Raw genomic sequence first — 72,089 nt, 5'->3', positions numbered from 1 at the left:
CTTTTCTATTTTTCTTCTTCTTTAATGGGGAAGTCAAAAAGAAAATCAATTAAACAATCTACTTGCCTAAATTCCTTCAAGTCTTTCACTTTCTGCTGGTTTTTCTGCTCTCCTTGGTATAATTGGAAATAAAAGAAAGTTATTATTATTCAAAATCTACAGAAATCACAACATTCTTATACATAATTTAGCAAAAAATCAACCATATAGACAATAGTTGAAAGTTTTCATTAGATATACACAATTTACTGTATACCTTTGGCAAAACATCACTCAATTTTGGAGTAGTTCTGATTCCTTCTCAAGCTTAAAGTTTTCATCATTTTCTAATTGTTAAAACTTGTCTATGAACAAATGAAAAACAGCAATATTTTACCTAATGCTTGTAGTTTAAAGGGTTGGTTGGCTTGCTTGCTTTGTTTGTATAAATGTTTGCTCAAGCATTGTAATTAAGATTGACATCTGCAATCAATAGATAGGTGGGGCTTCAGCTTGTATACATTATACTCATACTTAAATGTTATTGGATGTTAAGTATAATGCAGAGTATAACGTATACAAGCTGAAGCCCCGCCTATCTATTGATTGCAGATGTCAATCTTAACTACAATGCTTGAGCAAACATTTTTACAAGCAAAGCAAGCAAGCCAACCAAACCATTAAACTACAAGCATTAGGAAAATAGCTCTTAAGGGTATCTTTGTTGTATACAAAGTATATTTGACATTTTCGCTCTCTTATCTATTTTTCTTCTTCTTTAATGGGGAAGTCAGAAAGAAACAATCAATTAAACAATCTACTTGCCTAAATTTCTTCAAGTCTTTCACTTTCTGCTGGTTTTTCTGCTCTCCTTGGTATAATTGGAAATAAATGAAAGTTATTATTATTCAGAATCTACAGAAATCACAACATTTTTATACATAATTTAGCAAAAAATCAACCATATAGACGATAGTTGAAAGTTTTCATTAGATATACACAATTCACTGTATACCTTTGGCAAAATACATCACTCAGTTTTGGAGAAATGCTGATTCCTTCTCAAGCTTAAAGTTTTCATCATTTTCTAATTGTTAAAACTTGTCTGTGAACTTATGAAAAACAGCAATATTTTCCTAATGCTTGTAGTTTAAAGGGTTGGTTGGCTTGCTCAAGCATTGTAATTAAGATTGACATCTGCAATCAATAGATAGGTGGGGCTTCAGCTTGTATACATTATACTCATACTTAAATGTTATTGGATGTTAAGTATAATGCAGAGTATAACGTATACAAGCTGAAGCCCCGCCTATCTATTGATTGCAGATGTCAATCTTAACTACAATGCTTGAGCAAACATTTTTACAAGCAAAGCAAGCAAGCTAACCAAATCTTTTAATCTACAAGCATTAGGAAAATAGCTCTTAAGGGTTTCTTTGTTGTATACAAAGTATATTTGACATTTTCGCTCTCTTATCTATTTTTCTTCTTCTTTAATGGGGAAGTCAGAAAGAAACAATCAATTAAACAATCTACTTGCCTAAATTTCTTCAAGTCTTTCACTTTCTGCTGGTTTTTCTGCTCTCTTTGGTATAATTGGAAATAAAAGAAAGTTATTATTATTCAAAATCTACAGAAATCACAACATTCTTATACATAATTAAGCAAAAAATCAACCATATAGACAATAGTTGAAAGTTTTCATTAGATATACACAATTTACTGTATACCTTTGGCAAAATACATTACTCAGTTTTGGGAGAAGTTCTGATTCCTTCTCAAGCTTAAAGTTTTCATCATTTTCTAATTGTTAAAACTTGTCTGTGAACTTATGAAAAACAGCAATATTTTCCTAATGCTTGTAGTTTAAAGGGTTGGTTGGCTTGCTCAAGCATTGTAATTAAGATTGACATCTGCAATCAATAGATAGGTGGGGCTTCAGCTTGTATACATTATACTCATACTTAAATGTTTTTGAATGTTAAGTATATTGCAGAGTATAATGTATACAAGCTGAAGCCCCGCCTATCTATTGATTGCAGATGTCAATCTTAACTACAATGCTTGAGCAAACATTTTTACAAGCAAAGCAAGCAAGCCAACCAAACCATTAAACTACAAGCATTAGGAAAATAGCTCTTAAGGGTTTCTTTGTTGTATACAAAGTATATTTGACATTTTCGCTCTCTTATCTATTTTTCTTCTTCTTTAATGGGGAAGTCAGAAAGAAACAATCAATTAAACAATCTACTTGCCTAAATTTCTTTAAGTCTTTCACTTTCTGCTGGTTTTTCTCTTCTCCTTGGTATAATTGGAAATAAAAGAAAGTTATTATTATTCAGAATCTACAGAAATCACAACATTCTTATACATAATTTAGCAAAAAATCAACCATATAGACAATAGTTGAAAGTTTTCATTAGATATACACAATTCACTGTATACCTTTGGCAAAATACATCACTCAGTTTTGGAGAAATGCTGATTCCTTCTCAAGCTTAAAGTTTTCATCATTTTCTAATTGTTAAAACTTGTGTGTGAACTTATGAAAAACAGCAATATTTTCCTAATGCTTGTAGTTTAAAGGGTTGGTTGGCTTGCTCAAGCATTGTAATTAAGATTGACATCTGCAATCAATAGATAGGTGGGGCTTCAGCTTGTATACATTATACTCATACTTAAATGTTATTGGATGTTAAGTATAATGCAGAGTATAACGTATACAAGCTGAAGGCCCGCCTATCTATTGATTGCAGATGTCAATCTTAACTACAATGCTTGAGCAAACATTTTTACAAGCAAAGCAAGCAAGCCAACCAAATCTTTAATCTACAAGCATTAGGAAAATAGCTCTTAAGGGTTTCTTTGTTGTATACAAAGTATATTTGACATTTTCGCTCTCTTATCTATTTTTCTTCTTCTTTAATGGGGAAGTCAGAAAGAAACAATCAATTAAACAATCTACTTGCCTAAATTTCTTTAAGTCTTTCACTTTCTGCTGGTTTTTCTGCTCTCCTTGGTATAATTGGAAATAAAAGAAAGTTATTATTATTCAAAATCTACAGAAATCACAACATTCTTATACATAATTAAGCAAAAAATCAACCATATAGACAATAGTTGAAAGTTTTCATTATACACAATTTACTGTATACCTTTGGCAAAATACATCACTCAGTTTTGGAGAAGTTCTGAATCCTTCTCAAGCTTAAAGTTTTCATCATTTTCTAATTGTTAAAACTTGTCTGTGAACTTATGAAAAACAGCAATATTTTCCTAATGCTTGTAGTTTAAAGGGTTGGTTGGCTTGCTCAAGCATTGTAATTAAGATTGACATCTGCAATCAATAGATAGGTGGGGCTTCAGCTTGTATACATTATACTCATACTTAAATGTTTTTGAATGTTAAGTATATTGCAGAGTATAATGTATACAAGCTGAAGCCCCGCCTATCTATTGATTGCAGATGTCAATCTTAACTACAATGCATGAGCAAACATTTATACAAGCAAAGCAAGCAAGCCAACTAAATCTTTAAACTACAAGCATTAGGAAAATAGCTCTTAAGGGTTTCTTTGTTGTATACAAAGTATATTTGACATTTTCGCTCTCTTATCTATTTTTCTTCTTCTTTAATGGGGAAGTCAAAAAGAAACAATCAATTAAACAATCTACTTGCCTAAATTTCTTCAAAGTCTTTCACTTTCTGCTGGTTTTTCTGCTATCCTCGGTACAATTGGAAATAAAAGAAAGTTATTATTATTCAGAATCTACAGACATCAGAGGCAGCGACGGAGGCCATCTCAACATCGATGACTGTCATCCCATTTGGAGGTAACAAGCTAATTAAAGGAAACACCACAAACAGCAAAATTACTTTATATTACTTACACTGCCTACATTTTTTTCAAGTCTTTTCACTTTCTGTTGGTTCTTCTGCCATCCTTGGTATAATTGGAAATAAAAAAAAGTTATTATTATTCAGAATCTACAGAAATCACAACATTTTTATACATAATTTACCAAAAGATTCTACAGAAATCACCCAATTTTCATTGATAATTTTAAAAAAATACACCAGATAGATTATAGTTAAAATTGTAGTTGGATATATATACATGCTTTAGTTGTGTAGTCTTTGAAAAAAGATTGAGGATGAAACATTTTATTTAGTTCATACCATATATATTGAAAAATTCAAAGTATAGGCAAACAGGAAGTAGGCGAATGACAGATCTGAAACATGCTCACAGGTTACAACTAGTCACTGTTGAGCTGCAGACCAAATATGAAGTCATCTGTTCAGTATCTTTAGAGACTGATTATACAAAATAAATAAAATTATTGGTACTGTATTGACATTTCTTACACAACTTTAAAGTTGCACATTATTTTAAAATATTTTCCAATATTTTGACAATGATTGGTTCTTTTTCAGTCGCTGTGGTACTTTTCAAATGTTTACCAGTAAACAAACAGATTATTGATTCAATAAAAAGTTATACTGAAAAAAAAAATGTACTCTGCTTGCCTTTTCAATAATGAAAATTTTTAAATGAAACCTTTAATAAATATTGAACTAAAATCTTGTTAAAACTTAAAATATCTGTTTGAAACAAACTCATTTATACTCAGGATGTCTACAGTCAAAGTCAGTCAGATGTTTTAATGAACTGAATAGTTCGATGCAACTAACAAACGTGATTTCATCCTGCAACCTCCCTCAAGAGGTGCTACCACTGGTGGACCTTCTAACTGTGGTCATTAGTGACATATCATTTATATATTTTGTCATTAGTCCATGTATCAGTCAAGGTGCAGTTTTTTGTGTGGTAGTCGTTTAGAGAAGAAATGAGTATTATAAAAATCTTTTAAAATAAAAGTCCTTCTTTGAAAAGATGAATATAAGGACATTACATTCTAAGCAAGATGTTGTATGATGTAGGAAACACTCTGGACATGTTAGTACGTGCTCTAATAGGGAGTCTCCATGCTGTTACTCATAATGACTTGTGTTTTAACAATGACATCCTACATCATATACTTCATGTTTTGGAAAAATGCAAACAAAATCTTTCATTGATGTAAGCATGGCTAAGGGTAATGCAATAATTTCAATTTCTGTTTGTTAGGACATGCGTTTTAGTATGTTATAAGTCAAATATAAGAATTTGAGTCAAATCGGTGAACATGAATTTAACAGCTTATGCCCCTTTAATGCGAATAATGCAACTAGGTGAGTATCCCTATAATAAGAACTCGCATTCTGATATCTGATTCATAAATCTGTATGTGGTTTTTCCTTATATTGCAATAATTAATCACGCATTTTTGTCCATTCTTCAAAAATCGCAATAATAAATGTACAGAAATAGCTTTACGAAAACTATCCATTGAAATAAAAGTTTACTAATTAATCTGGAAGAATCAATCTGTTTACCACACATAAATAAAAATAAACATCTTGTGGTCAGAATTATCTCCCATTGACTAAATGTCAACTTGTAAACAAAAATTTAAGTACCTTAGGAACTGAAAAAGAAACAATCTGAAATATTATAGGCCAATGAGAAGGTTTCTAATTAGATGCATATTAAAAAAAATGAGCTGCGTCATGAGTGCAAATATGATAAGCCCGAAAAATCAAAGGGGAGCTTACTTGAATAGATATAAACAATTCACTAAAGTTTCATTACAATTGGTTAAAGTGTTTTTTAGTTATTGTCAGACACGTTGACAACGAACAGACGGACAACAGTATACCATAATACGTCCCATAAACAGGTGTATAAAAATCATGTGATAAAAATTTTATAGTTTTGTACAGAATGCCTACTCAAATCCAATCAATTAGAAAAATCGAATTATTACAGAAGTGTCCACCATGCACTTGCACTGCACTATTATTAATATAGTAGAATAGAATGATATACAAATGGATGAAAATTATATATACATGCAACTATAATATACAAATATTAATATAATATATAACAACAAACCAGAGTATACTGATTTGTATCACTTCTATATCATATTTATTACGGTGAGGTTGAATTCCCTGTCATTTATTTATCATCCACGCATGAACTTGTCTAAGAAAAAAAAATCTATCTGTACATTAACCTCACTTTCAGGTATAGAGATGTGATTTTTTTTTGTGAGACAAGTGCTTGTGACCATCCACAAAAACTTGCAGTCATCCGATGTTCAGTACTTCAGTACTTTAATTGTATTTACTTGTAGTATCAATAATGCCACAAAAAATTACTTACCATGTTCAATTATAACCGTAGTCTTACCATATCTCTCAGAAACTGCAAGAGCTGTGTAACACATGTACAAACATTGCTTACTCTGCCACGTTGTTGGGTTTCTCTAAAGTATTGGTTTTATAGTTAATGTTTAAAACTGTGACAATTTTATGTTTTTTTTCAGCTAAAGTATGTTTTTCTATAAAAATCATATAAAGTTTATATGTTTTATTCAACTATTTTTCTTAAGAATGTTATCCAATTTAATTAAGACACTGATGAGTGATCATCACCACATCTTCACGGATCAGTAAACACCACCTGGCAGTGTGCAAGAGGTTGTAGGTTCAATTCTCAACAAGGTCAAAAGTAAAAATAGTTGTTTGGAGTCGGAATGTTTCTGGTTACGTGTCCAAGGTCTTCCTTCAGACTGTTGACTTGTGAACTTTGCAAGCTAAAAGTCAATTGTGAGTCTAGTACATGCAGGTTAACTTCCATGTTCTCGTCCTGAATATGTATGTAATAGTTGCCACTGGACACAAACACCAATCCATATGTGTTTCACTAATTTCTTATGATTGATTGAACACTAATATTTAAAGCCACTTTCAGGACTCTTGGCTATATCTCTGGCCAGTTTTTAATGGTAGAGAAATCCAAAGTACCACGGCCCCTACTTTCTGATATTTTATATTTAAAAAAAAATGCTGTATTAATGGGTGTTACCATTGGGTAAGTTTCTATACTGTTTCTCAGATATCCTTTTCACAAGGGCTACCATGGGGGAAGTTGTTATACTGTCACTCAGCTCTATTTGCCAGGCTTCCATTGGGGGAAAATTGATATATCCTCACTCCGTACTCACTAGATATGTAATAACACCATTATATAAGATGACCTCAACTCTCAAACTTAGAATCCAAAAACTGAAATGAGATGTAAATCATAAAAGTCAGTGAAGTTGAAAATTAAGTTAGAATGATCTGTTTAAGGAGGAAATATATTACTCACCTCGCTGCATTTCAATACATTACATTTTGGGATGAAGTAACATGAACCTATGTTACAAGGTTTTCAATTGGATTAAATTCGGAAAATACAACAAATGGGAAAAAATTCCTCAAATAGTAAATAATTTCCTCAAATGGAAGATATTTTAAAAGTATCAACCTACTTTCTTATTGCAAATGGTACACATTCATTGCTCATATATCTTTTCAATTATTTTTTTTATAAAAAAAATTGCAGCAGTCTTTAGGATCTAGTAATTGCCATTTGTATTGATCAGTTGATTAAAAAAAATAATTCAACAACAGAGTGGCGGGACGGTAATTTCTGCGTTCTTTAATTTTTTACACTAATCGAATTACACTTAAATTACAGCATTCATACCGGTCTACTCGATCTGCATATTCGCTCATTTAAATGTGTCAACTTTTATTGGCAGGATGACTTTGGACTCGAAATGAATATCCTGGACTGGTTACAATAAAAGACATAATTTAGCCATAAACAGGAAGGATATGAATGTTCTGCCGAACAAAATACAGGCTAGTAAACAATTTTGAACAAAAGGCCCAGCAGGAGGCAAAAATGAAACTTTCGTCCGAGAAAAAAATACCTCACCAGAAAACAATGGTTGTCCCCTAAATATATTTAAAAGTTGTCGTAACATATAAAGTATTCATGTGTTTTAACTCGTTCTCGACATTCAAGCTACACATTCATAATGTGTAAACATTAAATTACACAGTTAAACAGGGCCATTTTTGTGATGTCAGTAAAGAAAGAATATAAGACTGACCTGACTGATAATAAATTTCCAACCACAAAGTCAAGATATTAAATTGTTGTTAATTTTCAAACAACCAGTTCAGTGTAAGGTGTAAACTTCAAAAGCATGACTTCCCTCATAAGAAAAAAGAACAATAGAATTTACCCGCCAAATATATTAACCAATAAATGAATAGCGGCTTAATTGGTGAACCGTGAATCGGGGAAAAAAGACGTACGGCACGGGGATCTCACTCTGTCACAAATTGAGTTTTGATTAATTCGTCTTCAGTAGCCGATGACGTAGACTTTTTACGAAAAAAAGTCGAGAACATTTTTCTGCTTTTCCATCTTGTTTACATAAACTAAATGAGGAACACATGCTTCGGAAATGATTTGGCGTTGCTCTCATATCCTTACCCCTGTAACATTCGGAGACCTACGCGTTTATCTGATGCGAACATATGCGATTATATGGAATTATATATTTTTTTTAATTTTTAATTTTTTTGTCAAAATGATGTGGATGCTTGAGCAACTGAGCATACATGCAAGCTACGCCACTACCGTACCCCGGGGGGTTACTATAACTATCCTTTCGGGTCACGATAACTGTGCCGACAGCACTTGCCAAACCATACCCTGTTCTAACCAGAAAACATTGAAAAACATACCCTGTTCTAAACAGAAATATTGACACGCTCAGAAAATGTATACCCTGTTCTAGACATGCTCGGAAGAAATAACCACCGGGAATGATCCTGTTCTAGACCGTATAAAATAGATGCTGTTCTAGACCGGGGTTCTAGATGGTACATCTTAAACAGTTAAATAAGCGATCCTGTTCTAGACAAATACTTTGTTTAAAAAAAGACCCTGTTCTAACCAGCAGGACATGAAAAAGGGATCCTGTTCTTACCAACAGGGCATGAAAAAGTTACCCTGTTTTGCGGCACACTCGTACCACTAAAAATATAAGTAACCCCCCCCCCCCCCCCCCCCCCGATCATTCCTGGGCTTATAAATACCCGTTTCCATCTAGGTACAAATATTAATTTCATTTTCACATGTTTTGGCAATATCACCACTAAAAGACCTAAAAAGGCTAAGTAATCATAAATCAAAATCCCCATGGGGAGGCTCAAATTCCGGGAAAAGGGGGTCACTGGTTCTTATATTCCAAAGTTCCATAGACAGAAGTGCCACTGTAATGGGTCCGTTTTTGAGCTGTCAGATATAAAAGGGATGCTTATACATTATATATTTATTAATTGAATGATGGTAGTTTCAAGAAAACAATAAAATTCTATTGGAAATGTATGAATTGTTGGTTATATTGAAATTCAAAGCTACACAGCCTCAGGTATGCCAAATATATATATAAGTGACCCCCATGCTTATATATACTTAGGGGTGTGGGCTTAGGGGGAATGTGAGTATCATGTATTGAGCTTTGCTTTCAATTTCCAGTCTTCTTTTTGTTTGTATTTAAAAATATGGAATATATAATGGCACAATCCATGATTTAAAGTTTTGGTTAAATTGAAGGGTTATCTATGGTCGGGAGAGAAAACTGGATGCATTTTGGTTTAAAGAGAATCCATGGCTAAGACTTTCGATGTTTACTGACGCACTCTGTTTCGGAAGTTGTACTGTCTTCGCAGATAAAGGTGCCAAAGACAAACTGTTCATTAATCTGGTTACTGATGGATCAATCTTTTAGATATGTTACTCGTCACGAAAAAGAAATAATTACAAAATTTGCATCTGTTAACGACACTTAATTTTTTGATAGTCTAATCTTTAAATTTTAAGTTTTTTTTTTTTTTTGTATATTGAGTTATACTTGGGTTTTTTTAAACCAATTAAGTATTTTTGCACATGTCTGGAAGGGATGCTGGAATTCTCGGAAGAAGACACGTGATCTTTATACGTACCTGGAGTGTGTTGGGATCGATTTCCTATCTAGGTCTGTACGATCGTAACAAGTCTGGATTCTCTTGCATGGTGATGCATGCATAACAGAAAATGCTTATCTTGCGGGAAAATCCGCTTATAGTTTTGAGATAATAAGTTACCATAAGGTTTTGTTCTCATGGTATGTACCTGCACAGAATGTTTAAAATCGAAATGGATAACTGCTTACACTGTCCAACTCAAAATCACATATCCGGATATATACTGATCATGCGAACTGTTGTCACTTTTCAGCTCGAACGTTAATAACTTAGCTCGGTTTATCCAATAAAATAAAGGCAGGACTTCTTTTAATCGTGTTATTCATTGTTTTCACTCCCCCTTTATTTAGACATTACGGGCGTTGAAACTTTTAAACACAACAAAATAATATTTAAACCAGGAATTATTCCGGGATATGGTCCATTTATATATAAAATTTCTTCTATGAAATTGTTCATGCATTTTGACAATCATTTCGAAAATCACGGGTGTCATTCGGTATATCGAGAAAAATTATCATAAAAGAACAACTAACGGTGGTAAAGCATTGCGATCGGATCGTATAAGATCTGGTAGCGGGTCGTGAATGCAATTAAGTGTAAATCTACTTAAAAATTTGTGAAAAAGGTGGAACAAATCAGAAAAAAAGAAATATGTCTGTCAAAATGAGTCAACTTCCTTAATAACAATGTGCACTACATTAAAGACAAAATGCAGTACTTTTTAGAAAACACAAAAGGCGACACACGATCCTATGATAAAATTGATAATGGAATGATATTAAGGTATCTATATTGGTCACATTTCAATCCGATGATTTTGTGTCGGCAAGTTCTTGTTGTTCAGAAGTCCAATAGTTGTAAATTGCTGATCTTAGGGTTTTTTACCGATCAATTTTGAAGGCAGTTTTCTGTTCGGGTTAAGAATGTTTGGCATATTGTACTGTTCTAGTAATAAAATAGATTGATTGAAGAAGCTTTTTGGATTATTGCTATTTACTGAAATTTGTCTCTTAAGAACTTCCTTTAGTTTAGAGTTGTCGCATGATACAAAGGTGTGTAAGAGTGTTAGTGTCCTTCTGTGGATTTCAACTTCAATGGGTAGAACACCAAGAAGTAGAAAAACAGCCGGAATAAGAAAATGATTGGATGCACCTGAGAGTTTCTTTGTTAGAATTTTTTCCAGCGGTTCCATTTGAGCTCTAGTTATATTGAGGACTTCAATACCATATAAGAGTCTAGGTAATACATAACTTTTGTGTATATGGTAACAGAGATTTTTTGGATTCAGCCCATTAGTTCCATGCAGACCGGAGTTCATTAGAGCATATTTGCAACATGTATATTCTGATGTTGGTTCGCATATCATTAAAGGATGTTAAGCATCACCTTTACTTCGTCTGGGTTTGAGCTTAGTAATGATACATCATCAGCACAAGTTGGTGCTCCACAGTATATTGTGCCTTGTGTAAAGGCTAAGGAATTTTCTTCGAGTTCCATGAGGAGATCTTCTACAAATATTTTGTATAGGTGGGTTGACAGAATACCACCTTGTCTAACTAAATCTTTCACTGAATTATCCCTGCCATTTACAGTGGAGGTGAGTCCATTGTAGAAATCTTTGTTGAGTAACCAGATATCAGGGTGAATTCCACGATCTAATAGCTTGTCAAGAAGAATGGTATGTTGAACGACATCAAAGGCTGATTGAACATGAGACAGGCTTTAAGATTCCCGCTTTAAAATCGACTGGCATTTTTCATTTCTGCAAGATTTTATTCAGAGCAGGTGTAACAGTATGTTGTGCATATTTTAGGTGTTCAGCTCAGATTCCGTGTTCATCGGGTGATTTCCCTGTGTTTAAATTCTCAATTGCCGGTTTTACTTTCCCTGTATATGGGTTGATTGATCAGTGGCATTTTCTAGCTGAATTTTTCCTAAACTATTTTCTCTCTAACTTGGCAGAGTTCCAGGTAAGAGTTGTCATATGAGCTCTCTTTTGGGATACTGAGATCTTCATAATAGTTAGCAAAGACTCGGCTTGGATTTTGGGTAGAGAAGTCAAATTCACCATTAATCTCAATGCCATGCAGATGTTTCCGTACGTGATTTAATTTTAATTCTATTTATAAGTTTGTAGAATAGTTCGGTTGAAAGATTGTCCATCATTTGTTCGTATAATTTTCTCTTGTCAGTAGCATATTGTTGTTTTTGCTGACTACTGAGTTTCTTTTTTTTCTATTTTAAGAATTAACTTGTTTGCTATGATGATTTTCTGACTTGCCTAAAGCTTTGCATGTAGATTATAGTTGTTTACACGGTTTAAGATGTTTTCTAACTTTTGGTAAGGCTTTCCATTTCTGGCCTTTTAGCCTGGTCATTTTTGTTGCAGGAATTGTGATGTTATCTAATGTTGAATTGTCTTTCTTTATGGCATTTAAGTTTTCAGAAATAGTTTCACAATACAGTTGTTCGTCTATCTCATTCCATTTCAGTCTATAGACAGTTTTTATTATTTTGATTGGAATATTTTTCATGCAGTGGAATAGCAATATGTGTAAGCATTGAGACAGGTACATGCGCTGAGACTTTCGAAGGTGTATTTTCCCTAATTTCATAATTATTATAGATATCATTGTTTGTGGTCAATATATAATCAATTTGAGATGAAGCCGATTGCCCTGAATGGTGGGAAAAGTTTTAATCATCTCTCTAATCATCTTTAATTCGTTTCGCATCAGTATAACAGATACAGTGCATGGCCAAAAGTATTCGTCACTTTTCTTTTTTTCGCTATATTTTTCATATAAAACCACATTTTTTCAAGAAAATACTTTGAAGGCATTTATTGTTGGATTTTTACATCCAAGGCATTAACTGAGACGCAGAATTGTCTAAAGTTTATTTATAAAAATAAGAAGATGTGGCAGTATGATTGCCAATGAGACAACTCTTCACCAGAGACCAAATGACATAGAAGTTTACTACTATAGCTCACCGTATGGCATTCAACAATGAGAAAAACCCATGCTCATAATAGTAAGCGAAAGGCTCGACGTTGATTTTGAGTAGCCTGAGAAGTCAAATTCACCATTGATCTTAAAGAACTTGCCTACACAAAGTCATTGTTTATTTGATCATAGTTTTGTCATCAATTAGTTTTGTTTTCTCTTAATATGAACATGTATAATATGTTTTACAATTTAATTTGGTTTGAATATATATAGCAAATTTATGAAAAAAATAATACTTGTGTTTATATCATCAGAAATTGAAAACGCTCCACAACAAAAATATAACCAAATAAAAAATAAGCCTGAGACAATTCTGCATCTATTGGTACCAAGTTGATTAAAATCCTACCAGAAATGTCCCCACAATATTTAAAAAAATGAAGTTCTTATGGCCATGTACTTTTTCCCGCATATTAACGTCGATTCCGTTCAGCATTTGTAAAATGTAGTACTCATTTCCGCTTCCGGATATTTGTGGCGCGTATCTATGGAAATTGTATACAAAAGGGCTGTGCAATGCATTTAAAAATAACTTCAACCCTTTGAATGCCCTCGTACTTGATGTCTAACACAAATTGCACCAATAATACAAAGCCTTTATTGTAATTAATTGGAAAATACAGAATGAAGTAGGGTCCAAACGTTGCATTAAAAACTATTCATAATTCGTATTTCGTCGGCAAGCATATCATCTCGATAACGATCAGATCAATACATCTAGTGTTAATCGTATTGTAAGTATCAATAACAGAATAATTTGTTAGGGAATTAATTATTTAAATACACAGTAAAGAAACCTTTGGAATGTGATTTGAGTTAAAATTGTTGAATGTTGTTTAAACCTCCACACAATTGATAATCTTTGTCTTTTTACATACTTATACTGTACAGTATATATAGTTTGTTCAGATATTAAAACTGATATATTACTGCAGTTCTGGGAGTTAACTCTTCGTGATTAAAGGTAATTTTTCTTACATTTATGTTTTCAACAAATATGATTTGCGTATACATATAACTTTTTTTATTTTGTACATCTCAGTTGGAACAGGAACATATATAATGTTAGATATACTGTTCCCAGGTTGGAACATTCACTTTATTATTAATATGAGGAAGGTGTAACCTGTGGAAGAGGACGGAGTCCGTAAAAATAATTCTTGTGTTACTGAACGTTATTGCAAAGTTAGAACTGCAGTACTGTACAATATACTATTATTAAGTCATTTTACAAATCATGACATTAAAAAATAAATAAAAATCACTATAATCTAAAAAATAATCTGTATCTTTTGAGATAGTGACATAATCTTCATCATTAGCTTCTTATATGAGGGCTTGACAATAAATACATCTTTACCAAATTGCAATATAATTTATTCCCAGCATAATTCCTGTTCAAAAGGTAACTGAAATACGGAAAAGTATATCTATCCAATGTTGGTCCTGTTGTTAAGAATTTTATTTATGACATAATTTTCAATGCAAACAAAGAAACTCTATTTGCTTCACGTAACAATTTTTCTTAATAAAACATTATTTAATTAAAAGAATTTATACCTTAAAGAACAAATTACAACATGGGCTTAGCATTATTCCTTATGCTTCAGATAAGGATGCAAAAATCTGACTGATGAGATGAGTTTCCCAACTCATTTTGTTTGCTATCTTGAAAATCATATGTTGAAAAAAATGAAAACAACAGTCATGACAGTCATAAATTTAATGGTCCAAAGTGCTTTTCTGGATTTACCTTCATCAGGAACACTCAAAGCCGAATATTTGAAAGCCAAGAATGTATAAAACCAAAACAGTTGAAGAGCTACATGTATATAATCTAAAATAATAGCCAAATCCTTCTAAGGCCAACTTTGCCTGAGGGAGTTGAAACCTTAGTTTCTTTATAATTTCAAAATTTATAAACAGGCAAATTTAGAAAGGTTTGTAATTAATCATGTCAGTACCGAAGTACTGACTACTGAGCTGATGATACCATCGGGGACTGATAGTCCACCAGCAGAGGTATCAACCCAGTGCTGTAAAAATTGAAAACAACACGTTATACATGTAAATATAATGCGTCTTCGCGCTTTTCTGGATTAACCTTCAATAGGAACGCTCAAAGCCGAATATTTGAAAGCCAAGAAGTATAAAACAGAAACAGTTGAAGAGCTATGTAATCTAAAATGACCTAAATTAATAGCCAAATCTTCTTAGGCCAACTTTGCCTGAGGGAGTTGAAACCTTAGTTTCTTTATAATTTCAAAATTTATAAACAGGCAAATTTAGAAAGGTTTGTTATTAGAATTAGCATTAGATTTCGTTCCTTTTAACATGTACACAAACAGACTAGATTCAAAATACTCCTCCTCATGTTATTGCCATTATCTGTTTTTGGTATTCAGATATACAAATTGAGGAAATAGTATGACTTACATCATGGCAGTGTCCATCAACAGAACAGAAACAGGGTAATGTGCAAGCCCAACTGTAAGGAAAAAAAGTCAACGCATTTTAGTTCATAAGTAAATTGATTTTTCGTTTTATTGATTTCCTTACTGTTATTGGGGACAAAATCCCCATATAACAAAGAGGTGTTTGTCTGATTTTGTCCTCTTTTACATTATCTTAAATAATAGTTAATCAAAAGTCTCTCCTGTATCTCAGTAACAATGGTGCAAAACTCCCTTTTAGCTTATTTGCACATCTATGGTACATAAGATGACTCTTTTATTTGTAACATATCCTTTTTTAGCTCACCTGGCCCAAAGGGCCAAGTGAGCTTTTCTCACACTTGGCGTCCGTTGTCGTCATCCGTTAACTTTTACAAAAATCTTCTCCTCTGAAACTACTGGACCAAATTTAACCAAACTTGGCCACAATCATCATTGGGGTATCTAGTTTAAAAATGTGACTGATGACCCCGCCTGCCAACCAAGATGGCCGATATGGCTAAAAATAGAACATAAGGGTAAAATGCAAATTTTGTCTATTTTGAAAACCGTTATAAATAGAGAAAATCTGACGGAACAAAAATGTTCAGATTGTTGAGCTCTTCAGATTGTCGATATATGTCAAAACTGTCAGACGACGACTTATAGGACAAATTTTACCATTTTTTTGTCGAGCCTGCGACTTTTGTCGCAGAAAGCTCGACATAGGGATAGTGATCCGGCGGCGGCGTTAGCTAACTTCTTAAAAGCTTTATATTTTAGAAGCTAGAAGACTTTGTATATAGATGCCTTATGTTACGAAGTTTCCGTCTGTCATATGTCCATTGTCCTTGACCTAATTTTTCATGATTCAGTGACTACTTGAAAAAAAAGTCAACATTTTTTGTAATGTTAATTTCTTTCTTATTATGAGTAATAGGATAACTATATTTAGTATGTGCGTACCTTGCAAGGTCCTCATGCCTGTCAGACAATTTTCATTTGACCTCGACCTCATTTCATGGATCAGTGAACAAGGTTAAGTTTTCGTGGTCAAGTCCATATATCAGATACTATAAGCAGTAGGTCTACTATATTTGGTATATGGAATGATTGTAAGGTGTATATGTACAACTGGTAGGTGTCATCTGACCTTGACCTCATTTTCATGGTTCAGTAGTCAAAGTTAAGTTTTTGAGTTTTAGTCTTTTTTTCTAAAACTATATGCAATAGGTCAACTATATTTTATGTATGGAAATATTTTATGATGTACATGTCAGTCTCACAGGTTTTATTTGACCTTGACCTCATTTTCACAGTTCATTTCTCAGTGTTAAGTTTTTGTGTTTTGGTCTGTTTTTCTTCAACTATAAGCAATAGATCAACTATATTTGTTGTATGGAAGGATTATAAGGTGTATATGTCTGTCTGGCAGGTATCATCTGACCTTGACCTCATTTTCATGGTTCATTGGTCAATGTTAAGTTTTCATGGTTAAGTTTGTTTCTTAGATACTATAAGCAATAGGTCAACTATATTTAATGCATACATTGATTGTAAGGTGAACATGTCTGTCTGGCATGGTTCATCTGACCTTGACCTCATTTTCATGGTTCATTGGTGAATGTTAAGTTTTCTTGGTTAAGACTTTTTCTTAGAAACTATAAGCAATAGGTCAACTATGTTTGGATTATTGAATGATTGTAAGGTGTACATGTATTTCTCGTTTGGTTTATCTGACCTTGACCTCATTTTCTTGGATCATGTTAAGTTTATGTGTTACTTGTAGTAAAGCTTTATATTTAGGACTATCAGCATAAAATCAATGGTTAGTAAAGAAGGGGAGACATTTCAGCATGTGCACTCTTGTTTTCATTTTTGCCTATTACCTTGAAAACTATAATAGATAGAGAGAAACTTTATTTTGCCAAAAAAAAAAGCAAGATCAACTAACAAGTCAAATATTGCCGATATAGTTCATAGACTGTCCTCTTTATAGGAGTGATTGCCCTTAAATGAAGATTTTGTTTACCCTCTTTTGTGTTTTGAGCAAAAACTACAGGAGATAAAGAGAAACTAACAGACTAAATGATCAGCAAAACAAGATCAACAAAACAGAGATTTTTGTCATGAATTCTATTCTCGTCTACAATGTTGGAGAGTGTCCTTTGTTGAATATGCACATAGACCAAAGTGAGCGACACAGGCTCTTTAGAGCCTCTAGCTTTAATCTACATGTGTTCAGTGAAATGATAGGGCTATTTTGAAAACTAGCAAGGTTACTTAATATTATTAGCGTTTTGAGTGCATAGTTTCAACATTAAGGCCAGATATCTGGCTGTCATAACTCTGAAGTAACCCTGACACACTGTAACTAAAACAAACAAGATATTAGGTGTTTTTCACAGCCATCCCTTCAATGTAACACAAATATATTGATCTATTGTACTACTGTCTTTTATTTGTAGAACTCATCAATATTTAAACACTTCTTTATATGACAATACTATACAGCTGATGGGTATCATTTAAAAATCCATTCTGTTATGTAGTAGAGAATTGATAAGAAGTAGTGGATTCGTAAACGATAATCAACGAGCGACTTTAGTCGCAAGTTGATTATCGTTTACGAATCCACTACTTCTTATCAATTCTCTAGCTTAACCCATTTCTAGTAAAAAGACTGTCTGTTTTATGTTTTGACAATGAATCAACGGAATTTCATAAAAATGATTTCGTATTTTGTCTTTTTTATTCTATAATAGCTGGAAATGATTATATCCACACGGTTCACGTCTATATTTAAGTTAACATAAGTTTGATATAACTTAAATGGGTTGTTAGCTCCCCTTTTTATTACCAGATTTAATACTTGTATATTTATATTTCATTTAATGTTTTATCATTACAAAGTATTTAAATTATATAGATTTTGGTATATATGATTTATTCAAAAAGACATATGTAAATATACAGAATTTTTTAATCTTTTTTTTGAATAGTTAAAAAAATCTAATTACCAAAATTTAGAAACCTTTCAAATTTACATATATAGTATTGAGCAATCTGTGATTCTTTACAGCTGATTAAGGATTGCCTGCAATTTAACCGTATTAAGTCAAATACATGTATTTAGCGTAGTTGCCATAATACTACAATTTTATGATGCTCCAGTAAATGATGCTTTCCGAAATAAATAAAATAATTGCTGAAGGTCTTTTTTGAAAATTATACATGTATTTTGTTTAAACTGTTTCCCTTTCATTAAGTTTAGATTATTTTAACGTTATTACATTTGGCATCCATCGTAAACCAGTCAATAAACTAGTATTTTCTGTGGTACGCATTCTAAATCTCCAGCATAATTGCTCGTGCTACAGATGTACAATGTATAATTATGTCAATTTTTTACTATTACATTCAAGCTGTTCATAGCCGTGATCGTCTAGTCGTTGGTATCAAAAGACACAACTGTGAAATTAGCAGTGCCAAGTTCAAACCTTGTACCCGAATTGAAATTTTTCATTGCAATTTTTTTCTCGACAAAAATATTGTTTTAATCTTAGAGGTATTATATACTTCATATTCATTTTAAGGCGATGATTTTGTTTCTGGTTTTACAGTCAAGGAAGTAGTTTTAAGGTCGTAGCTTATATATCACACTTTATTCAAATTAGAGTACGTTCAATGTTGACGTGATGTATATTTGGACCATTTATAATCAAACAAAGAAGAAAATATTGATAGTTCGATATCATTATAAGACTAAAACCTTAAGTAAGCATTTGCTATGATGAAAAAGAAAAGGCCTTGTACGTTAAAAGTGACATGTGTAATGGGCATATGGTGGTTTATTTTATCAAGGAACTGTACTAATATATACAATTCCTCGATTCTCTAGTGTTTAGAACTAGTGTGTAATAGCCACAATCGTATAAAGACCCATCGGTTCATTATAACGATGTTGAAAATCGACCAATGTTCAAACCTGACATCGTGAAAAAACTCTTTTTTAAGATATTTCCATACTGCTATATAACTATACTCAAGAACGTTCAAATGTAGAACATAATCGTCCTTAAAAAATAACGCATAAAACAATTTACATAAATTTGAAAAGAACATGAACAAATCCAGACATAGTATAAATATTTTATTTCATAACAAAAGCGAATTATCTCTGAGATAGAAATACAGTTTATTGACATGTATTGACAGTTGTGCGCGTTAAGAGTGTTATTTAAATATTGATTTATGTCAGCACTCGTGGTATAGTGGTATCATCCATAGACTGAAGACTCTACTGATTATGAAGAAAATACGCGCGAGTTCGAACCCTTCATATGCCTCTCGTTTTTGAAAGGATAAAAAATCGTAAGTTAAAAGTTTAAAGTTATAAAATAAGTTATCTTAAGTTAACGAAGTAGTCAGTGGATTCTTGAAAAATAATCTACTGTAAGAACAATAGACTGACGTCAGAGAAATGGGTTAATTTTATGGCATCATCAGAAATAAGTATTCTGCTTCTGTTCGTAATTTTAAAAATACAAGCTTAATTTGAGAAAAGGTAAATTTTAACAAATTTTCTTTTCATTTTCAGGAATTTATAATGAGGGACTCGATGCAAGTTGATAAACCAATTATTGAACCTTTATCAGGAACAGACTTTTTGTCGTCAACAAATTTCCAAGTAGCACAGGATACAACAGAAACCAGAAAAGGCCTGGGAAGTATTTTTAAAACTGATTATCCCCCTTACAATCATTATGGAAGAGATGCACAGGCAGAAAGACCAGTCTTGGCAGAAGTTATGCATAGAGATCAATCATATTTCAAGGTATAACATGGTTGTAATCATATATTTATCTAGTTATGCATAAAAAGGCAGTCATTATAAATTACTGAAAAAATCATCCAATCCAACAACAAAAATTTTAAAAGAATAAATTACATATCATGTTTACTGAAAAACTACTCATTCCATTCTGCCTAAGATTGCCAAAAATATATGAGAAAGCAATCCTACAAAGTATGGCTATATATACATATATCTTGAAGCCCAAAATACACATCATTACCTAAACCTAAAATTAATCTCCAATTTAACAACATGCATATAAAGCAAAAAAATACTTGTGATGATGGCAGTCATCTAGTTTATCAAAACTATCCTACTATCATAAATTTTTAACTTGCATCCAGAGATCTCCATTTGTAGGATTATCAGTTCAACTTCTAGCAGAGACAGGAAAAAATGGCTGCTCACTGTACTCACTTGAAGCAAATTCTTAGAACTCTGCATATGGTTTTCAAAAATAAACAATATGTACTCCTGGTTCGCGAATTTTCTTGGTGGCAAAACTGTGTTTAACAATTGTAATTTTCATTCTACATTTTAATTTTTTTTCTTCAACTTTTTGATATGAAGATATAAAATGAGAAATTACTGATGTAGCAATTTACATTGAATTTACATTTGTTATAGCGCACAATTTATGGTTATTTCAAGTTGTTTAAAAGAAATTGATTCAAGTGATCAAAATTTCTTATTTATCATGTAGTATTTTAACATGTTCAATGCAAAAAAATACAGTAGAAAATCAAAACATCTTAAATCTCATAAAAACTACTTATCTCAGAAATTTATTGTTGGTAACAAGGGACATTACTCAAATTAACACATAATTAAATCTTACTTCAATACATGTATATGTCAAATGATTTTTTTTATATTTTTATTGCTTGTAGGGTGATCAATCTGAAAGTACTAAAGCCTATGAATATCGTTACTTAAAAAAACCTGTTGTAACAGACTCTTACCAAACTTTGAGAGCAACAAATTTCAAGACTGATAGAGATTTAAACAAGGTGGATGTTTTTGGAACTATGCATAATCATTACTTTATCCCTAAAGTCAATAACGATTATCAGCGTATTGGACCTGCCACAAATACTCACCAAAGTCATATACCAAATGGAGATCCTGACAAAATTACTCAACCATGGTCTGACTATAATGATAAGTTCAGAGGTCATGACACATCTGTGGTTAAAGTTTTCAGAGCACCCTCAATGCACGAAGGTAAGATTAATTGGAAAAGAAAATATTGACTGCAGATTTTTAATAACCTTTTGTCTGTTTGATATTTTTCTCAATTTAACAACCAAGAACAATTTCTAAATTCTGAAATTGATTGAAAAATTGTTGTAAGATGCAGTTTGTTGAAATGATTTTCAGTGTATATTAAAAAAAAATTATTCATTGAAACATACCTGAAAGTAAATAGGATATAGGAAATAAAAAAAACATTGTCTGATGACTGATTAATCTCAGTTATATATTATTTCATATTTTAGTTGCAGAAATATTGAATGTTTGATCAAATAGCATCTATACAACTTGGTCAAAATTTATTTTTATAGGAAAGTCATGTAATTGTAAACATGGCAATAATGCATCAAGCCTATGTGCTACTCAATCATATTGGTTGATTTTGAGATACAAATGTAATTTTAAAAAATATATCCAAAACTTTTTTTTATCTGTTCTTGCTAAACAAATAAAAACAAGAATGTGTCCATAGTACACGGATGCCCGACTCGCACTATCATTTTTATGTTCAATGGACCCTGAAATTGGGGTCTAAACTCTTAATTTGGCATTAAAATTAGAAAGATCATATCAAAGGGAACATGTGTACTAAGTTTCAAGTTGATTGGACTTTAACTTCATCAAAAACTACCTTGACCAAAAACTTTAACCTGAAGCGGGACTGACAGACGAACGGATGCACAGACCAGAAAACATAATGCCCCTACTACTATCGTAGGTGGGGGCATAAAAATCTAGCATTCACAACCTAAACCTAAATACACACACAAATATTACTTAAATTAGATGTACAATTACATTTATTAACTTTATTATTACAGAAAAGTTGTTTTTACTTAATTTCAGGAGGTCCACCAACAGTAAAAGGAGATGAAAGATTGTCAAATTTCAACACGACGCACAATTTGATGTTCCCTGATAAATCCCAGCCAAGAGTTAAATCATTATCTGCTGTAAGTGTCATACATATAAAGAATGGACATGGTTGTCAAAATTAAACACATAGTAATGTCAGATATTTTATCAAAAAGTTTGTCTTTACAAATAAAAGTTGATTCAAAATTGCTAACTCAAGATATCTTAAGTGTACTCAATGATAATTAAAAAAGAAAAATAAAAAAAAACCAAAGATCTAAATATACAGTGAAAGAATTTGAAGACTAAGTATGTTCTTTTTGTTATGTTAACAGTTATTTGCATGTAAACCATAAGATGTATCAATGTTCACCATATGATGTATTGTCTTTCTATGATCAGCTGTCATCCCTTTGGTTAGATCTTAAATCAAAGAGGTACTGACAATGTTTTGATATAACATATCTTTTTAATCTCTCCATATTACATAACAGAAAAGTAGTTACTTCAGTTCAAAGAATCTTCATGTAGGAATTTATTTAAAAGAAAAATTAAAATGAGTACATCAGTAGTATTTTTTGTTTATGAATAACAACAAAATAAATGTACATTAATAATTTACTGTTCCTGTTCAAATGCTGTGTCTATAAACACTGGCATAAATAATTAAATTAATTAATACTTACTAAAGCTCAGAACTGCATACAATAACATATTTTCGAACCTCTGGTAAATTAATGACAATGTGATTGGTTTAAAACAGTCACATGGTGACCCCATATGGGGTCAGTAGATTTCATAGGCGTATCATGATGTTGCATCTGCTATTATTGTTATTGTATTTCGTTGTTTATTTTTATACAAAGCTTGACAGGAAAAGTCCTGTGTGCTATAATTTTGTTTAAATATACTGTTTGCTACTGACCCCTATTCATAGAGGGTTAGTTAAATCCATAGGGGATCCAGCATTTGGCCTCACCCCCATGGATTTTACTAACCCTCTATTGGTCCGTAGAGGGTCAGTAGCAAACCATATAACTTATAATGTGAGATACTCAAATTTAAAGTTAATTGGTCTCACAATAGTCATGCTTCATTATAGCCCACTGGTACAAATGTACCTAAAGGAGATCCTGATAAAGTATTACAGAGAGACACAACAATGAAAGAATCATACAACGACCTTACAAACCAACACAAACACAATCCTTACTTAAAGTCTGAAGTCAGTGGAGTATTGCGAAGAACTAATTTCCAGTCAGAAGATTGTTACAAAGAAAATGATTACTTCAGCACTGCAATTAGATCATATCAACCTACATCTGTACCAGGTTTGTTAAACTAGCTCATTTAAACTTGTATTAAGTTAGATGTGGTTTTGTTTCATTTTTGTCGAGCCTGCCAGTTTTGTCGCAAATGCGAGACATAGCGATCCTACATTCCGTTGGTGGCGGCGGCGTCCACAAATATTCACTCTGTGGTCAAAGTTTTTGTAATTTTAATAACTTTCTTAAACTATCCTGCATTTCAGCCAAACTTGGACAGAAGCTTGTTTATGATCATAAGATAGTATCCAGAAGTAAATTTTGTAAAAAAAAAATCCTGTTTATCCGTATTTTACTCATAAATGGACTTAGTTTTTCTGCCAGTTAACATTACATTCACTCTGTGGTAAAAGTTTTTCAAATTTTAATAACTTTCTTAAACTATCCTAGATTTGTACCAAACTTGGACAGAAGCTTGTTTATAATCATAAGATAGTATCCAGAAGGAAATTTTGTAAAAAAAAAAAATCCTGTTTATCCGTATTTTACTCATATATGGACTTAGTTTTTCTGCCAGTTAACATAACATTCACTCTGTGGTTAAAGTTTTTCAAATTTTAATAACTTTCTTAAACTATCCTGGATTTGTACCACACTTGGACAGAAGCTAGTTTATGATCAAAAGCTAGTATCTAGAAGGAAATTTTGTAAAAATTTATTTCCTGTTTTTCCGTATATTACTTATAAATGGACTTAGTTTTATTCCAGTTCACATTACGTACAGTCTGCAGTTAAAGTTTTTAAAACATTTATTAGATTCATAGACCTTCTTGGATTTTTACCAAACTTGAACAGAACTTCTTACAATCAAAAGATGGTATCTAAAGGAAAATTTTTAATAATTTTTTCCCCATTTTTGTTGAGCCTGCGACTAACAGCAAAAGTAGGTGAGACACTGGGTTCCGCGGAACCCTTACGAATTTTTATAGTAATGCAATCATGAGAGATTTATAATTGCCATGTATAGGTACAGTAACTGTAGTGTAGGAAGTTTCAGGGTTTGGAAATTATTTCATTCTAATCATTTGTTTTTCATACCCTCGCAGCAAATGAGGGAGTATACTGATTAATGTATATCTTCCATCCCTGTTTCCGTAGGTCCTATTAAACTTTTGTCACGTTTTTCTCAGAAACTACAAATGAAAGCTTTCTGCATTTGGTAGCAAGCTTTATGTCAGTATATGCTATAATGAGTGATGCTTTTTTACATTCATTCCTAATCAACTTTCTGTTTAAAGATTACTTATATATTCTTACACATAATTGCCATGTATGAACTTTTAAATCACATTTTTCTAAGGAACTACAGATCAAGGCTTTCTGAAATTTTGATTCAACGTTCAAATGAGCATGCTATACTGTGTGTAGCATTTCAAAATCACCACTCTTCATCTTCCTGCTTTAAGCACAGTTGTCATAATACAAGTAAAAGAAAGATAACCCCATTATTGAAGTAAAAACAAACAACAAACAAAACTGATCTTTGACAGGAGCAAGTTTACATAATATAATCTTATAGAAAACATATTGTAGTTGACAGATATAAGCCAATTAAACACAGAAATCACAGTGATTTTCCACCAGGGGATATGGAGAATAGTAGAGTTCTAGAGAGAGTTAATACCACCACTGCCAGGGTGTACCATGGAAATGTAAATATTATTTTATAGTGAACTTACAGATCAAGCTTTAATGAAGCTTTAACTCTAACAGAAAAACTCAATTATAACTATCGGTACATAATTCAATATTTTCATCACTTGAAAATAATATTGTAGTAAACATTTTTGTAGGTTTTAAGATTTTAAACACATGGTATTATCAATTCGCAAAAGAAAAAATCCTCTCAAAACACCTTTAAAGGGGTGTTATTATATATGTAAGCCCCCTCCCCTAAATATGCCTCTGATTACTTTTCAATCTTATGAATTTCTCTGGAATGAGTCCAAATGTTGGCAGATAATGAAACATTTTTCTGATTCATCTAGGAAAGGGTTCTTCTTAATAAACCTTAAAGTTATTCGCAATGAGTAGCTAGATAAGTGAATTTCAGTTCAATGTTATACAATATCATTCAAATTTAATCAAAACCTGATGTTGTGTCATCTTTGTATGTACATCAACGCTTTTAGAATGTACAGTTCTCTTTTAGGTGAGATTGGCTTTTGTATTGCATATTCAAGACATTTATAAACACATGGTAAATGTTAATAAGAATATTTCATTTCATTTTAGCCACCATTGGGAATCCACAACACTATAATATCTGGTGCTAACCTTCGTACAAAGAGTAAGGTATCCTTTGGGGAGCCTCAGCTGAACAGAAGTTTTTATGATACAACAAACTGTGACACATTCAAAGGAGTAAAAGTACCATACACCTACGATAGAACTAAATTCCACAAGGAGAGTAGCATCCCTGTCAATTACTATAGTAGTAAGTTTAATATATTTTTGTACCTGTCTAATTCTATTATGAATCAACTAATAAACCTCATTTCATTTGAGTATGAATATAATATATTATTGAAAAACAAAGGATATGGGGTATCCATCCATGACACAAAATCAGTACATGCACAGCAACAAAAAAACCGGAACAAAAAAATAAACAAACACACACACACACAAATATAAACTATTGACTTCCGTTTCTTATTACATTGGTTATAATTTTGGATGTCAATGAGTACTTGAATACTCCAGTATACCTTGATAGTACGGTGTATTGAATACCAAAATGATACTCCACTTATCGGTTTCCTGTGAGGACATTGTCCATGTCAATTCTTAAATTTGATTTTTTGTATGCTTTAAAGAGTATACACAGACCATTTTTACTGTTTGTTTTCAGAAGAAGAAAAAGACCATTCCTCCTCCTTCACAGACTACAGAGATCCAGTACAGGCTAAGATGATTCCCCACAACACGGCACTTAATAATGTATGTTAATAAATGTGTTAAAAATCAGGCTAAAAGTCACAACAGTCATAAATAATGTATGTTGATATATTATAAATAGGTGTACTCATACTAAAAATCATTGTAAAATAATGTACTTCATTCAAAGGCTTTGCTTATTGACATGCAAATTTGTTTTTCAAAGCTGTAGTTCCAATTTATCTCTTCAAACTGATTAACTGGGAAAAATTTTAGCTCACTAATGTTATTAAAGGTTGTTAGTATGAAGCAGTTTAGTGCAATAACAAATGTTCTTACAAAGTTGAGGCCATCATGGTCAAAAAGAATAAAGTATTTCAACTTGAACTTGAGGAAAATAGTTCACCTACTTTTATGGTGATGTATTAGTTGAGTTGACAAATGTATTAGATAAAAATAATCAAATTTACATGCCCCTCAGTTTTGTGTGTGTTTTCTAGTATTATATTTAACTTTGAACTTTTTTTTCCATAATCTTTCAGTTGAAGATGTCACATATATTACCTCCCCTGAGTGGACCACAACGCCACAACACAACACATCAGGTAATGTTTACACCAAAAGAATCTGAAAAGTATTCCTATGATTCTGGTAGATTACAACGCAGTTCTGTTCCTCTGGGTACAATGACTTGTCAATGATTCCTGGCGTAGATTACAGCAAAGATCTGCTTCGCCTGGTACAAAGTCCTGTCTTGATTCTACCGATAATCTTCATTTTTTGCTTATAGTGAGAAACAGTTGATTGCTTTAAGGATGAGATATGTTTTGAAATTTATATGAAATCATTATCTGTACATGTAAAATTAAGACAGATAAACTTGTTTATGCATATTTCTTGCTGTGTATATCATTGTTAAACAATTACCGTGAAATCAATTTTCTTGCCAGTGATCAGTTATATTTTCATTAAGTCCGGAGCTGTTTTAAAAAATGAAAGAAGAAGGTGAAATCAAAATTTTTCAGATGAAGTATTGGTCAAATCTACGGTCAAGTCATCTGAAGCGAGTGTTGGAAAATGTCTAGAAATCTTTGTTTAAAATTTAAATTGAACTGACCACCTGACAAGGAAAATTTGTTTACCGTTACATATGAATGGTTTCTGTTGTATTAAGAATTTTTTTTTCACAAGAATTATCATATAAATTAAAATTTACATTAAAGATGTAGCGATAGCTAAAAATGTTTTTTTACGATTCTGAATTTATTCCATTGCTTATCTAAACACTTTTTTAGTTCAGGGCATTGTTGTAATGTTAAGTTTGTGAAATTTTATTCTTTGTTGTTTATAAAAAAAATAATGTATTATCATAATATAACTTGGACAATTTTTACCTGATTATTTGAATGAACCATCCAGTAGACATTTACGGATAACAAGTTTTATTTTAGGGAAAGTTAAAAATGATTACATTTCCCTATATAGATTGTTACAAATAGTAATTTTCATGAATATTCCCCATAAAGTTCTTTTTGAGAATTAGATGTGATATTGTATATAATTAGTAACAACTTTTTTACTTTAGCTCTGAGTTTATTGACTTAAAAAAAACTTTTTATTGACAAATTTCTATTTTGTTTTTCTATTGCTTGTTGAATAATACTTTGTAATAACAAAATCTTGCCATGAGAGATATTTTTATTTTATTTTTTAAGACTAAATAATATAGTTAGGAATGTCTTGTTAAAATGATCTTGTAGATAATTGAGAAAAAAGGTGATTGTTGAAAGGGAAATAAGTGATTAGACAATTGTGTGGCCTATTTAATTCAAGCATCAATCAATCATGAAACATTGATATACAAGATACATCATGTGTCAGTAATTTGCTCAAATATTGTCTTACATAGTTTTTATGTCTCTAAACTTCTTTAATTTAAAGGGAAATTGTCTCATTTTGAGATCTTTCTAATGTACAAAAGCCTTACCCCAAAAACAAGTTTTATCATAGGAAGTCAAAGATGTTAATGTGAGTCAGACATCTTTTGAGTTGAGGTTAAATTTTTGGTCAGAAATGTCAATTTTGACATGATTATAATGTCATTGGTATTAGAATTGACATTTCTGCACTTTAATAACCTGACAGTATCATCCTATCAATTTGTCAATTCAATTAACAGCATTTTAAAAAATTGAAAAATTAATTATGGCTGCAATTTTTTAGGGACCAAATAGTGGTCTTATTCTTCCTTTTAAAGAAAAGAAGCCAAATGTATATAGTGCTAAAGGAAATTACACAATTGTATCTTTATTTGAGATTTTTCATTTAAGAGGAAAATGAAAAAAAAGGAATTTGTTAAACTTGCTCCAGCTCAACTTTATTCCATTACATTGCTCATTTTGCCATAAAATTTTAATTACTTTGTCAGAGGAAAATAATTTTTTTTTTTTTTAAATTAAGTTTTATGCATTTACTGTAAGTAAAATTGTTTTAGTTTGTTCAAACCCTAAATTTTTCCTAGTTTTCTTAACTTTTGATTATCTACCATTAAATTAAATATTTTTGTTGTGTTGTATGCATTTTATCAATAGAATTTTTGTCTCATGTTTCATAGATAGTTTTCTACATGTTTTTTTCAACAGATTCACTGTTGTAAATCAATGATTATTAAGTGCCAAATTCTGTACTATATTTAGTGTTGGTGTTCTAGGGTTTTGTTTCGGTGGAGGGGTGTTTTACTAATTTCACTGTCTAATACTTCATGCAGTTGATTTTATTTTGAACTAATGAGCACCAAATTAACTTATTTTAATTTGATAATTTATGTTGATTTATCAGATCTTAAATTAGAACAAAAATCAGACAGAAAGTATCATAAATTTTATTGGTAACTATTTCTGGTTCAGACAGATTTTTTTTTACCCTTTATTTCTTTCTCGATATAAATTTATTTTTTAAGAAATTGATGACAGAGAATTGCATATTCTATCAAAAGATGAAAATTTAATTAAAGTTTGTAAGGATAATATATATTAAACCAGTCTGCAGTGAAAGTGTAATATAAAATATCAGTCTGCAGTGGGAGTGCAGTATGTTAACCAGTCTGGTATGGTAATGTAGCTTGTTAAACTAGTCTGCAGTGGTAGTTTAGTTTATTAAACCAGTATGGAGTGGTAGTTTAGTTTGTTAAACCAGTCATTCTGGAGTGGTAGTTTAGTTTGTTCAACCAGTCAGTCTGCAGTGGCAGTATAGATTGTCAAACTAGTCTGGAGGTGTTGTTTTGTTTGTTAAACCAGTCTGCTGTGGTAGTTTAGTTTGTTTGACCAGTCTGCAGTGATAGTATAGCTTGTTAAACCAATCTACAGTTGTAGGGGAGCTGGTTAAACCAGACGACAGTGGAAGTGTTGTATGTTAAATAGTCTGCAGTGGTAAAAGTAGTATGTCAAGTATTATGTAGTGGTATTGGAGTTAGTTAAAAGATTTCTGCAGTGGTTTTTGGTAATGGACTATGATGTTCGAGTCTGCAGTGATACTATAGTATGATAGAAGTGTGTAAGATGAACAAGTTTTTGGTTAGAGTGTGGTACTATCTGCAGTGGTAGTTTAGTATGTTAAATTGGTATAGATGTAGTATAATCCATTATTATGTGTAATGAAAATTTAACAGCATTTGTGTATGATCAATTAGGAGTTTAAATAGGAAAATAACTTTACAATATATTACACGGTAATTGGTTTGATATAGAATTACTACTAATAGGCAAATTTGTTTATATTCATTCATGTTTGAGTGTTAACTGTGGAGTACATGTATATGGCTAATTTTCATTTATATAAAACTATGTTTATACTCCAATCAATTAGACAGAAATATTAACATGAAAATTATACAATAATAGTTCTATCTAGATTATAACCTTTAAATTTGATATTTGTCAACTAAATGGAAATGTGCTCATAGGCTGCGCAGAGTGGTAAAATTCACATTTTTAGGTGGGAACCATTCCAGGGAACAGCTGGGTTGGCCTTGAAAAATTCATGACAGCTGTTTCAGGTAAATTTGTATTAGAAGACCAAAAAAATGTGGAATAAATTATAACACATATGCATACTGCTAGAACCTTACATTTGTGAAGAAGTTGAATCATGTTTTCTAGTTTTATTTTTTTTTTTTTTCATTTGAATTGTTATTAAAATGTATTATACTTGTACATATAGTATTTATTATGTTACATTGTTGCACAGTATTATAAATTTATTTTTATATCAAATATTTATTACTTTAATCAAAATATATAATGGTAATCATTTTTATGCATTTTGTACTGACTGGTTATGCAATTTACGGAATCATTTATATTATGTGAATTTGTGTTCTTCATTATTATGTATTTTGTAAATTGTTATTTTTTTAGTCAGGAAAACCTGCCCGACTCAGAGTTCCTAACCAACAGACTTTTCTCTGTAAATACTTGATCATTAAGGAGAGACACACAATCTTTTAAACATAATGGTGCCATGGTTGCCCCCACTAGTCCATTTACTCTTGCCAAGAAACTTCAATTTAAGTTCTCCTTGATATGAATTAAACACATTTTAAATGAAATGCTCAAAATCCTAAACATTTTACAAAATACATAAAATCTCTTGGTGCACATTAATATTGTTTTGCTGTGGTTTGAGGTGCAATAATACACAATTGTGATTTTTATATGTGTTTTATCAACATCCCTGTATCAGTATTAAGTTTTTTTTAATTGATTTTATCTAATATATTTATACATTTTGATAATTTTAATATATTATAAAACATTATTTATTTTTTACAATCAGTCCTGTGGTGTTCATTTTACTGGTAGATTTATCTGTATTGAAAGATTGTCTTTTAAAAGGAGACATGCTTTTATGGTGTAATGAGACTTGCTTTTATGGTGTAATGAGACTTGCTTTTACGGTGTAATGAGACTTGCTTTTACGGTGTATCTTTTTTATTGGAATATTTAACAGTGAAAAAATATTTATATATGTTTTAAATTTTGATCTAGGAAGATTGAAAGCTGTTGTAAAAGTTTATTTTATTTCAGATTTCTTATTGATTTTAAATTAATTTGGAGTGTGGAAAAATGCAAGTGATTTTATAATGGAGTTTATTTTAATACAGAAGGCATTGTAAGTTTTTAAAAGATAATAAAATCATAGAGGTTTGTAAGTTTATATTTAACTGATTTTGAGTGTTTGATGTCTTGTTTTGAAATAAAATTGTTTTTACTGTTTTAAAGTTTATAATTTGTTATTTATTTTCTGTCTAAAGGTTTCTTAACAAGCATTCAAAAGAAGGCGTGGTTTATTATAAGTTATCTACGTTCATATCCGTAGATAACGAATTTATCCCCGGTCTTAGTCCAAATCTGTCGATTTTCAGAGAAATTCAACCACAAAGTGTAACGTGACAGCAACGTTTTTTTTTCATTTTCTAAAAATCTTTTATTGAAATTTGGGAATTTGACATATATTTTACTGGGTGTAGGGTACTACCTTTGGTAGAACCCTACAGGTAGTCAAATATAAGACGTTTTTAATACGGAGACAGAGAAACTGGAGTGGGTCGAATTTGGCACTCAATGTTGAGAGAGTTACATCATAGACGGTGTGACGTCAACGTGGGTCATTTGCATAGCTAGGTCAGTAGTCCCATTCATAGACAATGTGGCAGCCAAGTGATGCATTTACTAAAATGAGTGCAAATGATCGACAAAATAAGATAACATCGTTAGTAGATTAAATATTTAATTACAGACATCATGAATAATCTACAGAATTCTATGATTCAATAACCATGGAGCTAAGGAAAACGCGCGTGACATCCCCCGGGGTAATGGATAGCAACGTCCGGGTATATGGGTTGGCAACACCCAGGGGCTATGGGTTTTGTAACGACGTGCGTTATCCAATCAAAATCCTAGAAATATACTAAGCCAGGGATAATATGTTTTGATCCACCCATAGATGGATTCATCCTTAGTCACTCGTTGAATAGTACCAAAGTTACCTCTCGTGTTTTGTAAAATAATTATAAAGGTAATAAGTCTTTTAACATTATTTTTCATGTTTAAATATTTAGGAATATGATAATACTATTCTGGTGTTCAGGCAATAAACTCAAAAAAGTCTAGTTGCTGGTCAACACTGAAATTTCAAAACTTTTGACACACCAGTTTTTCATGAATAAATGTGCTTTATTCATATGTTTAATGAAATTCTGTTTGAATATAACGAACCTACTTCCATTGGTCTAAACAAAAACAAATGCCAACAATAACAACTTGTTAGCTGTTAATGTGTTTTCTGCATTTATTTCAATCATTATTCATCAATTTCATCGTTTGTTGAAACGTTTCAGATTTTTCCTCAACGTCGTGTTGTTTTTATAAAGGGATGTAACACCACTACTAACCGCGTATTGAAATAAGCCACGCCTACTAACCCCATATGAAATATACATGGTCTCCACGCGGTAGCTTTTTACCAATGATATTCCTAGAAATGTATAGGAGGTAAGATGAAATAACACACGGTAACCATGACAAATTCATACAAAACAAGTTATAGTTTTAACTGGATGCTGTTATAATGTCCCTTAGAACCCAATTAAACAAATTTACTCCTGGGGACTCCCACTATATATGATTCGTAGCATCTTGACATGGATGTGGATCTCAACAACTTTCAAGGTATTTGAACATTCTCAAATGGCAGTGATATTGATGCAGCTAGGAGGGACTCCCCTATCATTGTTCAATGCATCATGACATGTCAAACACGTTAATATATGGTTTGAGATTATGAGTGGTGATCTCAACCATTTTCAAGATTTTTGTACATCCTCAAAAAGCAGGAATTTGGGGATGACCCCTAGGGCTAAAGACTATAAATCATTCAATGCATCTCCTCATGCCATACAAAACAAATATGGTTTATGGTGGGGATATCAACCATATTCAATATATTGAGACAGTCTCAAATGGCAGGGGTGGGGATGACACTTGTAGAATCAGCCTTTATTTCATTTGATTTGTCTAGTGATGAACATTTTCCTTTCATAAATTTTCCTATATCTATTACATTTTGTGTACTTGATGAAAAAAAATATGTTCCAAGGTCAAAGGTTAAGGACCTATGACCACTGACTTACCATCATTTTGTATCTGTCGTCCGGAAACTTTTCTTTGAAAATCTTCTTCTCTGAAAGTGCTCTATGGATTGAAACTAATGTTATTATGCTACATTCATAGGAAGTCAACTATGAAGTGGGTGATATTCGTCCAGGTTGATGAACCAACATGGCCTTCACGTCTGAAAATAGAGCATAGAGGTCAAACTACATTTATGGCATATATCTGTAAAACTACAGTATTTAGAGAGAAACTGATATAGGTGTAAATGGCTAACGCAACAAATTCTATCTACCATGACAATTTCGGAAAAATATGTCCACCTGTTTTTGAAGTTATTGCCCCTGAAATGTAGATTTTAAACTTTTTTGGCATTCCCTTGTCATTGCATCAAAAACATGTAAACTTTAAAAGGTTCAGCACAGGATGTTATTGGCTGTTATCATGAAAAAAAAACCAAAAATTATCAGTACATGATATATATACACCGAAAATTTCAGAAAATCTGTCTACCCGGTTTTTTTTTAGTTATTGCCCCTGAAATATACATTTTTCACATTTTTTTTTTTTTGCTGCTTGTTATTTTTAAAACTATAGTAGCTAGGTTTAAAGTTGAAACTGCAAAAATGATCAGCACGACAAGATATATCTCTCCTGAAATGTTAATTTTTTTTTCTGTTTTGGCTAATATCTATAGAAGCGAGTTTAACATGTTAATTGCAAAAACGATTAGCAACACAAAGAGTAACTATAGTATGTGCATATAAAAGTTCTTATTGGCAAACTAGCGATTTTTCACGAGGTGACTGATACAAGCACAGGTGTGCCTCATGTTTACGTCATTTGTTTCAAGGATCATTACTGAAGACCCCAAGTCTTTTACTGTTCTCAAGTTAAAACCATTTTAACATGACAATATTTTCCCTTGCATTCTATAATAAACCACAACCTCCTTCTGCAATGACCGAGCTGTCAGTTTGGTTTTCGAATTTTGAGTTTGAACATTCCTATAGTATCTTTCGCCTCTATTTTGATATACCTCAATGCACAAACAAAAATAAACTGCTTCGCTAAGCACATCTGGATACGCCCGCAGAGGTCCAACCCTGAAAAGTTGGAGCAAAAATGGACAAAATATTCAAGCTTGATACATGTCTGAATTTGGGTTGTAATTAAATATTTGACATATTAAAGGTTTCTGAATAAATGTAGTCAAAGAACTTGAAATTGGTTATATGAATTGAATTTATATTCAATTAAAGATTTCTTGCTGTTGTGCAATACACTGTGCTGTTGCGCAATACTAAGTAAATCTGTTGTCAGACTTTAAACAAATAAACGGTTCAATTTCTTCTCAATGTCATATTTGAAAGTTATGAAAATCAATAGGGAGATTACATCAATAGCTATAAATAATTCACGAAAGTTTCATGAGAACTGATGAAAGCATTTTTGAGTTATTGTCGAAAAACTGGAAAATCCCCCCTTTTTTGATGAATAAAACCCCATAACTCAGAAATGTAAAATCTAAAATTTATAAAATTCTAAAGGGAGCTCACATCAACAGATATAAACAATTCACCAAGGTTTCATGAGAACTGCTGAAAGCATTTTTTAGTTATTGTCCGAAAACTGGAAAATCCCCCTTTTTAGCTCACCTAGCCCCAAGGGCCAAGTGAGCTTTTCTCATCACTTGGCGTCCGTCGTCCGTCGTCCTGCGTCCTGCGTCCGTCGTCCGTAAACTTTTACAAAAATCTTCTCCTCTGAAACTACTGGGCCAAATTTGACCAAACTTGGCCACAATCATCATTGGGGTATCTAGTTTAAAAAATGTGTCCGGTGACCCGGCCAACCAACCAAGATGGCCGCCATGGCTAAAAATAGAACATGGGGGTAAAATGTAGATTTTGGCTTATATCTCTGAAACCAAAGCATTTAGAGCAAATCTGACATAGGGTAAAATTGTTTATCAGGTCAAGATCTATCTGCCCTGAAATTTTCAGATGAATCGGACAACCCGTTGTTGGGTTGCTGCCCCTGAATTGGTAATTTTAAGGAAATTTTGCCGTTTTTGGTTATTATCTTGAATATTATTATAGATAGAGATAAACTGTAAACAGCAATAATGCTCAGCAAAGTAAGATCTACAAATAAGTCAAACTTGACCAAAATGGTCAGTTGATCCCTTAAGGAGTTATTGCCCTTTATAGTCAATTTTTAATCATTTTTCGTAAATTTTTGTTCTTTCACAAAATTCTTCTCCTCTGAAACTACTTAGACAAATTTAACCAAACTTGTCCACAATCATCATTAGGGTATCTGGTTTAAAAAATGTGTCCGATGACCCCGCCCGCGAACTAAGATGGCCGACATGGCTAAAAATAGTACATAGGGTAAAATGCAGTTTTTGGCTCATATCTCTGAAACCAAAGCATTTAGAGCAAATTTGACGGGATAAAATTGTTCATTAGGTCAAGATCTATCTGCCCTGAAATTTTCAGACCAATCAGGCAACACGTTGTTGGGTTGCTGCCCCTGAATTTGTAATTTTAAGAAAATTTTGCAGCTTTTGGTTATTATCTTGAATAATATTATAGATAGAGATAAACTGTAAACAGCAATAATGTACAGCAAAGTAAGATCTACAAATAAGTCAACATGACCAAAATTGTCAATTGACCCCTTAAAGAGTTATTGCCCTTTATAGTCAATTTTTTACAATTTTCATAAATTTTGTAAATTTTTGTAAATTTTTACAAAATATTTTCCACTGTAACTACTGGGCCAAGTTCATTATAGATAGAGATAATAGTAAGGAGCAAGAATGTTCAGTAAAGTAAGGTCTACAAACACATCACCATCACCAAAACACAATTTTGTCATGAATCCATCTGCGTCCTTTGTTTAATATGCACATAGACCAAGGTGAGCGACACAGGCTCTTTAGAGCCTCTAGTTTTATGAATAAAACCCTGTAACTCGGAAACGGTAAATCTGAAATTTATAAAAAACGAAAGGGAGCTCACATCAATAGATATAAACAATTCAATAAAGTTTCATGCATATTGGTTAAAGCGTTTTTGAGTTGATGTCCGACATGTTGACGACGGACGGACGGACAGACGGACGGACAGATGGTTAATGGTATACCATAATACGTCCCGTAAATGTGCTCATTACAATAATGCACAACCAGACATGGTAGCCTAGCATATTGCAAAATCAAAGGTAAATTTACCCTTTCGGAACACATGATTTTCACCCTGTTTTTATACGTACCAAATTTTTTCTCATGTCCTGATATTTTTCAGTGTGAGGTTGCCCCTTTTTTGCTGTTGTTTGTTTTTCTTGTCCGAGTTTAAATTGTCTTTTTTTCTTATTTCACCATTCATCATTCAAGATATGTAGAATAGCTATTCTGTACATACAAAAAGCATAATAGTCTGATAAATGCATATATTTATCTCAATTGAAGTTATCGGGTACCACTGCATATTCTATTGTCTTTTCCTCCAACGTGTCAAATCGTGTTCGGTCACATATATTTATAGTCATTTAGGTACCACGTCTGATCAGACCTTGTCATTTGTAATTTAGAAAAATTGGCATATCTTAAATTTATATTTGAAATAACTGTATCAGGTATTATTTTTTTTATTGATTTCACTGAGCTGGGTCTCAGTATAGAATCGTGTTTCTTAAAAAAAACAGTTTTTAAGCATGCAAAAAATCTTTTCATAAATTAACCAAATAAAATAAAAAAGGTCTGAAAAATAAGATTCTTATTGGTGAATTAAAGAAGAGTTTGACCAGTTGCCGAAAAAGTAAAGTGTCAATCCGCTGTGACGTAGGAGGGTATTGGTGGTGGTCTTCCGTTTCTTTAATTTTAGACAATTTTTCTATATTCTCTTATTTTTTTCTTTTGCCCATTATTATCTATTCTTTATATCTAAGCACCCTATTTTTCTCTATTCTTTATATCTAAGCACCCTATTTTTCTCAATTCTTTATATCTTAGCACCCTATTTTTCTCTATTCTTTATATCTAAGCACCCTATTTTTCTCTATTCTTTATTTTTTGCCATTTATTTTACACTTTTTCCCATTATTCTCTATTTTGTAAACCACATCCAGACCATCTCGTAGAGTGTTATATACTTAATAAAAATCAAAAGCAAAAATCACATTTTATAGTCTGCATATGATTTGATGTTTGGCAAATCGTTCCATCTGAAGTAGTCGCTTCCTGAAAATCGTAAAGCAATCGGTTCCGAGAACGACGCTGAAAATAAACAATTCGAAAGACAACGTTTCTTAGTGATTTTTTTTTTCAACGGGCATTTATGACTAGATCAAACGAAAGGAGAGCCAATTAATGATTTGGAAACTGGCTTATTTTAAATGCTTTAAACAGCTACATACAAAAGAAATGCATTCTTGTGTTCAATGGTTTACAGTGTTGCGTTTGTGGTACCGTTAGGACCTGAATAAACACTTTTGTAAATTTATTAAGGTGTAAAAGCGTTGACCGAAGTACATTTTATATGAAGCGCGGAAGCGCTTCATTCTAAAAATGTGCGCACGTTGACCGCTTTTACAACCCTAAAATAATTACTTAAAGATGCATTCAATACTTATAATTACATTTTTTTGCTAGGATCATGAAAACACGATTTATATCAAGTTTTTCTTTTATTTACCTGTGCACTTTATTGTGGAAGCCCGTGTCATCATGGATGTTACATTTCATTTTGAAATGAAAGTATACTTCAGAATGACGCCTGCTGTTAGCCAATCAAAGTAACGTATTACAATGAAACATATATGTAAAGTAATTATAATGACATGCATAACTTTTTTATAAATTAAAATAGCTATAGTGTTCCGTGAGATACAAGAGAGAACACCACAAACAACGCGTTTGAAGCCTCATCCATCCTCATCTATCTCCTGCATCTTTGTCAACAACAGCGAAACTGTTGATTGAATCGGAAAGCGAGCGTTCTGAATACTTAATATACACCGTGAAGATGTAACACCACAAAATCGGGCCCTGTCAAAAAGAACATACTGGAATGTAGTACATATTTAAAACATACGCATAGGTGTAAATATCAAACTATGTAGAATATAATTAAGGTATCAAATGAAAGGTGAAGGACTGGTGATCATTATAACACATTTTGACTGATATTTTTTTTCAATAATCAAAAATATATGATTGAATTCTGAAATTGAGGGCATATATTGCCTGTCCCGAGCCAGGAAACCTATTATTCAGTGGTTGTCATGTCTGCTATGTGTGTTTTGTTCATTGCTGTAGTATGATTTTTCTGGCCATTTTGGTGGATAGTTGTCTCATTGGCAATCATACCAGATCTCCTTATTTTTATAGAATAAAATTCATGACAAAAAAAAATTTTATTTTTTGTTCTTGTAATGGTTATCATTTTTTTTCTATTTAAATTGGTAAAAATCATCATTAAATCATCATTAACTCCAATAAGGAGTGAACTGACGATTTCAAGCAGTAGACTTATTCTTAGATCTTGTCTCGCTGATCATTTTTGTCTAGTTAGTTTATATCTATCTGTTATATTTTTAAGATATAAGTCAAAAACGGAAAAAAATTTAAATAAAAGGGTTACAACATCAATAAAGGTGTCGTCAGCCCATTTCAACAATGTTAACTAATTTGTAGATCTTGCCAGTCTTGCTGATCATTTTTAATTGTCTAAGTTTTTGTCTATCTATTATATTTTTTCAGATATTAGGCAAAATCCAAAAATGAAAAAAATGGTAAAATTCCTCATTTCAGGGCAATAACTTCTATAAGAAGTCGTGACAGTTTTTTTTTGTTTTTTTTTTTTTTTTATGTAATTGAGCAATAAGTAGATCTCATCATTCTGGACATATCTGTCCCTCTCTATTTTTAGCGGTTTTCAAGATTTTTGCATCCAGTTACCCCTATGTCCTATTTTTAGCCATGTCGGCCATGTTGATTTGAAGGCGGGATCATCAGACACATTTTTGAAACTAGATACCCAAACAATGATTGTGTCCAAGTAGTGGCCCTGTAGTTTCAGGTGAGAAGATTTGTAATAATCCTGAATTGGTACAGGCATTTTCCGAAAAAAAAAAATGGTGATTAAAATCTGGTTTTATAGCTAGCTAAAACTCCCACTTGTATGACAGTTGTTTATAGTTCCGGTTTATTGACAAAATTGTAGTAACACTATGTTCTAAATTTAATAAACCAAGCATCATGTCAGTTCACACTCAGATGTCTTAAGATCAAGACTTTTTACCGGGTATATATTTTGTCCGTTCTAACAAAACAGAACAGAGAAACCAGATATTTGTAACCCAAAAATGGAGAAAAACAAAAAGACATACAGACTTTGATATTAATTTCTTATCTTACAGTCATACAAAGACTACGATCACTGTTCAGATGAACATATTATATTCGGAAAGTATCTGGGTATCTATTGGTCCCAGGAAATAAATAAAAATAACTTGATTATTTAAGGGGAATGTTTTTATGTATAGTTATTGTTTAAATAATCTATCAGCTTTCAAGGAATTTGTGCTGAAAATTCGACTTTGTAACAGTTAAAGAACAATTTCACGAAAAAAGGGCACAAACACTGATATCTGAAGTATTTGAAGATCTGACTGTGTGCAATAATAGTTATCTTAGGGAGCTACCATTTGATTTTTATGGGGGGTGGGCTAGGATGAAATTTGAAAAAAATAGGCCAGGACAGGAGTTTTGAGTAAAAAAAAAGGCAGGATGAGACACTTTGCAAAAAAAAAAGGCAGGATGACAATTTAAGTAAAAAAAAGTCAGGATAAACTAAAAAAAAAAAGGCAGGACCGAATAGAGTGAAACTTGAATAAAAAGGCAGGACAGAGATTACAACTAAAAAAAAAGGCAGGACAAAATTTTTAATCCTAGCCCCCCATAAAAATCAAATGGTAGCTCCCTTAGTAAGGTAATGATAAACCGAAGTCATACAAATTTGTTGATACCGTTTATTTTTATTATCATCATTATTATAATATTATAATGATAATATTGTTGGTGTAAGGGTGAGAACGTGTGTCCTAGCGTTCCATGTGGTACTCTTTGTCTGTCACACAAAACTCCCAATTAACATGTAAATTTCCAATATACATAAACTTAATTATTTATGGCAGGTAACATAATTAATCATATTAACTAACAACTGAATTACATGTACATGTTTAATTGAGATCTGTATTCCTCTTTGGTATGCTTTCAATAAATAAAAATGTTCTGTACCAGTGAGGGGTAAAGTGAACAGACAACTAGACTGAGGAGGATCCAAGGAGCATTTGACAATACGTGATTCATCACAATAGAATAAAGTGATGAATTTCAACAACAGATATACAGCTATAACTAGAGGCTCTTGGTGTCTGTATCGCTCACTTGCAGTAAATTTAGCATAAAATCAATACAATGCAATGATAATATATTTCAAATAGCTTCCAGAAAAAATGCAAAAAAATGTTTAATTCAGGGCCGTAGCGTAATGGAGGCAACTGAGGCAAATGCCTCACTTTTGAAACGACGACCAAACTTTAGAAGTGTGTTTTTTTATTTTTTTCAATTATGTATTTTACATTATCAATATGCGAGTTTCGAGTTTCAAATTATCTACCGGCACACTACATACAGTGTTTCCAATCTGCAGCAGCGATTGCAGCTTTTACCATAGAAAAAAGATGAAAAAGGTAACTCATGAGTATAAACACCCCCTATAAGTATGCTGGCTTATTACTTTCCTTGGTTTATTTTTGAATCGATAACGCTATAGTTACCAATGTTTACACTATCAACTCACTGAACAACAAATGCTAATCGATAAAATGAGTTAGGATATTACCTTATTCCAAAAAATGTAGGCAAGTTAACACCGGAATTAATTGAACCCCTTTTCCAAGCATTTCCGGACGTAACTAACATGGAAGAGTTAACACGTGAACTTGAAAGGTGGGTAAGAAAGACAGTAGCAATGCTAGATGAAGGAAGCCTCCAGACAGCAATTAAGCTAGCTAACAAAGACTTATACCCAAATGTTTTCATAATATAACAAGTACTTTTAACTCTGCCTGTCACATCAGTCTGTTGTGAGAGATCGTTTTCAAGTTTAAGGCGTTTGAAAACCTGGGAACGGGCTACAAGTGGTGGTGACAGGCTTTGTGGGCTTGCCATGCTCCATGTGCATAGGAATGTTACAGTTTTTAAACTATAAACAACAATACTTGTCCTTTTCTATATCTGGATATTTCATTTTTGCCTAACTTACGCAGGAAACTCTATACAAAAAAGTACGATAAAAGAGACGATTTTTATTCCCTATATTGTTAATTTTCCTTTTTTGACGAAGAAGTTCCTTCTTACGCTGCGCATATTTCCCAACTTGCTCGCTCTGTCCGTGTCTGAAGTGACCGTTTTAGATTTCAAGGAAAGTAATCTATGTAAAACTGGTAAATTATTAAGTCAGGGATTTCTTAACCTCAAATTTACTAAATTCTTACATAGATACGAAGTTTCGGTTTGAAGGTTTGACTGTACCCGTAGAAACTTGATTTTACAAACGGTAAATCACATCCTAATTTTTACGGTGTTGTTTATAAAGCGCGTTAACGTAGACATTGGAAATTATTGATCCTCTGAATAAACTAATCAATCTAACACTGTAGTAAGATCTTTGAATATTTTCTTTATCGGTACCAATATAGAAGGGTCTGGATGGGAGTAATTCAGTAGTTGTTGTTGCTTGTTGTCTGCCTTATTTGTTTATTGTTTTAGCTTAATTCAGATGGTTTTCTCATTTAAATTGCTTCTCATTTTTCTTACCAAGCATACTTTCTCAAGCTGGTTAAGAACCATGAACTTGCTTTCATTGAACTTTGAGCATTCTTTAATATGGGATTGTAATTTTTCAAGTTTCGCTTGTGTTTTTGTTTTTTTTTGACACATGTATTATAGTGTTTTTCCTATACTGGTCGTGTCATTAATACACTGGTTAGAATTAAAAAAAAAAGAGGGGAGTGTCGGGATAAAAAATCTAGTTATCGCTCTTTTCAGGTCACATTTTCATCTGCTTGTTCCAAATAAAAAAAATTCCGACAGTCATTGTCATTAACGATATATGTTTGGTGTGTTTTTTGTCATTAGAGAAACATAGCGTTCAAAACAACTCTTTTAATGTATATACATTGTTTTGTTTTGTGTTTTTAATTACATATTATATGGATTTTATATTCTCTGAGTTGATAGCCTCTGTTAAATATTCACAATTTTTCTGGACTCGTGATCTTTAGAGCTAAACATAATGAACAACATTCTAGAGTTCACTGCTATCGTAGTTTTAATCTATTTACTTTTTTGTATTTTGGGTTTGCTGTTTCGTTGAAATAAATCTCTCATCTCATCTCATTTCAATTGATTTCATATCTCACATGTTACCAATAGCTTACGGTGTCGCTTAAGGCAGATGATCCTAAATGATATATATACTGATCCAAGATAGTATGCACCTTTTATGAAATGCATAAAAATAAAACCAAGCAGAGGCGTGTCAGAAACATATTGTATAAATATACTTCCAATAAACAAATAAAGGAGATGTAGTGTGGTTGCCAGTGCAGACTAGTGGGATAACTGTCCACAGAGATGTAAACAACTATAGGGACCGAATGGCATTCGAAAATAAGTAAAACTCACACTTAGGAAGCTGTATAAATGCCCGGTAGGACAAGAACAAATTTAAAACAATTTTGTATGTTTTGAGATTAGAATATACAACCAGTGGCGATTTATGTCATAATTGTGTTATATTATATGATTAATTAGATTACAGAAATGAAGTACGAAAAAGGTCGTTAAAACGTCTTGTTTAACTCCTGGAGCCAATCCTGTGAATATCCATTGAACTAATGGCCAAATTATTTTACAACATATATTTATTTGCTGGTGATAAACTTGTTCAAAGTTGCCCGGTTCACAAAACGTTTTTTAAAAAAGAAATAATGTTAATAATTCATCATTTTCTCATGTTTATTTATTTATTTCCATTTCGCATGAGTAATAATTGAACTGAGAAATGAATTTTGTAAATTAATTCGTTATTTTAATTTCAAACATCTAAACGTTAATCGGTTATAACGCTGAACAATAAAAGAATGATTTAATACAATAAAATCGATATTTATTTGAATGGCCTATGGCTAAACACATAACAAGTTTTTTGGCCTACTCTCAGTGAGCGAGAAACTAGCGATTTGATTGGCTGACAGAATTTCTCCTTGGCCATTCAGCACTGACCAACCTTTCACTATAGATGGTAGGCGAAGCTACGAACAAAGGAAAATCATAGTAAAATTTACGATAGTTTTCCTGAAAATTTGTCATATATTTGAATATATGTTGTAGTTTACTGGATAAAGAAAGTATAAACATTAATGGTAAGTGCTTATGACAAGTGCAGAGCAACAAAAACCAACGCCTTTCAAGTCTTTCCGGTCGTTTGTACGATCGTTCGGCCATTTATCATGCCTCAGTCGGCATGGATAAAATCACGGCATGTGTATTTACACAAAATCTTTCAACGCTGGCCAGACATATCAGCCATTTTAATACACAACTAAAATATTTAGGATAAAAAATGGTTATTGTTTATGTTTGTTTACTATAATTTTGTTGAATGTCCCCCTCCGAGGGCCCCAGATTACAACTGCAAGGTTGTAAAAAATGTGATTATGATGTTAAACATCTGACAGGTTATAAATTTTGAAGTTTATTAAATCATTATTTGATATTTTAATGAATTTGCATGTATATTGGCCTTAGAAATAGGATAAAAAATATGTTGAATTTCGCATTATTGACCATAGTCCAGTTAACAGCTAATACCAGGAGAATGTTCAGATAAACAGATAGAAGTGGACTAATGATTTTAATTATCTAGTAATTGGAAAGTTAATTGTGAATTGTAAGAATTAGTATTAATATAAAGCTGAAGGTTCAAATTTTGAAAAGGTTACAATTAAGTAGACTAAGAGTTGAATTAAAAATAATTAGAATTACATTATGTATAATAAATTGTATTGAATTCATATGTAGATTCAGATTCAATATTTTTATTTTATTATGTATGTAAAAATATCACTGCATTATTTCTTGTGTATTTAGTTTTTCCTAGTTATTGAACTATTGCTAGTTTATATTTCATCTCTTTCAATTTTAATATTATTTTTTTAAGTTTGACATAGGACAAAAAGACTCATTTCAAATTTGAAGTATATATTGATTCACAAGACTACGGTTTTACCAAGGAAAAAAAAAGATTGAAAACAGACTTGCCAAATATGTTTGTTCTGATTGGCATGTATAGAGACATGTAATCATATTGGTGGTCATCAACATCACATGTAGATCAAGGGGGAAATATATTGTATTTCTGGCTTCAAACCTGGAAATGGTTGGGTTTGATCATATTTTTTTTATTTGATAGGGGACAGAGTGTATGTCATAATTATGTCTATAAGTATATACCCGTACTACATATGGTCAGATCATGTGATAATGTGATAATCTACCCAGGATACATACATAATTCTAACCTTTATTTTGGTAACACTTTACTTAATCAAATTTTGATGAAATATGTATAGTGTTACACTGAGGGATTTTACTGAAGACTTTCATATGGCTATGATTTAACAGGATACTAGTGAAATGTCAACATGCCAACTTTTGTACATGTGCATGGATTCTTATTGTACATAAATGAAACAATGGACATGAAAAAATTGTTTACATGTTTTTATGATTTTATTGCTTTCAAAAAAGGTCACCATATTTTTTTTTTAAGTGTTGACTTTAGATTCTTTGGTATTTAAAGGTCTCCACAGCTTTTAGTAGTAGATCACAGTATTGATAATATTTGATTGGTTCAATGGAAACAATAAACATGCACATGTATGGGAATTGAATGGTTTAAACTGGTTACTGGAAGATTGAAAAAATCTCACTGAAGAATGTTCTTGTGGAATAGAATGTGTAATGTATGTATTGAATCAGAAAATAAGTAGTTTTGGAAAATTGCAAGTACAGCAGCTGATTTAAAGTTCTGAAATAATCAGGTAGTGGTTCATACTGATTCTTCAATATATATAGATTAAAATTAGGCATGTTTGACCTCATGTTTAAAAGTATTTTCTTAAACAAATCTTTCACTTGTGTTTGGTAATCCATTTCATATACATGTATATATATATAGACAAAATCTGTATACAGACACCATGAATTGTTATATATATTTGATGAACAACTGATTAAGAAAAAAAAGTAATTTCGTTTGTTTTCTCTCTTGGAATTAACAAGACCATGAAGAAGAAACTATTAAATCTGAATTTTTTAATAACATCAAAACCTATTCCTTTTAAAATTGATTGATTTTTACTCACTGAACTTCAAAGTATTATTAAATGAAGTTATACTGAAACTGTAAACTAGTGACTATAAATTTTTTCATCAGTATGATCAGATGCCTTAAGAATCAGAATTTATAAACTGAATAACTGTAAAATCTTTAACATATTTGATCAATATTTAAAGAAGAGTAAATTTTAAAATATTTTTAAGACCTGGCCCACATACTGTTAGGTTTAAACTTAGAAGGTGATCAATTTTAAATACCAGTCTTGTTTAAACCCCCAGATTAGTAGTTCACATGTTAAAGTTACAAAGTAAAAGTCTTTTCATTACAGATGTGTCTTAGTGATTTTACCTAATCAAATTGTGATTAACACATTGAATTATATTGTTAGATCTATTTCATGGTCACACATCATTTGCAAATTGCCACAAACAAGCGGTATTTGTCATTGAAATGGGGTTATCTTATTTCCTGTGCTTAGAACAGATTGATCATCCTTTACTAATTAGAGACCTACTGTTCTCAGGATATGTAACTTCAGGGCTTATATCCATTGGCAGGAATTATACAACTGCATTATCAGTGCAGCTGTACAAATAACAATGTTAAAGAAAACACCAAATGTGCAACTAAATGCAAATTTATTAGTTTGCATTTTATATGCATGTCTGATCATGCATATTAAACTAAAGTAATCATTCACTCCTTCAATTTTTTAGCAGTATGTGTTTGTGATCTTGTCTGATTATTTATGTACGTAGCTCATGAATCAATAACTTTAAAATCAATATCCTTTTGTAAGTTTGTGTATTTATACAAAAATTAACAATTTTATAATATATATATATATGACTATTACAAATCAAATTAACATTCAATAAAGCCTGGTAAAGTATCCCCTTAGTTTAATCTGCATAACAAAGCATTTGGCTATACAATACCACTGATTATGAAAGTTGCCAATTGCCTGCAGCTGTCTGATGCTATTGATAAAGTAGTTGTTAATGACGAGAAATTGACACTCACGGTAATATAATTTCCAGCTAGGGGAAAGTAATCATTTTCTGGTTTTTAAAGATTTTTTTCTAAACTACCTTTCATTTATTAAAGCTTAAAGAAAATGTACTTGAATTCATCAGTCGGACAATTTTCTTTTTCAATGCTGACTGAATTTTTATTGCTACTTCAATTATTCCTTCTGTGATTTTTGGTTTGTGAACGAATAATGAAAATCAATGACCAGTTTTTTTTACAAAGTTATCACATTTATTTATCAATGATTAATTTCATCACATTATCATTAAAATGTATTAAGAATTGAATAATAAACTGGTAAAATTTCCTTAATTTCGGACTGCCATATCTTGTACTGTATTGTAGAATTTAATGCGCTAAATTTTTTTTTTAAAGACTCCCAACATATTTAATCTTTTATTGAATTTAAAGAGTCTATAAGATTTGTCCTTTGTAAATAGACAAGCCTGTTATATCATAATATTATAAAAACAGTATTTTTATTTTCAATATGCTCACTCGTGCTGATCAAGCATACAGAAAAATGTTTGTGGTAATTATTTACCTATACAATTAGACCACCTGACTTGTATATTATCTCAGTCTTATGTTTATTTTGTGTAGCCAGAGGCATAGGTATGGACACAAGGATTTTGCACACCTTTCCTTTTAACAATGACATTGCCTCAGATAGCCCATAGGGAGGCTATAATAGTAATTTCTTGGACAGTAAAATAAACATTTATTATAGCTGTGTGTATCACAAGGGGTATGTAGAAAAGATAAAAAGTTAGATTATAGATTTATTATCTGATGCCACATGGTATATCATCATGTTAAACAGGTCTAGGGTTTTAAACAGTCATCTCGGTTTTAGAAATTGGTAATGGAAATGTTTTTGATGTACATGCATTGGTGAGGAATATTTAAAGTAATAGATTTGTTATTTTAACCTTGGACTAAGAGCTATTTGTCAATTTGTTTTGTGTAACAAAGAAAAATTGCAAGCTTGAATGTTGTTGGTCAGAAGAAATGAGTTGTGTGAAAAAAACGGAAATTATGATTCAGTTCTTTAAAATTTACCTTTTTTTTGGTTTTAAGATAAAGTGTTAAGAACATGTTAAAAGGAGATAAAAAAGGATTTCAAGGTACATTCATAACCATTGATTCTTCAGTAAATTGATTTAAATCCTAGTACTTTTGTTAAATACCCTTTTAAGTAATATTTCACTCATTGATCAATTGAAGTTAATTCAAAATTTATAATACGCTTCCCATCAATTTCCTGTAAAATTGTAATAGATTATCCAGTATGTTTATAATTTTCCAGCCTTACAACTGATTCATTTCGGTAAATAAAATATTGCGATGAGAATACAATTTGAATCTTAACATTTTGAACAAAAAATGTCGGCATGTCATGTGAACAATACAGGCAATGATCCCTTGTGTGACAAACTATGGCATTAAAGGTTCACAACGTTATTAAAGGTACTATATTCTATAGATTTTCAAATGACTGTAATTTCTGACAAAGCTTTACAAAACATGTCAACAAGGCTTTTAAAATTAAACTATTTGGGAAAATGGCGGTAATTTGATTTTTAGTATCCCTCCTCAACCAGGTAACTTTTACAAGATCTTTTGTTTTGCTTTGATCGATTTTTTTTAGCTGAACATTACAACTTAGGTCAGTAAAGATTTCTGTGTTTGGGTAATTGAGTTTATTAATTATTCCAGTTATTTTTCCTGACATGGTTGTTCCAAGTTTATCCCCTTGATACATTTGAAGCTATAAACTGTCTGCATTGCCCTGTTCAACATGTATTTATCTATAGCAGTGATAGTCTTACATTTTATATTGAGTTAAAGTTAAGATTTATGTTACTCAGTGTTAATTAAAGTTTTAATAGAGTTACATAATTGATTTTGTGGGCAGGGAATGTTAAAGATTATTAAAATTTTAATTGATTTAGTATTTTCATCTATTGGAGTAGAAAGAACTGGCACAGTTCAATCACATTGTTGTCTTAATTCGATTTAAACCAATAATCTAATTGTACATGTAATTTCCAAATGAATGTAAATACCTAGTTATTAAATCATCAGTCTAGCTAAATGTAATAACCTGTCACTCAAATTAGCCCACAAAGAATTCCCTTTAGGTGTTATTTCATAAGTTTTAATAGTACATAAAGCGTTAAATAAAAAGTGACTTTTGTACTTCAAGTATTAAAAAGGCTTGGTCACGGTAATATTCAGTCTTTTCACAGATTTTTTGTTTGTTCACATGAATCAACATGAATTGGGGGATTATTTGAAAGTCCACTTGTTCATTTAATCAATTTATTTACATTTATGTAAAAATCAAATATTGAAACAAAATTATTTACTATATGACCTTTGACCAAAAATTATCTGATAGATATGACAATGAGAAAGATTTTGAACACTAGCACAATTTAGTTGTTTCTTCAAATTGTTAAAAGTGGTGTTAAGATTTTGAACACCCAGACAGCTTAAACATGCAGTAGTGAAATGTACAATTTTGAAGATTGAAATTCACACCTTGATAAGATTTACCTGTGTAATACAGGTATGAAATTGTTATAAATTGTTGATATGTCACCAACTTTAGGTTAATTTGATAAAGAAGTTTACATACAATTATGATAAGTTATCTAAGTTCTATCTGATTAAATACAATTTATTTGTTTAAACTAATACTTCTCTATGCAACATTAACAGATGACACCCTCCCATACCAAAAACATTTAATCTCAACACAATTATTTCTTTGTTTGATCTCTTAAAAACCTGTGTGGACTTTAATTTCTCAATGTTCATTCAGAGGTAAACATGATTGGTTTTGATGGCTGTTTTCCTTGAATATCATATGTTGGGATTCAGACTTGAGTAAACAGCACAGATGTATACCTAATTACAGGATTATATGTAATTTGTGGTTAATGGATTATGTGTATTCTTTGAAGATTTACACTTGTACTTCAAATGCTCCATTCATAAAAACTGCAATCTTAGGAATGCTTGAGATGGTTGTAGAATCTTTCTATTAATTAATGTTCATAAATTTACAGATTTTTTTTTGAACATCTGACACAAATCCAAGAACTTGTTAACTTGTTTTCATGAAATTTTGGGGATGTATTGATATCAGTTAGTAAATGTTACTTATCATTGTGTTTGTTTTTGCAAGCAATTAGAGTTTGATTTATTCCTAAATGTTTTTCTAATTTTATAATCTTTGTTTACAAATTTAGATGCAAGTAAATCAAAGATAACACATTTGTGTACCGGTAATTCATTATTATATTAATGTTAGGTTACAAGGATTCAGCATAAATTTCTGTAAATTCAAAAATGTTTGTGTGCATTATTGACACTTGAAAACTGGACAAAAATGCTAAATTAGTTATTATCATTTAAGATTTGTTTTAGAGATGCTAGGTATATAAAGGCTTTCAAAATTTAAAATGTGAGATTTTATTTTTAAGAAAACTTATACATCTGCAATTTTCGCAATAATTAAAATGTAAAAAAAATTAATCTAAATTTCCAGTATACATTTAAAAAATCTGTGGTAACAAATTATATAAAAAACTTGAAAGTGCAATTACAAAAACAAAATGATGGTTACATAAATCATTATACGACATTAAATGGTGTGATCATTTTTCCCTCAAGTTCTGAATTTTCCATCAATATAGAAATAACATTTCTAGATTTATTATATGCACTTATTAGGTTCACATTTTTTTTTAGAGTATTTGTCCATTGAAATATATTATTAGCATTTTGAGTTCAATTTTTCATTAGCTTTTTTGTAATTTCAGATAAATATGGAAAAAAAGAGATAGTGTTTGTTTAAAAGAAATTTCTTGGATGGTGAATCTACCATATATATGCAGAATAGAACTCTTGCTATGCAGACTGAAACTTGAATGAATGGCACAGTTCAGCAGTAAATGGAAACTTGAATGAATGGCACAGTTCAGCAGTAAATGGAAGTTTGACTACACCTACACTCCGTCTCTCCCATTGACCGTGGTAAACGAGGAGTGTAGGAGAAACGATGAGCGGGGCAGAACACCATGCAACTGTTGACAGAGGATTAAAAATGAAAATAAAGCGCAAAAATGTAAATGCTAGCAAGAGTGATGGTAAACACGAAATTGTCAAAGGAGGAGAAAAAATGTCGTCAAATGAATCTAATAGTAATAGTGCAAACGGAACTCAAATGGACAAAGTGAAACAGAATACTTCAGGTGACAAGTCACCCAAGGTCAAAGGGATGCATAAAAAAGAAAAGATAAAAGAAAGAGTCAACAAAGGATCGGATGTGTCTTCAGTGAGTACTACTCTTGATGCAGCATTTTCTCAAGTCTCGCTGGATTCTAAACCTGCAGATTCCAGCAAAACAGATGACCCATATGATTTTGATGCCAAAGAAGATGAAGGCATTGGCTTTCCATTAAAAAAAGTCAAAGTCGAAAAGGTTTGTACTGTTTGTCCGTCTGCTACTCCAAAGATTCTGTACTCATCATTTCTTCACTTTCATTTTCAAATGCAAAATATCTTAGCAAAAATGGGAAAACTGATAACTCAGATATAACTTAACACTTTCTGGTTATTTGCATAATTTGAAACAAAATATTCAGTTATTTTCATAGATTATATTAAGCCTAAAACTGTTAAGAAATATAGATTTAAAATATTATAAAAATAAAATGGGACCTCATGTTAGGATTAGATTTCATGGAAAGTTGTTTCATCAAGTAAATATAGTTAACTGCCATTTGATATATATCCCAATGTTTTCAAATTTTAAGAAGATTTGCTTATTCCCTTTTGATATCTACCAATTTCTAATGCTTATGAAGTGTTTAATAATAATCTGGTTCCATGCTTCCCTGTAGTAATTGGGAAATAAGTAGCTGGCAATTGATTGTTTACAGTCATCAAAACGTTTTTTTAACCTAGATTATAGTGAAGTGGAGAGATGATGTAGAATCTGAGGAAGTATGTTGGGCTGTATAGTACAATACCTTATAGTAGCTTTCATGTGTGCATGGCTCTATCGCTTTACTTTTAGAAAATTAGATGCTAAAAATAGTACTACACCTGTTCCCCTATATATAACTGTATAATAACTCAATAATTAATTGTTCTGTAATCAATAGCATCCAAGGAGGTTTAATTCTGAATAAAACCACCTTGGTGCAACCTAAGTTTTTGTTCTCTTGGTTTTAAGCTGTCATGTGTATATAATATATGGCATCATTCTACTAATTGTTTAGGGAAATGATGCATTAGCTATTTCATCTAAGAAATCTGTAGGTCAGTCCTATTTAATCATCTTCCAAAAATTGTATGTTAAAGAAAACTATAAAGGGTAGGGGCAGATTCAGGATTTTTGAAATGTGCCAGGGCGTAATTCCAGAAAATAAAAAAATTACCAAATTTTTTTTGGACGATTTTTTGCTAAAAAATTATACATTTTTCAAGCAAAAGGGGGATGGGGCGTACACCCATCTATGCCCCCATAGACATATGGCCTACATGTATGGTGACTATCAACCATTTACAATGCTCAGCCTGAACATGTACATTACAGCAACAAACATCTGTGTCTTGACATTTGAAGAGATAATGATCGAATGATTATCTTACAAATATATTTTAAGCTTGTTTGACAGTAAGACATCAATCTTGATAAAGAATTAAGGTAAAAATCGTTTGTTCATAAATAATTTTTATTTTATTGTAGTCTTTTTCCTTTTAAATTACTAACTGAGAGACAACTTTTCCGGACTATTTAAATTCATTACTCAATAGTTTGGGATTAGGGCTAATTGTCCAGTTTTGTGTAATGAATGTAAAACGAAATGGGATTAACACATTATTGACATGGTGAATCTTTTATAAATTGAATGCTGTTTTTAAAAAAAATATATGAAATGAAAGCAAGTAACCATCACATCTGGGATGAAGCTTAGAAGCTTCTGGTAATTTTGCCTGCAAGAGGTAAATAAGTCTGCATAAGCAAATAATGAAATTTAAAATATGGCTTAGGTGAGGTTTAATATTTATAAGGTCAAACTGACTAAAACATGATACTGACATGATTGAGTTACTGTGAAAATTCGAATTTATATTGTATAACAGGTTAGTGTTTGTTTTAGAGGATTTTTTCCGTGATAATCGCCACCTTTTGTACATGTACATTTGTACGCTCTAAGGTGTCCATTTTTTGGCCTCGGATGTATATTATAGGAAAATTATAATGTATGAATATTTGGGAGGGGATTTCTGATTTACAAGTGTAAATGAGGCATGTCTTTACTGATTTTAAATACTCAGGTTTTTGTAGAGTTTCCATGGCTACAAGATGAACAACAGTCGTAAATTTAAGGGGAAAATAGTTTAGTTAAAAAGTCCGTGTTATTGCTGCATGTTTTAATGCAAATGAATACATTGGATAAGCATTTAACATGTTTAAAAGCCATAAGTAAAAGTTTTTTAAGTGTGACATTCACAAGGACAGAGAGTTCTGGCCTTGGCTAATCTGACAAGGCTTTTTAAACTAGTCAGATTCATAAGATTGTCCGTCTGTTCTTTGTTATTGATATTTATCATAAAGCAATGGACTCAATGAATTATTCACAGAATCTTAAGTATCTAATGCATCTCCTATTTTATTGTTGAGCCAAACGATTTTTGGGGTTTCCCACTTCAAAACATGGACTTTGCCATATATCTGTGTACACAAACAGAGCAGCAGTGGTATGAATTTTAAAGCTCTTGAGTTTTTCTAATTCAAGTTTGGGAAGGATACTTTCTGAAGATAAATATGAACAGGTCATAAGGTCGTTATTTATCAAAGAAAAGCGTTCCTGGTGTAATCCTAGCTTGTGAAGAGCATGAATGATAAATGTATACATAAATATTGAACGATAAATTTGCATGTAAAAGCATGTTGATATAATCAGTCAAAGTAGTCAGAATGTATACATGTACCTGTAAATTACACCTACTTATAAATGTCAAATTATTAAGTCGCTGATCCATACATGTACATGTATGTATTTGGTCAAGTCATTTATTCTTGTCATGTAATAAGACTTTTAACTCTACTGGAGAATTTATTCAATTTTATAAATAATATTATTAATATCAAATCAATTTGACTATTTGAATAAGTATTTATTGTTAAAATTATTTTTGCTTTTAAAAGAAGACTATCTTTGCTTGCTTCTACATATGAGGTGAATATTACACATAAAAGGATGTCTGCAGGGTGAAATCAGATGGGGAAAATAATGTTATTCATTGAATTGTCAGTGTAATCTTTCCTTGTAGAAAGAATACTAAATTTCCTTTTTGTTACCACTACATAGACACCACCATTAGAAGTATGTGCTTGTAGTATTTCCTGAACAAACACTTGAGTAAGGGATAAAGTATCATGATTGAAGTATGCACATTTCCTTTTTGATATTAAACCTTACTAGCATATGTGACAAATAATCTACAAACTGGTATAGCCCACAAGATAAAAGTATTGTTAGCTACTTTGTGTAAAAGTGATTCACAGAAGTTGAATACAATCTTTTCATCATGTTCATCCTTTAGCTAGCAAAGAATTTTATTTCAAGGAAAAATAATTTTCATTATAAGCAAATTTTACTTGTATTTTGTTTTCATCTTTCTGTTAATCAATCCTTTAAAAATCAATTAAAGTTAAAGAGAGTATCCTACAATGAGACAGAAGCTGACAATTCTAGACACAAAATGACATTTAGAGGTCAGCATATATATATATATATGACTTACTCTCGCATTGAATTAAATAATTAATAGTACACATCTTATGATCAACATGTATATAACTATTTACACATTTACATGCTTTAGTAAAGAGTAGACATGGTATGCACTTTGTATATAATAATTTACACATTTACATGCTTTAGAAAAGAGTAGACATGGTATGCCCTTTGTATATAACTATTTACACATTTACATGCTTTAGTAAAGAGTAGACATGGTATGCCCTTTGTAGATACAAACACACATATTTTTGGTATTACTTTCCATTTTTTTCATCATGTACAATTGTAATGAAAATTTGAAAGCACAAATACACTAGAACATCATGGACTGATAAAAAATGTGAAAATGTCATGCTGACTGTCCCTTTATACCACTGGTTCTTAGGTCCACATTTCAAGGTTTCTTCAGGGTTTGCCCATAATTTAAATCTTTCTTTTCTGTACCTTCTTCCAGCTGTTAGGCATATTATTTAAGATAATTTTATGCAAATTGAAGGGCTTCTTTCAACATGTTCAATGAAAAAGTGTGCATATGTTATTAATATTTCTGTTGGTAACGATAATCATTGTTAAAGAGAGTTAAAGAAAATCTGCCTGCAGTGCTTGTCAGTTGTTATTTACCTGTAAGATAGCTGTATTTCTTTAGTTTTTATAATCTTCTTTGGAGGGTAGTTATCTCATTTGGCAAATATACCACATTTCCTTATTTTAAATTGATTTCAGGTAACAGTTTTTTGCTTGTGGTGTGTAGATGTAGTAGATTGTGTCTCCATGCTCATACTTGCAGACTATTCCTGTATATTTTACAGTTCAGGGTTGCTTGCTTGTGAAATAGCTGACCTTTAAGTTTGATTAATTATCTTTGGTGGATAATTGTGTCATTAACAATCATACCCGATATTCTGTTGTAAGAAAATGGCGAAAGTTGTCATTATTCTATAAGTACAATACAAGTAATTTCCCAACAGGCACTTTAGATAGAGGAAACAAGATCTGAAATGATTTAAAAATATTATGAATTTTCCCATAATATGAAAACTATTGGCAAGGCAAATAAAATATGTATTTATTGTCACATATGATAATGAAAATGAAAATGAAAAAAATTAGATAGGTTGGGAATTTCTTTTTTGATTTAATTTTTACTATACGACCACAAAAACTTTTGCGGTCTTATATTGGTATCACGTCTAGTCGTCCGAAGACATTTGGTTTCCAGACAATAACTTTAGTATAAGTAAATAGAAATCTATGAAATTTAAACACAACGTTTATAACCACAAAAGGAAGGTTTGGATTGATTTTGGGGGTTATAGTCCTAACAGTTTAGGAATTAGGGGCCAAAAAGGGACCAAATAAGCATTTTTCTAGTTTCCAGACAATAACTTGTGTTTAAGTGTATGGATCTCTCTAAAATTGTACAACAAGGTTCCATACAACAAAGGGAAGGCTGGGGTTGAGTTTGGGGGTAATTACTCATAGGGGGGGGAAGGTTCAAAAAGTTTGGGGGGATTTTTTTTGGGGGTTCATATTTTTTTCTTGAAAATTTTTGAAATTTCAAATAATTGCACAGTATTGCGCAATAGCAAGAAATCTTCAATTGCACAGTATTGCACAATAGCAAGAAATCTTCAATTGCACAGTATTGCACAATAGCAAGAAATCTTCAATTGCACAGTATTGCTCAATAGCACAGTATTGAACAATACCACAGTATTGGGCAATAGTAAGAAATTTTGAATTGAACAGTATTGCACATTAGCAAGAAATCTTCAATTGCACAGTTTTGCGCAATAGCACAGTATTGCGCAATAGCAAGAAATCTTCAATTGCACAGTATTGGGCAATAGCAAGAAATCTTCAATGGCACAGTATAGCGCAATAGCAAGAAATCTTCAATTGCACAGTATTGCGCAATAGCACAGTATTGCACAATAGCAAGAAATCTTCAATTGCACAGTATTGCGCAATAGCAAGAGATCTTCAATTGAAAATAAATACAAATCTTTTAACCAATTTCAATGGGATTAATTTAAAGTCTTTAATTTTTGGGGGTTCTAACCTTGTATTACATTTTGGATATTGGGCTCCATTTTTAAATTGGTCTACATTGAGGTCAAAAGGGTCCAAAATTAAACTTTGTTTGATTTCATCAAAAACTGAATTATTGCGGCTGTATGATATGCTGAATCTTATTGTACTTTTAGGTTTTTTATTTTGGGCTCTGTTTTCAATTTAGTCCATATTAAGGTTTGAAGGGTCCAAAATTAAACTTTGATTTCAACTAAAATTTCTTTTTTTTTTTTATATATGCTTAATCTAACCATGTTGTTAGATTTTGGATTTCAGACCATTCTAGGTGAATTAAATGTCCCATTTCAAAATTTTAAGATATTTGATCACATTTATTTTGTGTCAGAAACCTATATTATGTCAAAAATTTGATCACAATCCAAATTCAAACAGTATCAAGCTTGAATATTGTGTCCAAATTTGCCCCAACTGTTCATGGTTCGACCTCTGCAGTCGTATCAGGCTGCGCTCAGCGAAGCATTTTATTACCCTCTAATCTTATTTCCTTATAATGTCAGATTTGGACATCGATTTAAGGAGAGGATGTAGATTAGAGACCATTCCTCGATCTAAGACTTGCAACTATAATCAAGTTGTTTGATCATTACCAGATACACATAATGTACTTGTATAATTATAACAAGCTCTTTTGAATTTAGTAAAGTTGTAATAACAGGATAAGATATTTGAAATGTTTATAAATACCATTATGTCTTGGATAAATACAGCGGTAGTAGTCATTGAAAGCTGTTTGGCAATGTGAATATAAAGGCTGTAAGATGTGGTAATATTTATAAACGGAAAAGATATTTTCTCCATCTGTTATTTGGCTGTCTTGAACAAACATCAATTGGGATTAACAATATAGCAGTAAAACTGCACATGCAGGCAGGTTTTCTAAGTAAACTCAATTCTATCAAGATCAGTCAATTTAGTCGTTAAGACTCTATGGATGTCAGTAGGACATATGTATCAAATATATATATACAGCTATAGTTAGTGGAGGGGATAAGGCATCTGCGCAATGCTAGGCAGTGTTGTCGCAGAAGTATGAAATGAAAAGTACAGGTTCCAGCCCCGGTCGGGGAGGAAGTAAAGAATCAGATCTACCCTAACATTGTTAGGTTGATTTTCTAGGCACTTTATATATACATGTATACATATATATACCGGTATATGCAAGTTTGTTACATGAATGTGGTCAACAAAGTGACAGTTTTACACTTAACATTTAGATATTATACACAAAACAATCACAATACATATATATCCCTTCACAAGGATTTTGATAACAATAGGCCTCAGGCCAACATGCTAATTTTTCAAAGAATTGCATAGAATGTAACAGTTATATTTCCTTTCAATCCTATTATAACATCCTTGCATAATTAAAGGAAAAACCCATGTTATGTTTTAGTGATGCCATCTTTTATTTTTTAAGATGGTTCTATCTTTCAATTCTTGCTACAAAGTCAATAATTTATTTGATTAAGTAAACCAGGGACTAATATCAGTTTGTGTCTCTTTCTTTCAGAATGACTCATCTACCTCAATCTCACAGAACCATGTGGGGACAGATGCTTGTAGCATAGGTGTGGCCACAGACCCTGACTGTCTTGGACCATGTGAACCAGGGACTAATGTCCTATTGGAAGGCATTGTATGGCAGGAGACTGAAAATGGTAAAAATTAAATAATATTTGTTTTATATGAAGTCTTATATCTGAATGAGATATAAAGAGATTAAATATACCTCAATCAGACATTATATAACAGCTTAGAAATGCTTAAATGTTTAAAGCAAGTTAGTCTAGTAGATAAAATCACTATATGACCTATATGTCCTTGAGCAATGACCAAGTGCTTATATTATTAATTTGTAATAGCCTTAAGGGATGATAATTTGTAAAAAGTTACTGAGCTTATGATATATGTGAATCAAATCACTCTCTTTAAATGAATAATTAGAAATATCAAAAGAAATACTGAAATTCAACTTTAGGCAAAAACCTATTTATCCTTGTAGCACAGTGACTTGGCTTTTAATGAATTAACCCTTTCTCTTTACCTAGATCAGTAAAACAACAACATACATTAAAACAATAAAAGATATTTTATTCACAATTTCATTTTTACGAAGACAAAAAATAGAACAACTGTTTTAAAACTACTTGTTAGAATGGTACCAGGGTAATACTATTGTAATTTTTATGCCCCACCGTTAGCAGAAGGGGGCATTAAGAAATACCTTGTCCATCTGAACAAACTTCCCGAAATTTGTTTCTATTCTTTTAACTTTACTTTGCCTCAACTAAATGTTGTGAACTTATACACAATGCTTATTACCTCTGAACACAGATCAAGTGCAAATTTTGGTGACATCACTTTTACCCATCCAGAGTAATGTCCCTTTATAAATGGAAAATTGCTGAATTTGTCGTATATTTATAATTGGGGGGGCATTCTTCTTTATTTATATCTTGCACCTTAGAAATGTTTTAATTTAGATAAAAGAATTTCCTTGCCAACAGATATTAAAGTAATAACATCAGAAATTTTACTTGTGTAATTAATGCAAGTGGATATTTAACTTGAGATTGTTTTACAGAAGGATTAAAAAGTCAAGTTTTGTAGAATCTAAACTATCAGATCTTAACAGTTAGAAGCCATGCTTTTTCATTTTGAGTAATGCTTTGAAATAATATATCATATGAAATGATGTACTTTCAGGAGTATTGGTAGTGAATGTAACTTGGAGAGACAAGACATATGTTGGCACTCTATTGGATGCTACTAAACATGAATGGGCCCCACCAAGGTAATGGGATAGTATTTATCTGTCCAATGAAAATTACCTACATGCAGATTGTACTAGAATAATGTGCAACATGTTATTGTGTTTGTATTGGTTTAAATTTTCAAATTAATAAACAAATAACAATTTGATTCCAGTAATCACATTTGCAAAAACAAGTTTTTGTCATTAAAGGCCAGATCTTTACCCATAACTTAACTAGTATTGGTAAAGGCCAGATCTTTACCCATAACTTAACTAGTATTGGTAAACCTTATACTATGCTTGCATCAAAAAAAGGAGAAGGTGGAATGATAAAAAAACACGTCAAAAATAAATAATTAATACCGAAAGGAAAAACATTAAAAGACAAATTACTGTCCACAAAACACTACACAGAAAACAAACAACACAAATAACACAGGGGTGTGTTAGTTATGTCAGGGGCTCTGAAAGATTCAGCAGTTACTTCTCCACCAATGACACCCTCCATGTTGAACCCCACCAATAACAGGGGTGTGTGTTAGTTAAGTCAGGGGCTCTGAAAGATTCAGCAGTTACTTCTCCACCAATGACACCCTCCATGTTGAACCCCACCAATAACAGAGGAGTGTGTTAGTTATGTCAGGTGCTCTGAAAGATTCAGCAGTTACTTCTCTACTAATGACACCCTCCATGTTGAACCCCACCAATAACAGAGGGGTGTGTTAAGTCAGGGGCTCTGAAAGATTCAGCAGTTACTTCTCCACCAATGACACCCACCATGTTACTCCTGTTAAAATATGTTAACAAGTCTATCTGTTAAAGACGCAACTCACAATAGCAAATTATTAAATGTCTCACCTCACCATAAGACATCACTGAATTTATAACCATGACTCTCACACTAAAAGTTGACTGAATGTGAAAGTTTTAAATGATAGAATAAACTGCTTTTGAACAAAACCAGGAAACTTGGGTGCTCCAGAAGGGGGAACAGTTCCTACTTTACCAGTTGCACCCATCATGGCAAGTAAAAAGTTGGTGATATGTCACAATTTCAATGATACAGACATCAAATTTTTGACAAGATGATTAAAAGCTTGACATATTATATATACTCCTGTCTATTGTTGAAAACTGTATGTTCCCTAGATGTATTTTGGTTATTTGTGACTTTGGGTTGCTGTCTTGTTGACACATACTCCACTTCTCTTTTCATTCATAATTTTCCAGTTGTGAACCTAAAAATGATTGATCAGAATGTTATTTTTACATATTTTTTTTATGCCCCCGCCGTAGCGGAGGGGGCATTAAGTTTTACCCTTGTCCGTCTGTATGTACGTCCAGAAATTGGTTACCGTACTCTAACTTAATTTGCCTCAACCAAATGTTATGAAACTTATACACAATGCTTATTACCACAAGACACAGATCAAGTTTGAATTTTGGTGGCGTCACTTAAACTGTTTTAGAGTTATGCCCCTTTACAAATGGAAAAATTGCTGAATTTTTCGTTTCCGTTCTCCAACAAGTTTGCCTCAACCAAATGTTATGAAACTTATACACAATGCTTATTTTATTTCAACATCTAATACATATAAAATCATAATAGATTAAGACCAGTTAGCTAATTGTGTTAACTAATTGTAACTAAAATTATATATTGATAATTCAAAAGAATTTATTTTAAAATGAGGCTTTAGATGTGGACTAAGTAAATAGAAGGACAAAAATTATTAGCATGGAAATTTTTCAAAGAAAATACCATAACCAATCAAAAGCATGAATTTTGTTGTATTCTAATTTTTCATTTTCATTTTTTTTCTGATTTACCAAAATAGATTAGAAGTTAGGTTGATATTTTTCCTGATTATTCCTAATTACACCATAGTTTTTAAAAAAAGTATATTTTAAATAAAGTAAGAGTTATCCTGCTTTCTGTATAAAATCATGGAAATTGTTAGATATTAGGACTGTTATAATTCAAGTTACAACACTATAATTGTGACTTATATTGGCTCTATTTCCCTGTATTTATCTATTCACTGTTCTATAAACAAAGTGTATGGAACAGGAAAGCAGGCTGATGATTAAATTGTGTTATATTGTCATGAATATGGAAAGAGAACTTATAAAAAAAAAATTGTTTCAGTAAAATTGCCAAGTAATTATAAAATATTTCATAATATAAACAATAAAACTTACTTCTTATGTAATTCAGAATGAAGCATTTGCATTAAATTCTTTAAATGATTTATTAATTTTTTGAATATACGATATGATTGATCAAAGTAAAACACTGCTGTATTTGTTTGAACATTAATATTATCATTTAATATGAAAAATAATTCATGTCACTTTTGGCCAAATGAAAATTTATGGAAAGTTCAATTATCTTCACAACACTATATGTACCTTGCGTTTCTTTAATCCATACACTTACGGGAAATGACCAAAGTTAGTTAACTGCAATATGACCCTCAGTTCCATGATTTTTAAAAAAAAACATTTAAAACAAAGATTTAAAATATTTCTTGACATCAATCACTTTGTGGCTAGCAACTGTGTTTGTAAAAAAAAATAAGATTTAAATGGCAATTTCTCCAGAATTTTGAACACTTTAAAAAAATATTCAAATGCTGTTCTCATGACATGTAACTTAAACATATATAACACATATGAAACATTGAAGAATATATGAAAGATCCTCTATTCTAGGTTTAATTGTGATTCACCTGTTAGTGATATGGATGCTAGAACACCAAAAGGAAGAGCTAAAAGAGGACGAGGTTCAAACAGTACACCGGTTATTGAGAAAGGCTTGGAAGGAAGAACTTTACGTAAAGGTCGAAAGGGCAGTAATACCTTCACTGCCCCTCCTAGTCCAGCTAAATCTGATATATCTGTAGCATCGGTTGGTTTAAAACGTAAAGGAAGACCTGTTGAAATGGAAAATGCTGTGAACGATAATGCCAAAGTTAAACGTAGCCGTTCATGTTCTCGTGGAACTCCGGGAGATGGTAGTGAAAGTCCTGTGCCAAATTTTATTGAATGTCCAGAGCCAAATTGTAAGAAAAAGTACCGACACATGAATGGATTACGATATCACCAATCTCACGCCCATAGTGCTGTTGGTTTAGAGGGCGATGAGGAATCACGTGATATGGATAATACAGAAGATTCTATGCTGGAAGATTTAGATAGCAATATGGGTGAGAGCGGTGAGAATAGTTCAAACAATCTGAAGATTGATATGGATAGTATTGAGGATATGGACAATAAAAAAGGGGACAGTAATGATTCTGACAAAATTGACATTGTTAATGTTGTGAAACCTACAGTAAAACCTACTGCAGAAGTTACCAAAATGGATATGGATGAATCTTTAAAGAAAGATAATTCAATTTCAACTAACTCTCCTAGTTGTACTGTGACAAAGCCTACAATAGGGGCCGGGCATTCTTTCCATGCCGTTATTTCTAGTTCTAAAGTTTGTTCAGAAACAACTCTGTCTTCTGCTTCAACAACTGTGCAACAGACACCTACTACTATTAATCCCCCTGTTGTGAATGTAACACCTGTTTCTTCTAGTCCAATGCAATCAGCTAGACCTATTACATTCGCTGCTATTACTACAAACTCACAATCAAATGAACTTTCATCAGGGAAGACTGAAAAATTGATAAAACCGAAAGTGATGGGTAGGCCAATTGCCCCTTCAAATATGATTGCCTTAACAACTAATGTTACAGTGACACATACAAATTTAGCTCCCGTTACTACACATACACATGTATCAAGTACAACACAGTTTCAACCCATTCAGCCAAAACCAACAGTTTTAGGTGATTCTGCTGCTGTTAATCAGCATCTGATTGGGCTAAAGGAGTTAAAAGAAAAGAAAATGAAACATAAAAAGAAATTAAAAGATAAGGATGCAAACGGAGCGTTACAAAATGTAAACATTGCAGCGGCAAAACTAATGAAGCCTGACAATAAGAAAAGTGAAACAAGTAGTGTTATAAAGGTGGCACCGATAATGGCAAAACCTCTGGAATCTATTAAAAAGGAGGTCATGCCAATAAGTAAGCCAATGGATTTTGAAAAAGAAAAATCTGGACCATTAATAGATAAAAGTTCTTATCCACCAAATGTTGGTGTTATTACGGGACAAGTGCAGCCGCAACCAAAAGTAGTTGATCTCAGTCATACTCCAAGAACTGAAGCAAGTGTTCTAAAAGTAACACCAACGTTACAAGTTATAACAAATGAAAGCAATAAATCAAACATTAATGATGATGTGCAGAGCCCAGCTTATTCTGACATTTCTGATGCAAATGAGGCTGGGTCACCGGCACAAAGTGCTAGTCCACAAATTACTGATGAGAAAATCGTCAAACCCAAAGATTCACAAGGTGCTACACCAGGTGTGAGCCTGGATAATCAACCTTTAAATCAATACGGAATGTACGGGAATTATTACAATCCATCACCTTACCTCTTGTCACCTGCAGCTCAAGGATCACCTGGAACAAACATTCAAAAGATACAGACAAATCCAAGTGTTAAAGATAGAAGCACTCCATCAGAACATTTAAAAGTTGTTGGAAGTGCTGAAAATAAATCAAAAATAGACGAATCAAAAACTGAAAAAACAGGTGACAATATTGGTGATAAAGTAGATCGTCCTCCTCAGCAGTTATCACAACATGAACTTCAACAGTTACAACATCAGCAATGGGTTAAACAGCAAATGTATGCATTACAGAGTTTACCTCCTCAGCAGCAGTATCAGTATATGGCAGCGTATGGACCTTATTTAGATCCCAATTATCATATGCATATGATGGCTAATGACCCATTATATCGGCAGCATTTTGAGAAAATGATTGATGAACAACAGAAAAGAATGCATCAAGAGGGTGTCCCAATAGATCTTGAATCTCCTCGCTCGCTTAGTCGATCATCAGCTACTGACATATCTCTCGCTAGTGGATCATGGCCATGTGTTGATTCAATGAAAAATAAACCACACAATCTTTCAAGTGAATATTCAGGTGGATATCCTCATACAGATACTAAACGTACGAATGAATCTGAAAAAGATCAAAAGGCAGTACGTGAACGACAACAAAATGACAATCGGCAGCAAAGTTCTAAAGAACTTGATGTTAAACCAAATATTGATAAAATTCGCTTTGAGCAGCAAAATCTTGATGGAATGAAAGGGCAGAAGGATGGAAAAATGAGTGAAGAGCAAGCTCGGAGGATGCAAATGTACAAAGAACAAAAGTATATAGAACATCAAAAAAGGGTTGAGCAAAAGAAAGGTAGTGACAATCGTTTTGAACATCGTCCAGTGGATTTAGTAGGCAATAAGTCAGTTTCTAGTAATAATAGTCCCTTCTCTGCAGAAAAATCAAAAGACTTTCCACAAGGTCTAGTGCCAAATGTAACTATTAAACAAGAACCATTCAGTAAACTAAAAGATCGGAGCGATTCAGCTCCAGATTTAAGTATGACTTCTAAAAGTGCTAGCGAGGAAAGGACTCGAACTCCTTCATCGGAGAAGGTTAAAAGTATTGATGAAAGATCAATTGATAAAAGTGATAAATTCAAGAATTATGAAGGACCGTTTGATAAACTAAAAAATTCAGAGACACCTTCAGATAAAAATCGGAGTAGTAGTGTAGACACTCCAAAATCCAAAATAGGCCAATATTCAAAACCATCCAGCCCTCATACATCACTATCACAGTCTCCTTCCGGATCTCATTATTCTCCCTACCTCTATCACAGCCAGTTTGTTCAGTCCCCACCAACCTCATACGGACATATCCCATTCGATCCATATCGTAACATGGTTTATCCTACAAATTATATTCATCCTTCACAAATTAATTATCCAGGTGCTGGATCTGACAATGAAAAACAAAAGGTCGTCCCGATATCTAAAGCAGGACCTATTGAAATGGATTTAAAGAAGTCTGATCCAACAACACAAGCAAACACTAGTGCCAGTCATAAAATTCATGAACTGCAAGAAAAAGGGAAAGCCGTATCTCGTTCAGCGTCACCTGTGACAACTAACATGACTAAGAGTGACAAACCAATTTCATTACCATTATCTGTTGGTGATAAAATGAGAGAAACAAGTTCCCCACCAACACAGAGACATGTTCACACACATCATCATACCCATGTACTAGAGGCAGCATATCCTGTATATCATTATCCATGTAAGTAATTGTTCACTCAGACACCAGGGGTTAACCAATTAATGATTTTACCATAAAACATGAAATATATACCAAAAAGTAGCTAACTTGATGTAATTTTTTAAAGTAATTAGTCTATTCAGAATTTGAAGACTTAAAGTAGTTGCGTTGCGTATTTATCCCTTCATGTATTACTGAATTTAAAAATTTTAGACGGACTTAACATGAAAATTTGTTTCTTTCGAGTATGAAAATTACCTTCATTCAATATTTTATGTTTTTGGTGTAAACATTGAAGAGACTACAACTTAACAAGGTTAAATAAAATATTGTTTTATTTTATCTATTTGAATATTTTGTAGAAGTCACAAACTATTAAACACAGAACAATAAGTAGATTTCTACTTCAATGAACAAAATACTGCAATCTGCATGATTTATTTCTAATCAATAACAAACAAAAATTCATGAAAAAGCCACCCATGGCAACAAAAAATAGGCTAGAAGTCACCATATGGTCTTTAATAATGACTCACAATGAAGCACTCTATTAAAAAGGAAACTAAAAGCTTAAGAAATGAAAAATTCTAAAATCATTAAATAGTGGAATATTGATACTCACTCATGTACAAGGAAAGCGAAAGAAACAAATAGCAAAATAAGAATGTAAATCCAGATTTATTTTTTTTTATTGCAAAAATTGTGACCGGATAGGTTTTACACAAACAAAAGCTTGCATTTTAAAATTTGATAGTGTTATTTAATTTGTATGCAGAATTTTTTGAAATTGCACTAATTGATCTCGCATTCAATATTATAAATGCCCTATGTCTCTTTTTTTTTTTCAATTGTTAAATGTTTTTTGTGAATATGTAAATACTTAAATTTGATTGATAATTTAGATATATTTCATTTTCTAATTACAGCAATTTATCCAGCACCACCTTCACAGACACAAGTTCCACCAGGAAACTCTATCCAACATCCCCAATATCCACCATAACCTTGTGTTGTCTCCCTTGTCATGCCATGTGACTTCTTGTTAGGTTGTGTGTCTATGCAAAATTATTTTCAGCTAGTATAAGCAATAAGACAAAATGATATGAATAATAAAAAAAGAAATATATCTATATGATATTTCAGACAAGAAAAAGTTAAAATATTTTCTGAATTGAATATTTGGTTACTATGAACTATTTGATTTTGAAATGATATCAGTTTTACAAGAAATTAAGAAAAAAATTGAATTCAGTATCACTTTTTCCTTTTGATTTGGAATAGAATAATTAGGGCTTGTCGCATAATTACCGATTTTCAAGAATCAGGTTGAATGCTGTGAATGAATTTTATGCACTGTTAAGATAGCTTTCAAAAACTTTTTGCTATATTTTTTTTTCATTTTCAGTAAATAAACATTTTAATAATAAGGAATTATTTTGTATTAAAAAAAAAAAAATTATTTGTTAAAGGTTTGTTTTTGATTTGATAAGAATATATGAGTTTCTGTGTATTGTACAATAATGTTTATATTGTGATACTTAAATCAAATCAAAGTATGTGTTCATACTGTAAATTTTGTAAATTTTCATTGAAAATTTTATGCGTTTTGTAAATGCAAATACTGTTATAAGCATGTATTTTTCTTAATGATGGTTTAATAAAGTATAGATAAGAACCTATAGATTACTTCTTGAAAGTAAAGCTATAGAATTGAAAAGATTAAAGTATTATAAAGTATTATTCTTCTATTTAGTCATTAGTTTGCTTTTATTTTCCCGTAATTCTTTCTCAATAAGTTTCATTATACTGAATTGTTTTAGGTTATATCAGATTTTGTATTATTTATTTTATTTCATTTTTTAAAGGAAAATTATAAGGACAATTTCACAATAATCAAACAATTTGTATTCTGTTGGCTTTTCCATCCTGTCTTTGTGTTCAGTTTTCAGTAACTATCAAATTTGATATAAAATCTTTGAGGCATTGAATTGCAGATCTTTTTTGTAGATTTAAAAAAAATGCAATGAAAGTTTTGAATAATTTACAATAGTGCTAGATTTTTTTTTTACTCTTTATCATTGAATGTTTTAACTCAGTGCTTGGATATGGACATATTATGGTTGTTAATATGAAATATGATATAAATGGCAATATGAGATTTGATTCTATTGAGAAAATGCTGACTAGAATAATATTAAATAATTGGATGAAATATTATGAGCTCTATGTTTGGGACCAAATACAGTAGAATAAAATATTATAATATGCAAGTTTGTCAAATATTTTGTAGGATATGAATTATTTTACAATCAAAATTTTTTACGACTTTATCATAGATGTAGACAGCTATGCAAAATATTCAAGGTCATTACATTTTTTTGTACATGATAACTTGATTCTATATAATAAAAGCAGGCATTCTTTCCTACAAAAAAAAATTGTCTCTTGTTTTGATGATGTTGGCAAAATACAAAAATAAATGCAATATCATATTATATACATATATCAATAATTATTAGAACAGTTTATTTCAATTTCAATTGAATTCAGTTACAAAACTAATTTATGACATGAAAAATACTTCAAAGGAAGTTTATTAATGATAAATAACTTCAAACATTTACATTCCATGTACTAAATGATCTTACCAAACCAGTAAACTCGACAGTTTTTCAGATTTTGTACAAGTTTCATTAAATTTGTTCCCTAAGCAAGAAAAGATTAAAAAAAAAGCTTTGTTTATGCAAAAAATGACATGAAATGCATTATTAGGTTGGTAAATTTTTATAGTAAAATATTGTTTTGCATAGGCTTATAGTTCTGTTTTGTGCAATGATCAATTGCTATGAATGAATGTACTTGTATGTAAATGAGGATGAAAGATTCTATATTAAGCATGACAAAAGTTTGATTTTATATATAGTTGAATACAATTAGTATTTGTTTAAGCCTAAATGGGCTTATTTTATACAAAATAAACAAGAAATCTTAATTATTTTAATTTTGTCTCTTTAAGAAAATTGAAAAGACAATTGTCCCATTGGCTGTAAACTGTTCAACATGAATGAAAAGAGGTGTTGGGTATATGTGAACAGATGACAAGAAAACTAGAAAAGGCTCATAGAGCAAGATATGGTCGTCAATAATAGATATATTATGTTTAGTTATATGTGTTGTAGCCCACAGACAAGCTGGGAGTAAATTTAACAGTGACTCATAGCCCACACACAAGCTGGGAATAAATTTAACATTGGTTATCATAAGATCTGTCATCTAAACCAAAATCCCAAGAAAGACAAAAATCACACTTATAAGACCAACAACAAGATTCCTAACTTTGGACTGGTACACAAACTTGATGGGGGGTATGGCCAGGTTTTAGAAATGATCTTCCCCCTTCTCCAATAGAATAACTCAAGATTATAGAACAAGGTACATTTGAATCCAGGTCAGGAAAGGTTCTTTACTCAATGATATTAATGTTTTTTATGCCCCCGTCTTGGGCAACAGGCGCATTAAATGTTACCCTTGACCGTCCCGTTGGTCCTTCTGTCTGTCCCATTTTCATTTCTGCACTCTAACTTTATTTTGCCTCATGCAAATTTTATGAAACTCCCAACACAATATTAAGAACAGAGTCTGAATTTGGGTTGTGAGTCATTTACCGTTCTAGAGTTATGCCCCTTTTTAACTTGGAATTGCAAAGTTTAGAGGGGCATTCGTGTCCCCCGACCCATTCTTCTTTTATTTTACAAATGACGGGTACAAGTTAAACAGTATCAAGAATTACTCTATCTTTTGCACCCCTTTTGAGTTGATTGATGATACTTTGAAAAAGTGTTCAATGCAACCAGAATGTATACTATAGCACAAAAATGTTGGCACTCACCTCAAAAGCTAACCAAACCTTTAAACAGACTTACCAGAGGGGACATAGTTACGATACTGTTGTCAGGTCATTAAAGATGGCATATTTTTATTGTATTAATATTGATTCACTAATAGGGTCTTTGCATCGGAAATAGACACATTTATTCTAAAACCAGTTGTTGGCATGATATGGGTTATGTTCTTCTCATATATTTTATGACGGTATGATACTAAACCCCTAACAGGAGGGATTGTGCTTGATTTTCATATGATGAAGACCTAATCTTTCAATCAGTTTAAAAGAGGTCTGGAGCTGGCATGTCAGTAACTGCTAGTAGTCCCTTGTTATATTATGTATCATTGTCATTTTGCTTAGTTTCTTTTGTTACCTATTCTGACATCGGACTCGGACTTCTTTAAACTGAGTTTGACTGTTATTGCTGTGTGTTTGTTTATTCTACATTGGCTAGAGGTATAGGGGGGGATGGTTGAGATCTCACAAAACACGTTTAACCCCGCCGCATTTTTGCGCCTGTCCCAAGTCAGGAGCCTCTGGCCTTTGTAAGTCTTGTATGTTTTTTAATATTAGTTCATTTATATGTTTTGGAGTTTAGTGTGATGTCGATCTTCATTGAACTAGTACACATTTTTGTTTAGGGGCCAGCTGAAGCCCACCTCCGGGTACGGGATTTTCTCGCTGTGTTGAAGACCCATTGGTTGCCTTTTGCTGTTTTCTGCTCTTTGGTCGGATTGTTGTGTCTTTGACACATTCCCCATTTCCATTCTCAGTTTTATGTAAACTCAGAAATTATTACGAGGCTTTTATTAATACAAATAATGCGACTTCTTGAGCATTCTTATATCAAATACATATATATGTATGTAGCTTTTCCTAAAATCGCAATAATTAAACTCGCATTTTTGTTCTTTTTTTAAAATTCGCAATAATAAAGGCATGCAATTATTTCGGAATTTACAGTATTCAAAATGAATTTGAAACTTCTGATCAAGGTCACAAACTTAGTTCAAAGTTTCCCACTGGATGTCCATATCCATGAATGATGTCTGCTCTGTTTCAATAATGACCCTTGGGAGTTAATTGAAATGGCAGGGTATATAGTTTTTGAGCAATCTGTTTGACAGTCCAGTCGGTCATCATGGTTTCCAGATCCCTATTGATTTTTAGGTCTACTCTTAAGGTCAAGGTTATGGAATAGCTCCAGATCTTAACATGAGATCATGAGAAGAGTATCATTGTAATTGAAAATGAACTGAAATTAATACAGAATAGGGGTTTCAAGATAACCTCAAACCTTACATGGGATAAGACCAACCTTGCATATATGATCACATTTAATGAGAGGAAGATCCTTACTGGTTGTAGGGTCAGTACAAGCCAAATATTTTTTATAGTATAACGATCCTTGGTCTTACTTATAGTTGAATAAAATAAACTGAGGTAAGTGCAGAAAGGGGGTTGCTGATGATAAAACTTGTACGACCTTTATTGCAAAAAAGAAAGAATTATAATCTCTAGTTTAAAGTTCAAGGTCACAAACTTTCTTCAAATGTGACAAGCCTATGTCCATATTCATAAATCATGTCTATATTATAAGTAACTATTGGAGTTAGCTCATACTCCACATTGAGAATTTCCACCTGTCCATCAGTCTATTGGACATCATGGTTTAAAGATACTATTTCAAATGAAAAAATGTATATTATATAGATTGCAACTTTACTGGGATAATAAGAGGAAGATCCCAATTGATTTTTAGGTCACTGCTTCTAGCTTTATAGAATGGGAACCTATAAATGAGCGATTGATCAGAGCTCGCTTTAATTCCAGCTATGCCAAGACAATAATTATTCAGTGCTACTCGCCTACAAACGATGCAGAAGAAGAAATCAAAGATGCGTATTATGAAGCTCCTCAGGCTCAGATTAGCAAAACACCACAACATGATGTCCTTCTTATTATAGGAGACCAAAATGCTAAGGTTGGGAAAGGAAATACAGAACTTGAAAGAGCTATGGGAAAAGAAGGTCATG

At 31.8% G+C, this 72,089-nt stretch overlaps 2 protein-coding genes across 6 annotated transcripts; both read left to right on the top strand.

Annotated features, from left to right (window-relative positions):
* Positions 1-13,462: 13,462 nt before the first annotated feature.
* LOC127736179 (uncharacterized) lies at positions 13,463-31,860 on the top strand. 2 transcript variants are annotated; one of them, XM_052246752.1, is made up of 9 exons: positions 13,463-13,712; positions 20,011-20,247; positions 21,159-21,492; positions 22,369-22,475; positions 23,480-23,708; positions 25,236-25,354; positions 25,938-26,139; positions 26,557-26,645; positions 27,125-31,860. In XM_052246752.1, the coding sequence occupies exons 2-9, from the start codon at positions 20,020-20,022 to the stop codon at positions 27,281-27,283; spliced, it is 1,467 nt and encodes a 488-aa protein (XP_052102712.1). In that variant the 5' UTR covers positions 13,463-13,712; positions 20,011-20,019; the 3' UTR covers positions 27,284-31,860. The 2 variants fall into 2 exon arrangements, with proteins under 2 accessions (XP_052102712.1, XP_052102713.1); XM_052246753.1 differs by lacking the exon at positions 13,463-13,712 and adding an exon at positions 13,848-13,942.
* A 12,258-nt stretch (positions 31,861-44,118) lies between these two features.
* Positions 44,119-69,159, top strand: LOC127736172 (zinc finger protein 608-like). 4 transcript variants are annotated; one of them, XM_052246736.1, is made up of 6 exons: positions 44,119-44,257; positions 51,102-51,616; positions 58,708-58,855; positions 59,904-59,991; positions 62,668-66,188; positions 67,094-69,159. In XM_052246736.1, the coding sequence occupies exons 2-6, from the start codon at positions 51,341-51,343 to the stop codon at positions 67,168-67,170; spliced, it is 4,110 nt and encodes a 1,369-aa protein (XP_052102696.1). In that variant the 5' UTR covers positions 44,119-44,257; positions 51,102-51,340; the 3' UTR covers positions 67,171-69,159. The 4 variants fall into 4 exon arrangements, with proteins under 4 accessions (XP_052102696.1, XP_052102693.1, XP_052102695.1 ...); XM_052246733.1 differs by having other exon boundaries at positions 51,102-51,763; XM_052246735.1 differs by lacking the exon at positions 44,119-44,257 and adding an exon at positions 45,727-45,859 and having other exon boundaries at positions 51,102-51,763.
* Positions 69,160-72,089: the final 2,930 nt, after the last annotated feature.

The sequence above is a fragment of the Mytilus californianus genome, unplaced genomic scaffold (genome assembly GCF_021869535.1).
Source record: "Mytilus californianus isolate M0D057914Y unplaced genomic scaffold, xbMytCali1.0.p SCAF_3, whole genome shotgun sequence".
Classification (NCBI taxonomy): domain Eukaryota; kingdom Metazoa; phylum Mollusca; class Bivalvia; order Mytilida; family Mytilidae; genus Mytilus; species Mytilus californianus.
The sequence above is the reverse complement of the archived record's forward strand: the minus strand, read 5'-3'. Positions and strand labels throughout refer to the sequence as shown.

Excerpts from the sequence above, each read along its gene's own strand:
- LOC127736179 (XM_052246752.1), top strand. The coding sequence starts at position 20,020 with ATGAGGGACTCGATGCAAGTTGATAAACCAATTATTGAACCTTTATCA. Across the intron at positions 23,709-25,235 it reads TCAACCTACATCTGTACCAG|TTGACAGATATAAGCCAATT; the intron begins GTTTGTTAAACT and ends AACATATTGTAG. Across the intron at positions 26,646-27,124 it reads ACAACACGGCACTTAATAAT|TTGAAGATGTCACATATATT; the intron begins GTATGTTAATAA and ends ATAATCTTTCAG.
- LOC127736172 (XM_052246733.1), top strand. The coding sequence starts at position 51,341 with ATGAGCGGGGCAGAACACCATGCAACTGTTGACAGAGGATTAAAAATG. Across the intron at positions 58,856-59,903 it reads ATGGCAGGAGACTGAAAATG|GAGTATTGGTAGTGAATGTA; the intron begins GTAAAAATTAAA and ends ATGTACTTTCAG. Across the intron at positions 59,992-62,667 it reads CATGAATGGGCCCCACCAAG|GTTTAATTGTGATTCACCTG; the intron begins GTAATGGGATAG and ends CCTCTATTCTAG.